This window comes from Salvia miltiorrhiza, chromosome 4, assembly GCF_028751815.1.
Source record: "Salvia miltiorrhiza cultivar Shanhuang (shh) chromosome 4, IMPLAD_Smil_shh, whole genome shotgun sequence".
Classification (NCBI taxonomy): Eukaryota; Viridiplantae; Streptophyta; class Magnoliopsida; order Lamiales; family Lamiaceae; genus Salvia; species Salvia miltiorrhiza.
Genome location: NC_080390.1, coordinates 45222684 through 45283631, shown reverse-complemented (window position 1 = coordinate 45283631; position 60948 = coordinate 45222684). Strand labels below are relative to the sequence as shown.

Genomic DNA, 60948 nt, shown 5'->3' with positions numbered 1-60948 from the left:
GATGGGTGTGTTTGTGTGTGAAGAAGAAATAGAAAACGTTGATCCTTCAAGGTTCTCGTAGCTCTTGTCATAGGTTTTAAATTAAATCTGCCTTATGAGATATAAAACTATGTTGTTTTATATATTCTAATTAACCGCAACTAATTAGTTTTTAATCTTTTAATTTTTAGGAGGAGGTCACTAATTATTATTTAAATCATAAATTTACATACTTTTATATAAACTAGTTTTGCGCCTGTGTGATACACTAGACATTATTTTTTAAAAATATATTAAGTAAAATAATTTTTACATTAAAAATTTAATTATTTATTAATAAAATATGAGTATAAAAAATTTAGTTTATCAAAAAATTTAGGTTGTACAACATATAGGTTATAGTAACTATTGTTCGTCATTTGAAATAAGAATTATCGTCGATGTTATTGGAGCATAAATGAGCAAATACTTGAAAGTTGAAACAATATATATATATATATATATATATATATATATATAGGGGAGGGCTACGGTAAAAACACTTCTTAAAATATAAATATAAACGTTTTTTAATGTACGAATTTGGTGGACGTCGTTTCCCACCAAATAATTCATGCAGAATTATCAAAATAAATTAGTATAATGATAAGCAGGGTCGATCCCACAGAGAGCAGGTAAAATCATTCAATTCCCTAAAATCTATATTTTTGGTGATGCAACCACGCCTTAATTTTGAGAAAATTAATTAACTAAGAAAGCAAATTAAATTAAATAAAAATAACTCTTGAAAATAAATCAATAGAAAGGTAATTCGGCTCAAATAAATCCACACTAATTTAATCTCTGATCCTTGACGCAATAATTAATTAATCCCTATTAACCAATTAGTTATAGGATACCGTGATACGCACTGACATACCCCAATTCCCACTTACTGTGTCGATAGACGGCTAGATACGCTAGTCCTGCCTATTTCCCTTATTAAAATATAACCTAGCTGGATACGCCAGTCTTAGATTTAATATTCTAATAGCATTAAGATGAAGGAACCCAATTTATATCAATTATCCTAGATACGCTAGTAATAATTAATATACCAATTAATTCCTACTACGAACATTGTAGTTTTATCACTAATCAGCCCTATTCCAACAATTACGGATTGGAGGTGCTAATTGACTGTAATCCAATTAAACCTAAGTTGGCCAGACTTAAATAAAATCGAAATTATCTTTAAATTCTAGGAATTAATCAAAATTAATAGGAATCAATTTTAAAACCAATTAGGTCTCACAGATTATTAAATTAGTGTTTCATTATTCTCGCCGAATTAAATAATTAGCTACTCATAATATGAAAATAAAATACAATAAAATTAAATAAAGCAAACATAATTACTAATCTAATAAACTGAAATATATAAAATGGAATAATATTACCAGAAATACGATGAATCCAAATCTCAAAATAAAACGATAACAAAATAAAACGAAGAAAAGAAAATATCTCTCAAAGAATGAATTGTTCTTCTCGCTGTCAGATCTCTACAACCGCCGCCAAGTTCTCTAATCTGCCAAAGCTCCTAATCTCTCCAAACAAAGTCAACTATATATACCTAATCAATCTCAAATTGCGGCTACCCTAATCCCAAGAGTCCTAACTAGATAAAAACAAGGGATTAAAACCCCTAAGTGGCCGAATCACCCCCAAGCCCAATTAATGGCAATTTTCGGCCCTTACACAATAAATGAATCAAAATTAATTAAAACAAGAGTTTTGGGCAAAATTAAATCTAGAATAATTAATTCTAAACCCAATCTTTAATTCCTCTCCAAAATCAATCAGCTTCTTCCATAATTTTCGACTTTCACCAACTTCTTCCATCCACGAGTATCCATCTCCAATCCATCTAATTCCTGCGCCAAATGTCAACAACTTGGGTAATATCAAGGAAAAATCAACGGCAAAACGCCACGAAAATAGATAATTAAATCACACACATCAGAATTTTATCCAATAAGGTTACGAATTCATCAAACATAGTTACGAATTATGAAAAATAATTTTTTGCTACCTTTGGGATTCGAACCCTGGACCACGAATTCATCCAACAGGGTTACGAATCAACCGTAGATCTTGATGATCTAAGGGCTGAAAATCATTTATATTTTATACACTTAAGAGTGTTTTTATTCTAGCCCTCCCCTATATATATATATATATATATATATATATATATATATATATATATATATATATATATATAGGGAGAGGTTCAAGAAAGAACCATAAATAAAAGAAGACCGGAGAACCATTTTCAGCCATTCGATCATCAAGATCTACGGTGGATGCATCATCTTGTTGGATGAATGTAGATCCTGGGTTCGAATCCTGAAGGGAGCATTTTTTTTTAATTTTTTTAGTGCATTAATTTTTACAATGGATGCATTAGATTTGATGGTTCTCCCGTTCTCACAAATAATGTAGTTCTCTCTAGAACCACACCCTATATATATATATATATATATATATATATATATATATATATAATTTTCAAATGGTTTGAGCAATGCATCCTTAAAGAAATTGATAGATGAATAACTATTACTATTATTATTCAGTTATACGAAAGGGAATTATATTCGTACCAGGCGTGTCAGGGCGTTGAGTGTCTGACTCGTATCAAGGGTTGCACGTCAGTTATTGGGACAAATGGTACGAAAAAAATCTCATTCGTACCAATTCTTCCGAGTGTGGAGCGCTACCTCTTGGGACAATTGGTACGAAAGAACTCCATCCATACGAGTCGTCTAAAGTGTTACATGCTATCTATTGGAACGAATAGTACAAAAAAACCTCATTCGTACTAGTTGTTTCAAGTATTATTGATGTGGAGCAGCTTGTCATTGATTATATGGCTGCAAAAGATCACGAGAACGGTCCGTAGCTCTGATTTCCTATTATAATGTATTTTCGGAAGTGGAATGAATACATGAACTCACAACACCTTGCGCGATGACATAAGTGGAATCATGGGCCTAAATTCCCTCGTTTTCAGTCAGTCTAGGTACGAAAGAACCTAATCTCATCCGAAAATCTCAAAATTGGTAAAAATTTAATGAAATAATATTTGTGAACAACAGTTAATTTTCACTATTTCACATTACTTTCTCAAAAATCGACGTATTTGATAATTGATTAAATTGATGTTATACTAGCTCTAAAGCCTCGTTTAATCAAACTGTTCGATCTAGGGATGGCAGTGGATCCTGGACTCGGTTCAGATCCGTGGATCCAGATCCGATTTTACGGATCTGGATCTCAATTTTTTGGATCCGCATCTGGATCTCATTTTCAAAAATGGATCTGAATCTTGAAATTTGAGATCCGGATCCAACCCAGATTCGACCCGTGGATCTGTTTTTTATTTAAAATATATTATTTATTTTTTATATTTATTTTATTAATAATATTAGATATATTAAAAATTAAAAATAATAGAAAAATTAGAATAACTTTGTAAACCCTAGTTTCTAATTCTAGTTTCTCCTTTCTCGGTTCATCTCCCTCACTCACCCGCCCGCCGCTTCACTCCCCTCTCCCATCTCCCTCTCGATCTCTCCAGTTCGCCGCCCGCCGCCTCACTCCCATCTTCGGTCTCCCTCTCCAGTTCGCCCGCAGGCAAAGGCGGGGACAGCAGCTGCTGCAGCACACGCTCATCCTCCTCCAATTTGCTCGTCGTCCCTCTCTCTTTTTCAGCCCGCCACCTTCTCGGACAACTCCAGCTCGCCGGCCACCTTCTCGGACCTCTCGGAGCACTTTTGTTTGGCCGCCACCTTCATACCTTCTCTAGCTCGCCGCATCGTTCGTGCGACTCTGCGTGTTGCCCATCTCCATCTTTGGTCGTCGTCTGCGACTCTGTGTGCTACCCTCCCTACGCCACCGTCTGGTCGCCGTCAGACTCCACCGCCGTCGTCGTTCAGCCATGTCAATGTCTACCACATGATGCTCTGAATCAAAGGTTAGAAATTAAAAAAATGTTCATTTTGATTTTATTCTGATATTGAAATTTTGTCTTAGGTTAGATTCAGATTTTGTCAATGCTTATGACTGAAATTTTGATTCTGATTTGGATTGATTTAGGTTCGAAATTTATGTTCTGATTTAGAGTGATTTAGGTTCAAAATTTATTGTTAGATTATGAGCTTGTGAGATTTCGATTCTTAGATAAGTTGATAGATTTGGTCAGCCATTAATTGGACTGATTCAAAGGTTAGATTCGAAACTTTGGTCAGCCATTTATGGCATGAATGTATTTTGTGCAATATTTTTCATGATGGAAATTAGATGTTGTTGATTTCGTGATTTTTTTTTAATTTAATTGAAAAACAGTAGATCCATGGATCTGGACCCGCGGATCTGACAGATCTGAATTTGGATCCAAAATTTTCAGATCCGCGGATCTGGATCCGAATCAGCTGGATCTGATAGATAAAAACGGAGTTGGATCTGATATTGATCAGACTCGGTCCAGATCCGGCCCGTTGTCATCCCTAGTTCGATCCCGAACACCATTTTTCATATGATTATTCATATTCTATTGTTTTCCAATTATGAAGGTATAGTAGAGCTTGAGCAAGTTTACATTAAAAAGACACGTACTTTTTGTCACAGCCCACTATCCCAATGACGGGTTAACCGGGGTTATGACTTTGGGTGAACAATAAGAAATGGGATAGACAATTACTTAGCATTAAAGTATATGGAAATGTCACTCATAGATAAAATGCTAGGATCATATATGATTATTTGGATACTTATAAAACATACACATAAATGAGAATTGATTAAGGTGGGTTACCCAATAACACGTGTCACAATTTCATAACATAAAGTTATCCTAATCAAAGTGTTTTGCAGCGGAAAACGTGTGAGATATACATATGAAGATGTATACTCAAGGTTATATTTCTTGAAATGTCAAAGGAACACCCGCTCAACATCATTCCATTCCATCAACTGCTCAACCTGCATATTTAGAAATACATGCAGGGCTGAGTATAAAAATACTCAGTGGGCATAGCCGAAAATACAACATGCATACATATATAAATTGAACTGCCATAACAGTAACACACAGGGTTTTCTTAAATGACCTGCGCTTACTAAAATATTTCTTTCATTTTCATAAAGTCGATCGGCCGATCATTTTCCTTCATATGATCCATATCTGTTCCTTTCTGTCACGCGCCGGGAAGGAGGCCTCCTTACCACGGACGCCAAGACCGGTCGCAAGCGACTCGCGGTCTCCATAAGTGTACACGTTAACCCTAGCTAGCGACCTTTGTCTAGCATAGGATCCCAATTGGATTTCCTTTAAAGTTGGCGAACCAACACAGATAGGATACATATAAAAACATAAACATTTTTGGCAGTCAATCATTTCATAAACATTTCATTTCATTTCATGAACATTTCATTTTCATTTCATAAGAGTCATTTATCATTTGGGCATAATAATAAACTGAAATTAACAGTTAAAATCATCTCATGCATATATTCGTATAAGAGGCCTACGACACGCAGGGGATCTCTATATACGTATAGTAAAAGTAATGCCCACCTGTATAGGCAATGCCTGTCGTTTAACGTTATCTCTGAATCGGAATAGCAGTGCTAATCCTCATGATGCTCAAAGCCTACAAGAAATCTATTCTCAATAGGTCTCCTTAAATTCTAATCTTAAGTCATGGTGTAGTGCTTAATATTCTATGATTCACTTAGCCGGGTTTTCAAAATTTAATGAATAAGTAATTAAAAACATTTCTCTTGAGTTAAGAACACCAACAATATTCTTACTCATCTTTCTGTAATAATTGGAATTATAAATAACCAATTAAATCATAAATACTTTTATTGCATGATGCAAATGCATACTTAGCATATGGTAAGTAATTACTTAAAATATGCACATAATAATAATATAATATTCTTATGCAAATCATCTCATGCTTAATCGTATATGCACATAATAATAATAATATTATTATGCAAATTATTCTTTAAATAAATAAATTAAACTATTTAATAGTTCAATTAATTAATATTAGTATAGTCCATTTAATAAAATAATGCAGTCCATTTACTAAAAAAAAATCTGCACAATCCAAGTAACAAGGCCCAGCTGTTTTAATTAAATAAACTGAGCCCAAGTTACTAAATAAAAATCGCAGCCCAAGTAAATTAATACAAGGGGCTGCCCAAACTCAAATAATCAGAGGCCCATCTCTCAATTTTAAAAAAAAACCGGCCCGAGTTCAAGATTTAAAACAAAGGCCCAACACTTCAAAGCCCAACTGAAACAAAAATAAACAAAAATCCCGGCCCAATACTCGGCCCAATTCGCAAACCCACCCCAAAGCCCAACACTCAAACCCTATACCCCTTCTTTCTCCCTTTTCTCGTCTCTCTGCCTCACAACGCACACACACATACCAGCTGCGCAGCAGCACCCCTTTTCCTCCTTCTCTCGATCTTTTTCGGCGCAGCACACACACACACTCACGCATACACAGACGCGGCTGCACCCTCTCCCCTCCTCTCGATCTTTTCCGGCGGCGGTAGTAGCGCCGCCTCCGCCGTCCCCTGACTCCCCTTCGACCTCTCTCTTTCTCTCTTCACGTCGGAAGTACGACGCCGCGGAGACTCGCCGGAGGCGCAGCAGCGACGAGCTACCGCCACCAGCTCTCTCTCTGACCTCTCTCTCTTCGGCTGGTAACAGCCGCCATACGCTGCCACCATCGCCAATTCCCAGCCCTCAAGCTTTCTCTCTTCTCTCACTTACTCGGCCAGACTGACAGCAGCAGCTTCACGCCACTACAGCCGTCTGCCGGCTCACAGCCAAACGCCCCTTCCCTGACTTGACTCGGCAGCCGACGGCAGTAGCTTCGCCCCGCCGTCGCCGCTCACCCTCTGAAACTCCCTCTCTGCCCGTCCTTGGCTGGGCAGCAGCGGCACCACCGCCGCCAAACCCAGCCTCCCTCATCTCCCTCCGACGAACAGCGACTGCCAGACCGCCGCCGCCAAGTTCTGACCCAGCCAACAGAAGACATGCACCCTCGGCTTCACTCTTCTCTCGGCTGAAACAGGCCCGACATCCCACCGCGAAGAGCGGCGCCCGAGCCCTAGCTCCCTCTCTCTCTCACCGTGGCCGGGCGACAGCAGCGCCGCTGCCGTGCCGTGCCTCCGTCCACCTCCCGACTCAACACAACAAGTTCGAACAGAGAAAGTTAAAGCTTCAAGACTTTTTTTCTACTGTTCTTTTCATTTTTAAAACAAATCATGCTTTCATTGATGTATATGCACAGATTATGTATACATATCTATTTTCATAGTAAAGTTCATTTTTGGGAGACTCAATGAATGGGTGTATGCTTGTGATTTTTGCTTGGTGAAGTTTGCACAGATAAGGCGAAATGTGTGCTTAAATCATACTGTAAAATGAAATATCAAAGTGAGTTCAAAGCTGAAACCTTGAATGAGATGGTGGTGCCTGTTTGTTTCTGGACTGAAATGAACTGGAGCTTTATCTCTGTTTGAGAAATTTCAGTGAGTATTTGATCCTACTTGCTTGTTGGAAAGGAGAATGGGTTAGACGGATGTTCTTGTTTCATTTTGGATTTGAGTTTTTCCTCATGAAAATGAATTTGCGTGGATGAAGGAAAGACAACTTTGGTTGGATGTTGCTGCTGGAAAGCATGATTGAAATTACTTAGTGATGAATGAGATGTAATGCATGTATGGGAGGTGGGTAGGTGGGTAGGTGGGAGGAAGTAGGTGGGAGAGTAAAATAAAATAAAGTCTTCCGGGTTGTATTATGAAAACTGTAATAATCGTTCAGTGTTTGCTTAAATAAATAGCTCGTATAAATGATCGATGCTCAATTAAATAAATATGCAATGCATATAAATTTAATAACTAAATATTTACAAAAGCTTTTGTAAATCATTTTTGTTGGAATTAAAATAAATTCTTTTTCTCAATCCGGCGTGAATCATCTTAAATCTAAGTTTTAAAATCTACTCTAAATTTAGCTAGGGAAAAGCGGGGCGTTACACTTTTCTTCTTCTTCTTCTTCTTTTTTGTTCTTTTTTCTTTTCTTTTCTTTTTGTTATGGTAGCTTATTTCGTATTGTTTTTTTGAAACAGCTTATTTCGTATTGTTGAGCTCAAACTTTCAACGTTTAATCTCATATCAGATATCGCGTAATTTTATTTAATTCTTATGAATATACCCTCAATTCTAATATTTTGGGGGTAATAAATTTAACATTTCTTTATACAAAAACTTATTACTAATGTGAGGTAGAGTATAGTCATAGACAGAATACGAATCTTACAATTGATAGAGAAAAGTATTCTCATTTGGAATACCGAAAGCGCATTTTGATCGTATTATTAAATTGGTAAATATTTTCAACCTTTATATTTATTATTTATGACAAATTTGGAACACTTACCGAAAGGAAACCATTATATTATATATGCTTCGGTTTTTTGGGTATATTTTTTTTTCCTCTTTGTTTGTCTCTCTTCCTGATTCTTGTGGAAGTGCAAGCCACGTCATATTGAATCTCCACCCTAAATTAGGAATACTGTAGAAAAGAGTCATTACAAATTGGAATTCGTTTCTAAAAAGAATAAAATGGAATTCGAAATAAAATAATATTAAAGATTTAATTTTACCAAATCAATGTCAAAAAGCACATCCTTGTTTTATTATAGTACGAGGAGAAAGAAACTTCTACTTTTTTTATTAAAAAAAACTATTTTTACTTTTAGTTTTTGGCAAATGTCAAGTTTGCAAGGATAGGTGAATTAATATTGATTGATGAGTTGATTATTTTTACTTTTAATTATTGATTGTTTATGAGTTGAGTATATAAAACATATAAAATAGATAAAAATGTTAATATAAATTAAAACGAGAGTGGTGTTAAGATACATAGAAGAACGTTCTTAGAGCATCCGCAGTGGAATGCGCTATAAGGTAGTCCCCATCATAGCATCACTCATTTCCAGTGCATTGACTCTATAAGAGGCGTTATAATCCTTATCTTCATTTTATCCTAATTTTACTTTTTTATTTTAAAATTCAACACAAAAATTAAATATTAGTTTACATTTATTAAAAATAAATAAAATACTTATAATAAATATAATAATTAAAATTATAATTATAATTATAATAATTTTTTTTATGACAAAACAAGACCAAATGTGCTCCTTCAAATCTGAGGTGAGGTGAGCGTGAAGGTCGTGGTCTCGCATGGAGGATTGTCGAGTCACATACGTTCGAAATTCCAGCGGAGCTCCGGTGCGAGGACGAGATGCAGTTGAGCTACTTGAAGCTTCGTCGATGACCTCTTCTTCCCATTCTGATGTGTGGTCGCCTTCGTCTTGGATGATCATGTTGTGCAAAATGATGCATGTGAACATGATGTCGCTCAATTGCTTCTTCTTCCAAAGACGAGCTGGTTCTTTGATAATTGCCCAACGAGCTTGAAGAACGCCAAAGCTCGTTCAATGTCCTTCTAAGCCACTTCTTGCATCAACTTGAATCTCCTACTCTTCTCGTTCGACGGAAATAAAGGACTTTTCACAAAAGTGGGCCAATCGGGATAGATGTCGTCGGTCAAGTAGTACCCACTCGTATAGTAGGAGTTGTTGACTTGATAATTGATTAGTAGAGCCCTTTCTTCCAGTCATTCATTAAACAATGTCGATGTGTTGAACATGTTGATGTCGTTGTTTGAATCAAGAACCCCAAAAACCTCGTGCTAGATCCACGGACTTAGGATGCGACAGCTTTGAGTATGTTTGTTGGCTCCCCCTGATCACCTCGAGTGTATGCTCCTTGCCATGCCCAGTACATGAAATCTAGGCTTCGTAGCATCCCTGGGAACTCGTGCTTTTTCTCGTGCAGTGCAAGGAGCCTTTGATAGTCGGTGTACGTCGGCCTCCTCAAGTATTCGGCGCCAAAGAGTTGGACGATGATTCGACAGAATTTTCTCAAGCACTCCAACAATATGGACTCTGCAATCCGCATGTACTCATCGTATTGATCAGTTGCACCTCCATTTGCAAGTTGCCGAATAGTAATTGTGCATTTCTGCAGCGGTGTAAAGCCGCGTCTACCAAATGCGTTTGAACATTGTTGGAAGTAAGGATCAGACTGCACGACATTGACGATGCGCAAAAATAAGGGACGACGCATGCGAAAACGATGCCAGAACAAGGAGTCAGTGTAGACCAGATTAGGGGCAAAATAATCCTCGTAGAGCCATTGTGCGTCGGCTTCACGATCCTGATGAATGTAAGCTTTCTTTGTCGGCCTCCTTCATTTATGGGGCTTTCTGGCAGACCAACGGTATTTGCAATTTCATAAAATTGCAACACAAGTTGGGTGAATTAGCAAGCACGTTGCTCGTCGCCGCTTGAGTTGGGGATTGGAAAGATGATGATGACATTTTGCTAGAGAGAAGAAAATTGTATGGTGATTGAAAAGAAAAATGATGTGTGAAATGAAGTAGAAATAAAGGATATTTATAGAAGAAAATAACATAACAATAAAAAAAAAATGAGAGGAGAGCCGTTGAAGGTAACGGTCAATTTTTTTATTAAAAACTAGAAATTTTGGTTGAAACGGCTCAAAAAAATTGAATTTTTATTTTTTTATTTATTTATATTTTTAATCGCCACTGCACTGCACGCGAATTGTCTTTTTTACCAAATGTTCGGTACGACGTATGGGGCTGGGCACGAATCAGGGGACGCACCAATGCGCAGGCTAGCGCAGCATGCCGATTCGAAGCGCCGCCACCCCCCATCCCCCTCCCCCGCGTTGGACATGCTCTTATGTGTATATGTGATATGCAAACGCATTATAATGTGAATTAAAATCTAGAAGGAGGTAGTAGTAACTTGCAATACGAGTCTTTAAAATGAAAAGCCCTCTCCTTCGAGGATCCTTTTTTTCCTTTTCTATTTAAAGAAATGTAATGTTTCAAAAACATTACTTTTCTTCATGTCAATTATTATTTTTTATCTTAATAATAATTACTTTAAATTAGGGTTAATTGCGTAAAAAATCATGAACTTTGGGTTGATTTCCAAGTTTGCCATGAACTTTTTTTTTATCAAATTTTCCCTGAACTTAACCAACTGATCAATTTTGCCATGGTTTTCAAAAATCCCCAAATTGAGTGCTGACATGGCACATCTCAGTTACTTGAAATATGACATGGCGTCGTCGGACAGGAACCAAAAAGACGTCGTTTAGTTGGGCGTAAAACGATGTCGTTTTACCTCAAATTCTAGCCCCCGTCCTCTCTGAACTCCGGCGAAGAGCCGCCCACCGGACCGCCCCTGGCCTCAGTTTTGCAGAGCCCTAGTTTCCCAAATCACTCATTCCTTAATCTCGCCAGAGCGATGAAAGGCGGCGCGAGGTCGGGTGGTGGCGCCGCGCGAAAGGGGGCGCAAACCCTAGTGAGGTGTGAGGTCGGCGGCGCGAGATCTGGGGAAGAAGAAGATTTTTTGAGGGAGAAGAAGTCGACGGCGGCGATGGATGTTTGGGGAAGAAGAATAACGGCGCGAGGTTTGTGGTGGACGGCGGCGGTGGAGGTATGGGGAGAAGAAGAATTTCTGGAATGATGCGAGGTCTGCGGTGGACGGCGGCGGTGGAGAATTCTGGATTGATGCGAGCCTAAAATTGAAGATGACGAAGAGTTCTAGAGCTGACTAAGCCTTGCTAGAGTGCAGAGCTCTGGCAGCTCTGCCGACTCTGCCCGACTCAGCTCTGCCCCGACTCTACGACTCAGCTCTACCGACTCTGCTCTGTCGAATCTGCTCTGCTCTGCCGACATCAGCTCGGTATTACCACGTACGTGCCACATCAGTTCGGTATTACCATGTAGGCGACAGGTCAGCTTAGTATTACCACGTAAGCGACACGCCAGTTCGGAGCTTCACCGAAGCAAAAAAGCATGGAAAAATTGTTCAACCCCTTAAGTTCAGGGAATTTTTGATAAAAAATGGTTCATGGCGAAATTGGCCCAAAGTTCATGGTTTTTGGCGTAATTAACCCTTTAAATTATCTAGCATAGACCCGCGATCCACACCCACATCCGCCCTGACCCGATCCGTCTCACTTATACATGCGGTCTGACAGGAGAATTTGTATTTTGCTTTTATTTTTGTGGGAGTCTCCTTCCCGGAATTTCTATATGCCTAAAGATTGAGTAGCAGGTATTTAATTATAAATCAATTGATATAGTAAATTAAGTTTATTCAAATTTAAATTGCAGGGTGGTATTTGTGTATTTATTGTTCATTCATGGTACTTTCATCTCAAGCCAAGAACCGTGCAAACATGCAGTGCATAGAAAATATGAAGTGAATCTAGAGAATAAGCAAACATATATATGTAATTACCGAACATAACAACATACTAATCAAGACAAATAACAGCAACAACCAAATTAATAAAACAACTACCCAAATGTTTCTCCTGATCATCCGGCCTCTCTTGACTAGTAAACTAACCAAGAATGAGAAACATTATTCATCTTATTGAGGTTTTAGGTAAAACACAGAAAGCGAAATTAAGCAAGAAAAAGAGAAAAAGTGAATTCAATCAACCCCATGCATCTTTCTCAACATGCCCACCAACTCAATAACCCGGTGAGGATCGGGCATGGATTTGGCGACAGTTTCCCTCTCGTAGCACTTTTTGATCCACGCAGCAATCTTAGGAGACTCCTCCGCCACCTTGAAACCTCCGTACTTCTCGTAGGTGGGAAACCAGCACGACAGCGACACCAGCATCACGTCCACAAACCCGAACTCCTCCCCGCCGTAGTACTCTCTCTCCCCCAATGCACCCTCCAGCTTCTTCAGCACTTGCATGAATTCATCCTTGCCCGCCTCCACCTCAGCCCCCTTCCCCATCCAAATCTTCCTGCCAACATCAAACACCTGCAAAAATATACATGTATAATCTCATTCCAGTAGCTTGAATTGAATGTATATATGCATGTATCGTATGTACATTCTTGTCGATGAAGTCGGTCCAGAAACGAGCCCGGGATCGGGCGTAGGAGCAAGCGGGCAGCAGCTGAGGCTTTGGCCACGTCTCGTCGATGTAATAGACGATGTTGGCCGACTCGAGAACAGGTTTGGCGTCGTGCAGGAGCACGGGCACCTTCTCGTAGATGGGGTTGGATTTGAGGAGCAGCTCGCTCTTCCCGCCGAACAAGTCTTCCTCCTGCGACTCGTAGCTCAGCCCTTTCTCCGCCAGGGCCAGCCGCACCCTCACCGCGAATGGGCTCCCCCAGAAATCCAACAGCTTCAGCGACATCTTCACCTCGCTTATGATTGCTCACCTCACATGGATATTGGATTGGATTTTATACATCCCAACCTCCTTTGGTTTCAACGATTTCTCATCTTAAACTCCGCGCGGCTGTTCAACTAACAGATAAACACAACGCTCCCAACTCTTCTTCGCCACTTTTTTATATCTTAAACTCTTTGTCATTTGCAATCAAATATACAATCTATTTGGGAACTAACAAAATAATTAAAATTATTTATAATTCTCATTTCTTCTTATCATAAAAACATGAGAAACTTTGCATAAAATGTAAAAAGTAATTGCATGAACGTACAAAGTAATGAAGGAAAAGTAATTGCACATAAACTAATAGCTGCCTCATTTTCACTTAAAGATGAATAATATTATAGGGAAATTTGCACCAAAATGCACAAACTTTCCCGAAAATCCATATTTGACGCGATGTTAGGATTTTACATTTTAATACACCAATTTAACAACTTGTTCAATTTTGACATGTTTTTCATTTCCGGTCATCGGAAATTCTGACGTGGCTAATATGTGTCAAGCACTTATCCAGCGTGGAATAGAGACGACGTCGTATTGCTTGCGTGTATTTACACGTCGTCATTTTATAAAGAACTAAACGACGTCGTTTTGTTCTGTGAATTAAAAATAGGGTTTTCAGATTAAAGAATAACAAAACGATGTCGTTTTTTTCGAACTCTTCATATTCCTTCATGCAACGTTTCTTCTCCATTTCATTATCTCTCTTTCCTTCTCTGATCACCCCTGTCGTCGTTCCTAAATTTCCTGCCGTCGTTTTACTCTGTTGGAGAGGCGCACGAAGTGGCGTCGCAACGTAGAATGATGGAGAATGACAGGTATTGTATCTTACTTCATTATTTACTTGTTCCCTCAGTTTATAGTCAAGTAGAATTTTCGTTAGTTTAGTGTTAATGATTTGGGGGTGTAATCTCTATGTGGTTTTACAGTGATTATGCTATATCTAATTCTTAGATTTTGTTGTTATATTGTTGACAGTGATAAGTTCGGGATTTATCTCCATCACGGTGGTTCCTTCAAACAGATAGGAAAACAAAGAATGTATTTGGGGGGTGGAGTTCAGTTTATAGCCAACTTTGATAAAGATAGATTCGGGTTTTTTGATATAAAGGACGAAATCAGCAAACTAGGGTATGTCGACTATGATGACTTAGAATATAGAGTCCCTAAGACTAAGGAATACTATCCCATCTATGATGATGGTGATTGTATGGCTATGTTGGATTTTTTGTCTTCTTCTTGTAAGTACTTTGAAGTATTCTTACATAATGGGGTGAAATAGGGTGATAGCAAGGGGAAAGTAGATGTTTCTGGAAAGGGAAAGGGAATACAGAATCCGGGTTTGGGTAAGGGTAATGGGGGTGTTGCTGATAAGGGAAAGGGTATACAGAGAGAGGTCTTGGGTCAGGGGAATGGTGTACTGGCTGATAAGGGGGATGGTATACTTGCTGATAAGATGATGAATGTAGTTGCTGGTAAGGGGAAGAATGTAGTTGATGGTAAGGGGAATGGTGTAATTACTGCTAAAGGAAATGAAGAGGTTGCAGAAGGTGAGGAGGTTGAATGCCAAACTGACAGTGATTCAGATGATGTAAGTTTTGAACCTCTAGATGATGATGAAGGGATACATACTGATGATAGCTTGGGGGATGAGTGATGATGAGGAGTATAAGGCCTCTAGAGTTGGGATTAGGCTCCAGGAGAATGTAATATGTGATGTTAACTGGAGTGAAGTTCCAGAAAGTAGCACTGCAGTGTTGGGTAGGTTAGGAAAAGAATCTGAGGGTGGTGTAGAATCTGGATTCACATCTGATTATGTTGACTCGGATGAACCTGTGAATTCAGATTCTACTGATGAGGATGACAATGGAAGACAAAAGAGGTGCCCTAGAGTTTTTTATGATCCTAAATGTGATCATAAAGAACTTGTAGTGAAGTTGGGTATGAGATTTGAAACTGGGTATAGTGTAGAGAGGCATTGAGGACTTGGGCAATATACAAGGGATATCCACTACATTTCAGGAGAGTAAAGAAAAAAAGTTGTGAGGCTGTGTGTACATCTCCATGTAAATGGAGAGTTTATGGTAGTATGAGCAAGAGTCAAGATGTGTTTAAGATCAAAATTTTAGAGGGTGAACCACATACGTGTAGCTTCTCCATCCATACAAAGTTAGCTAATTACAAGTGGATTGCTAGGCAGTACTTGAATCATTTTAGACTGAGGCCAAACATGGATATAGGAGAACTACAGGCTGACATTATAGCTAAGTATGAGATTGAACCCTCAAGGGGCCGATTATATAGGGCCAAGGCAGAGGCCTTGGAGTTGTTGAGAGGGACAGTTACTCACCATTATGCAAGCTTGAGGCCTTACATATTAGAGTTGATGAGGGCTGATCCAGAGGGTAGGTTTGAGCTCTTGACAGATGGTGGGGTATTCAAGGCTTTATACATTGGGTTTAGTTCATTGAAGAAGGGGTTTATGGAAGGTTGTAGATGGATTTTAGGGTTGGATGGATGTTTTCTGAAGACCCACTTGGGAGGACAGTTATTGAGTGCCATTGCCAAGGATGGTAATGATCAAATGTACCCCTTGGCATGGGCAGTGGTTGAAGTAGAAAACGAGGAATGTTGGACATGGTTTTTGAACATTCTTCTTCAAGAGTTAGGAGTGGTGGATGGTATGGGAATCTCTTTCATCTCAGACCAACAGAAAGTAAGTTTCAATTCAATACAAAGCTATTAATATTGTGTGTAGTTTGACAACAATAACTGATGATTGGAAAATTGCAGGGGCTTATAAATGCTGTCCAGAATTTGGCATCATTTGCCGAGCATCGCAACTGTGCACGGCACGTTTATTGTAACTGGAAGAAAGAGTTCAAGGGACCAACCTTGAAAAATCTTTTCTGGAAGGCAGCAAGAAGCACTTACCAAGCACAATGGGAGGCTGCTCTTGAGGAAATTAAAGTGGAGAATGAGGCAGCGTACGAGGACTTCAATAGCAGAGACTACCGAAGGTTTTGTAAGGTTTTGTTGTCTACACAAGTACAAAATGACATGGTAGACAATAATATCTCTGAAACCTTTAATGGTTTTATAGTGAAGGCTAGAAGTAAGCATATTGTGAACATGTTAGAGGACATTAGGATTTCTTTGATGGAGAGACAAGTAAAAAAACAACAATTGGCTGAAAAATTCGATGATAGGGTTTGTCTGGCTATAAAGAAAAAAATTGAGAAATTGATGGTTAATGCTAGATCATGCATTGCTCATCCTGGTTTGCGTGGGAAGTTTGAGGTGCAACGACTAGAAGATAAATTTGTAGTTGATTTGGGCAATAGGAGTTGCACATGTAGGTCATGGAATCTAACTGGAATTCCATGTGTTCATGGAATAGCAGCCATTAATTACATGAAACATGACCCTTTGGAATATGTGCATGACTGCTATACAGTGGAGAAGTATAGGAAGGCTTATTCTTATGCAATGGAGCCTTTAAACGGTGAAAAATTGTGGCCCAAATCCACTGCAAATGCAGTGTTACCTCCATTTGTTAGAATCATGCCAGGAAGACCGAAGAAGAAAAGGAGAAGAGAGCATGATGAGGTTGATCCAAAAAAGGCTAGTCGGTTGAGGAAGAATGGTGTGAGAATGACTTGCCAACGATGCTTCCAAGTTGGCCATAATGCTAGAGGGTGCAAGAATGAAGAAGTCCCCAAGCCTCAAAAGGAGAAGGTAACTATACATTATTTCATATTGAATATCTCAGTTTGCACTATATTAACAAAGTTATGTTTTTAGGGCAAGAGAGGAAGGCCTAGGAAACTAGGGGCTGCTACAACCGGAGGAAGACAACCACAACCAAGGAAGAGAGCAACTAGAGGGTCTAAAGGGGGAGGAGCAGTTGGAAGAAGTGAGGATGCAAGTGGAGAAGGCACAAGCTCAATTGGAAGAGATTCTACGGGTGAAATTGCAACCCAACAAAGTCAAGTGACTAATTGAAGTCTATGTTGGGTTGCAATTTGATTGAAAACAGATAGTGAACTAAGTTTTTTTTGCCAAACATTACAAGCAGGAGATGTTTTTTGTTGTTAAACTTCTGTTTTTAAGATATTTGGGAATGGTATACCTCTGCTTTTGTAAATTAAGATCAGATGCTTGTTGGAAAATTCTGTTTTGATCAATGAATTCTATTTTGGTTATACTTCTGTGTTGGTCTATTTTGGTTATACTTCTGAGTTGGTCTACTTATGCTTATTACTCAATAAACAGGAATGTTGGTTTTTGAACCAAATTATATAGCAATCAAAACTTGTATTTCATTTCATACGAAAATGCTTACAAAAGTTCTGACAACACTTGCACTAAAACTAAGAACATTACAGCTTCAATGTCAGCCTACAACATAATTCTACATTACTAATTTGATTATCAAAGTCACAAGGACTACCATGAAGAAGACACGCATGAATAACAGCTTCTTCCCACAAGCAATGTTCAATTCTCCCAGTTCTTTCATCTTCTTCTCCAATCCAGAAAATTTCAATTCAAGCTCTGTCACTCTGGTTAAACAACTCTCAGCAAATTCACCAAAATCTTTATTCGAAACTACATCCAATTGCTTCTGCGCCGTGTCCACCCAGAGAAAGTAATTACACTAACAATGAAGTAAAGTAACAAAAATTAGGGTTTACAAAATATTCGAATTGAAAAGGGAAAAGCCAAAATGTAATGGATTCTTACGTCTCCATACTGAAACCAGTAGAATTTTCGACCAGGATTTTTCCACGTTCTTGAGGTCTCCACCTTCGCCGATCTTTTGCACCGACATGTAACAATGGCATCCTCTGAACCAGCTGACCACGACGAAGAGGCTGACATTATTATACCACACCAGCTGAAGAGGAAGAATGATTCAAAGTTGTCGTTCTTGAAGAAGGAGATTGGTGGGGATCGCTCAATTCAATTTGTCGTGAATTTGAAACTAGGTTTGAGTAAATTGGGGTTAGATAATAAAGACTATAAAACGGCATCGTTTTATTTAAGGAATAACGACAACGTTTTGCGTTTTGTCCGGCCAACGGAGTGGCGTGTGCCGGCGAGACACGTAGGCGCCACATCATATTTTAATTTGGGGGAAATGAAAAACATGTCAAAATTGAACAAGTTGTTAAATTGGTGTATTAAAATGTAAAATCCTAACATCGCGTCAAATATAGATTTTCGGGAAAGTTTGTGTATTTTGGTGCAAATTTCCCAATATTATATTATCACACCAATGTATAATATTATCCCTTCTTAGAGGTGTGTGTGTTGGCCAAGCGGTAAGGGATTAATGCCTAAGGCCAAAGGTCTTGGTTCAAATCCCATGTGACAACACAACTTTTAAATTTTTTTATTTAATACCGTTAATTTATTATCCCTTCTTAGAGTAAAAAAATACTAATAAATTCGCTTTTGTAGATAATGAGATAAAAGAAATGAAACTTCTAAATAGAGAAATTTTTGTCATCCCTCATTTTCTAGGATACATTTAGCAATCAAAGAAGATAATAAAATTTCAGCTGAAAAGATTTAACTCATAGAAGGCTCCTCTATTCAGAAGTAGATTTTCAAGAACTTGAGTTCAACTATAATAAGGGAGAAGGAGATCAACATAGAAAATTATTCATATTTACATATAAGGAAACATAGATTCACTGCATGTTAAAGAATTTACTAGGATGCGGTGCAATATAACATCCAGTTTAACAAATTGTGAATGGGACTATGGTTGCACAGCTTTGACATAGATACAGATATGAAGGTATTGCTCTGGGTTCACCAAATTTTTCACCACCCAGCCAAACGGAATATCCAGCATCGGCTCGATCCCCTGAATGCGGACTAGCTTGATCTCTGCACCATCTGTAAATAAACCTGTGCGTGCACTTGATGATTCCCCATTTTTCTGGGAGCTTCTTGAGCTGCCTCCATCTGATCCTTCTCCACTTTCAGATCCCGCTGCTTGTGAGTCCACATCTACAGAGGTTTCCTCTGCAAACAGCGCGGGTAATAGAGCTTTTATGGCATCATTCAAACTGAAGGACTTCCCTGCAGCATGAACACATGAAACATTAATAACTCATGCAACTCCATATTGACTAAACTACCACACTGATTGATAACACTGTTCTTGCTGAATTCATCCAAGAAAACATGATTGATTAAGTTGAACTATGCTTTATAGAAATGGGCACAAATTGCAAATGCATACGCATACAAAGGCTGCCAAATGAAACCAAGCACCGAGTCTCCCATTCGTTATTTGCTTAGCCTACAGTTTCAAGATATCTATGTGTGCCAGCAGGTACAGTATAGATGGGTAGATAAGTTTATTCCCAATTCCCGAACTACTTTTTGGCACATCCTGTCTTGGATCTATTCCCAAGTTCATTAACTGCTATATTTAACAGTCAAAAGTAGCAATGCAAGCTCAATTGAGCATGAATTATGAGTTAAAGAAGCATTAATGATGAGAAAATGCTTTCATCTTACCTTCACCACGAACCTCAACAGGACAATTTATGTAAGAAATTTTGTCCCAGCTATCAACAATAGGGGCATCTTCTAATTCATCGATATCTTCATCGATGCTCCGCACATATAATCGAACAGGAATTTTACCTGATGAGAGTGGCCAAGTTCAATAGACAGACAAGAATAAAACAAAAATATCTAGAACTGTAAGTTCCCAAACAAATAATGCTAGCACCAACCACCAATACAAATAAGTTAAGAACCAAAAACTGATTCTTTCATATAATTGCAAGATCACAGATTCACAATTATACATATGTATTTGTGATATCATCAAACAATTCCAGAGAAATATTCTCCTTTTCAATTTATCACATGTTCTTTAACTGTATAAGTTGTTCAGCACAAGACCAAACAGAAACGAGAATATAATCATAACAGCTCTTTCCTCATTCTATGAGTATCCATTGATGTAGACCAAAAGGCCAACCAAGTCACAACATTGTGCTCACCTTCTCCCTTCAATTCAATGGTGTATTTTACACATCAGAATAAAATATACTCCCTCCGTCCCAACAAGATAGTCCACTTCTATTTTTCACACATATTAGGTAAATACATTTTATGTTACTTGGAAAATGTAATTCATATACAATTGTTCCATTTTACCCTTATTTATTACTTCTTGTGTTATATTCATATAACATTAAATAAGGTTATTTTAGGGAAAAATAGTTTTAAGACAATTTAAATTAAAAAAGTGGACCATAATATGGGTCATTCCAAAAAGGAATAGATGACTAATTTTGTGGGACGGCGGGAGTAATACTAGAACTTCTACTTCATAAAAGAAAAGGCTTCATTAGCCCACCCACAGTATCAACCTACAATTCCCCTATTTTTTGCTTCTGTTGGCTTCACATAACCCATAATGGAACCAACAAACCATACCAATCTTGATTGTGACCATATCTTTAGCTTACCCAATTGAATCTAACCCAATCCAGCTCAAAATTCTTATGGCCCAATCCCATAAGTTTTTTAGAATATGATTCTTTTGGGAGTATAACCCATTGTACTGCAGTAAACCCATTCATAAATATTTATTATTTTCGGGAGAGTTGGTAGGAGTATATTTTAGTTCTAATATATTATTCTCTTAGTACTCGTTTTAAGATGAGCACTCTCTACAATGAAAAATCATGTTTGAAATGCAAGTACATGACAAAGTGTTGAGTATTGAATACATCTTTTCTTAATGCCTTTCAAGATGTGAACACAAAACAGAACATCCTGATTGAGCTTGCGAATCTCTTGAAGATTCTAACGTAATAAATTTCTGTATCTCACCGGATTTCGCTGTTCCAATAGCATCTGTTTCAGCATTGCTTTGACGAGAAGTGTTCAATTTGAGGGAAAAGTCATCTCCAACAATATCGAGTTTAAGTTTGGAATAAACCCGAAGGTAAGCTTCAAGCTGGCCTGTCATGAAGTTACCGAAGTTATGATAATATTTAACTATGATTCAGAGTAGAGTTTTTAGAAGAAACCAACATGCCCAGAAGATGAAGAACCCAAGGTAAGACTTTAAAAATACAGAAATTACAACACAAATCACCATAGATCTCAAAATGAACAAGGGCGATTCTATGCATTATTAGTACAATGTGAGGACTCTGCCTGTATTATGACTGGGAAAAGGGGATAGCAAACCCACATTTCAGTCGAGAGCACGGCATAATGTACCACAATATCATGCTAAATGTAAAGTTATAAAAGAAAACGAAAAACAGGTGAATGTTTAGCAAACAGACAATGTCACTGAAATTTACAACACATCAAGTTTCCCCAAACTTTTGGCGGGAATCCTAGTTCAGAGGAGCAATACTAGCAGGGAACACCTAGGCAGCTCAGATTTCCCAACAGATGCTAATATAACAAAATCGTAAATGCAAGTAATCCTTGAGAGCAAGGATGACAAAAATGGCTAAAGAATTTCAAACAATAATACATTTTGATGGTTTAGGGAAGTGACTTGAATTTACAGTGTTGTAACCAGAATGACCTGCCCCTTATTTTGGAGTGCTGTAACCTTCCTGTGAAACACATTTGCATAAATAGGCTTTTCCATAAATGTGTTAAGAAATAAATATACACACATCAGTTTGCGCCCCAAAAGGCAAAACACAGGAGCTCTCGAGTGATGCAGTATAGAAACAAAACAACAAAAAGACAGGTACTGATAGAAAGAAAATATATTCACGATTAAAGTAGGAGCAAAAGAACATCTGTATTATGTATCCAACCCTCTAGTAAGTGTTAGATTGCACTAGTCTTTAAAGAACATCTCTTACCACCCTTACTTGTCCAGATTAGTCTCCTAACTCTGTCGGGAATCAAGTCACTAAGGAATATTTGTTACAATCAAACATTAGTTACTAACATACTAATAGACTGCTGTATCATTAGTTAAGAAGCCATAAACTTCTGCCCAAGACGAAAGAAAGGAAGAAAATAGCACTTTTCATCTCATATAAATCTCCTCACTTCATACTCTAATTCCTTTTCAATTTATCAGTTGGTACATCAAATACAGAACCTCTGTTTTGATTGACCTTCAATCTGATTACTATCACATAAATTAGCAGGAATAAACAGGTTCTTAGTTTTGATATTTAGTTATAAATTTAATATCCAACCACAATCTAGTAAGAAGAATCCAGAAGGTAAACGAAGGCAAGTATCAATCACATCACTTAAGAGATAGTAGCATACCATTTAAGACAGACCGCCAAAGTTCTGTTTGATCATACTGAGACATATTCATAATGTTCTTGCAGTTTCCATTGATTATATATGCAGCCTGTAGTTCACATATGCCATTCAAAACAGACGTTCAGCATTCTCACTTCGAGACTTGCGCAATAAAAATATAGTAGGTAATATAGAAATATTTAAGGAAGGGAAAAAAGAAAGAAGCTCAACACCTAGACATAGCTTAGGAGATGAGAAAGCAACCCTCATTCTTACACTCATGAAGTTGGACCTTAATGCCAAACCCCAAACCCACTTATGGCAGAAAGGGGAAAGCATCAGAGACTTTTTTAACTAAGGAAAAAGGAATTTTATTAGCAAAATGAAAAATTATTATAAAGAGGTGAGTAATACCGAGAAAAGTTAGTTTTAAAAAAATCCGATTTACTCTTCATGATTTCAGACCCACAAAGCAATTCTACACCCCATATTAAAAAATTAAGTCTTATGCTTTAGAGAGAATAGTATAGTTCCTTCCTCTTGGTTATGCACAATATGCATGCAAATAAGGAATCCATCTATAAAATAATTTGAATTCTATAGTCAAGAATCAAGACCAAGGTTACAAAAGTGTATTGGAACTTATACCTAACCTCTTTCAGGGCATTAATAAAGCTCCACTTTACACTGTCTTCTCCTTCGCAAGGGATCAATAGATTTACTGGATATCCTCTAAAATGTATCTGCAAGAAGATTTGTTAGTATACTCAGTTAAGGTGACGAAAGCATATAAAGTTATAAACACAAATAAAATAAATACTATATTATTTCAGATTTTGGGTCTGGGACTCAGGTTATTTCTATTGATATAAAATGCAGGGAGGTTTTGTGTTCTATAAGGTACAAATATTACACCAATTTATAAGGGTGGATCATGGTGAAAAGGCACAGAGACATTCGCTATATTTCACCACATTTTCATTTTTTCCATTTCTTTATCGAACCAAGAACATATATTTGCTTATTCTAGTTTACCAAAATGACAACATAAATTCTTTCAATAAAATATCTCAACTTACATCAGTTTCTATAATTTTCAAAACCAACTGCCAGGTGAAATCTAATGTAATTTAATGTCCCCGACTCCCCAACTTATCCAAAAATAGGGATGAAATAAGCTAATATGTCCTATAAATATGTTTGGACCACTTTTGAGAAACACAATTTAGCAAGACATTGAGTTCATCATATAGCACATAATAAAAAACTCTAGATGTATTGTTTAGAAACATCTACAATGCAGTACTTGCCTAACACTGAGCATCAATGAAAATCTATAGCAGCTGATCAAACTCATTGTTTCTAATAATTGTGGCAATTCCCTAAACCCAAATGATAAGGGGACGCAGGAAATGCACCGCTATTCAGGTTTTTTAATTAGGAAAGCAATGAGCATAACATAGGATTGTTAAAGAAAATACAGCTTTGTTCCAACATAAAAGCTTATGCCATAGATGATAAGACTAATTTCCTCATACTGGTTTTACAAGTCATAGTAAGAGCCCAGAGTAGCTAAAGATAGATCATACAGTCAAGTTCCAAGGTCTCTCTGGTTCCGAGCAAAGAAGATCAAAAAGTGTCCCTGTAGGAATATACCTGGCATTGATTCAAACATAATCAAGACAAATAAAATCAGAAGAAAACTAATCAAATTACAAAGAGACGTGGGTCGAAATAGAAAAAGAAAAGAAGCAAAAAAGTTAAAGAACTACACCTAGTTAAAGCAATTAATAACTTGACAGTAATTTAAGGAGTTCTTAAGTTAATTTAGCATTGTCGTCTCCATCTACTGAAAATGTTTGAGACTCTTCCAAGTTTAGTATATTCCCCTTTTACAACGTGTCCATAAAATGTTTGATAAAGCACGTAATATACTATCGACTATAGCAAAAGACTAACAACATTACTATTGAGAAGAAGTGAAGAACTATAAGCAGCAGTTTAGTATTATAAAATCTAAGTATTTGCATATTATAGTTCAAGTCAAACCGCCTATAACATACCATTTCAGCGGCAAGCCTTTATACTCAAACCACACAGTGTCAACACCAGGAGGAAGAGAACTGTTAAAGAATGGCTTGATCTGTGGCACTAACAGAGGCAAATACCCCACACGAGGAGCCAATATCTGTAACCCAAGATAAAAAGGATTTGTCCAAAATCAACAATGATCCGTTCACAAGCACATCCACACACTATAGAAGAAACAAAATATATTCTTTTTCAAGGAACAACAGAAGCAGTACCTAATATTCAGTCTAAAACGCAATTAATCAAACACGTAAAATCCCTAAAACCGAAAAAACACGCGCTTACACATGAAAACCGAAACCCACACGAATAATTCATAAAAAGACTACAGAAATCTCAGAGTCATTAAACAAAACTCAATATGATGAAAAGCAGATACTGCAGAATGAAGAAGAGGGTTACCAAAGCAGGCGGAGGGGGAGGAAGGGTAGTGACTTCAGATTCGTGGAGATGAATCTGAAGCGGTATTGCACCGCCCCACACGTACTGTTGCGCCTCTATTCCTCCGCCTTTGCTGTCCATTGTCATTCTTCTCTCACCGACGGAATTGGATTCCTCAAACCGGGTATCGCAGATTCCCTTTTTTTCTTTTTCTTTTTTCTTTTCGTTTTTTCTTCTGCTTCTGGGTTTTTACTTCACCTCAATTTGCGAATAGTCAGTCTCCCGGAAGTCGAAAGAGTGAAGAAACAGTTTTCTTCTTTCTTTTTTTTTAAATATTTTCTTTTTCGTGTGAAAATGTTTTAATTCGATAATTCACCATTGAAAATAAGTATTTACAGTCAAACCCCTGATCCTTGAGTGTTTTGCAATTAGCACCCTTGATGATTATCATGACAAAATTGTCATTGCGCCAAATGCATCGAGGTGGCCTTGGGTACATTGGGGTGTACCGTACACCCGAATTGACCCATACCCAGATCCTGATCCGTATTCTGATTCAAATCGTGTAAATAACACTATTTAGTTATACAAATGACATTGATGTAATTGACACTATTCTGTTATACAAATAACACTGCGTATAAATGACATTGTGTATAATTGACACTATTCAGAAATATAAATGACACTGTAATATTTTAAATAACACTATAAGATTGAAAATGACACTATAACATTTTAAAATGTTACAGTGTAATCATCTGGATTCTCATACATTGTAGCGGGAGGTCATAAGCTCACACCTAGAAAGAGCACTGTGTGATAATATTCATACAAGAGGGCTGTTGGTTACCATCTACAGGAGAAATAACAAACAGATTGCTGTAAAAATGCCATGGCTGATTTTTCAAAACCCAATCTCTACCAGCACTTGTCTCAAAACCAAATATAAATAAGTTCTTTTCCCATTCTTGCGTGTCACAATTTTCCTAGATTTCTAGGCTTTCTTCATCGCCTCAATCAGAGATAAGGCATTAGGTGGTTTTTCTGTACATAATCTGCCCACAAGATTAGTAGTAGGGTTGAAGGGGGGAATGAGGTCTTCTCCTTTATCAGCCTAAAAAATAACATGGTGAAGGCGGTTCTTACCAACACGTTTTAAGACCCAAATTATCACATCTGACCCGGTTCCTTTCTTAATTCCAGACATGATCCACTAGGACCACTACGGTCGAGCAAATCTCCTTGCCTTTCCGTCCTCTTTCTGTCGTTCTCTCTTTCTTCAACGGTCAAGTGTATTTGAAAAATCGTTGGCTGGGTGCCTTTCCCGAGTAATTCCTAAGTTAAACTAGTAAAATATTCAAAAAGCCACCCTTGTAGAAATAACACTTGTTCTATATATAGACCTCATAACCTAAGGGTGATTCTGTCTTTTTAACTAATAGCACGAATGGATATTTTTGTCAATCTACTCTTTTCTTTCTTATCTACAGGGATAAAAAGGTCATTTCCATCAAAAAGCACCTTCCACGTTGACCGACAGGTTGTTAATAGGAAGAGTGGTCCCATTAAAGTGAACAGTGACTGGTTGCTTTTTCAGCAGCGGTTGTGCATTCCGCAGGTGCACCTCCATCTTTCCGTATAAAGCTATTTTTTTCCTTCGCATAAAGCCATTTTGAGGTGTGTACATGATGGTTCCATATGATAAGAGTCCTGCTCTGGCTATGGATCGAGCTCTGTTTAAAGATAAAAACGAGCTCCGGTCTGAATATTCCTTTTCGACTTCTAGAACCCACTCTAGGCTCAAGGTGTTGGGTGCTTACTATTGTAGGGAGGCTCTCCTCCGTGCTTATAGTGTGGCCCTTTGTGCGATCAGCTCTGACACCACCCCATCATTAATGCGGGTGTTGGGGGATATTCGGGATCTCTCCACTTGGGGAACCCTAATCTTTGAGTCCCGAATATCATCATCATCATAACATGAGTTTCAGCTTCCTTACCTGTGAGATCTTCAACATCACAACCAAGCTCAAAAGCAGATGAGGGTCTACCACGGCTAGAACCTGCCATCACAGAAGAACAAGACAAAAACAATCACAAGACAAGGGTTAGAAAACAGAGGCGCACTTCTAAGCAAAGCCACCCACAATACCTAAGATTTGGGTGAGCACAAGGGGATGAGGGAGAAATCAGGTTGGGGGAATATGGCAGAGAGGGAAGAGATCCCAGACGAAGCTCAGAAGAGGACCAATCCATCACAAAGCGGCAGGGGAAGAAAACCCTAACAATAGTAGTATTATTTATATGTATATGAAATGCACATTCTTCAAAGTATGTGTATAGTCTATAGATATGTAATCAAATATATATATGTAATATATATATATATAGGGAGAGGTTCAAGAAAGAACCATAAATAAAAAAAGAACGGAGAACCATTTTCAGCCATTCGATTATTGACACGCACCCGTCGTGCAGTACGATCAAAATACTTGTGTTCACCCTAGACGGATGATACACGCTCCTACGTCTCGCAATCAGAATCAAGTCTTAGTGGCAAGTATAGGGTCGAATCTCACAGGGAGTGAGGAACCACTTTGTTTTCTGACGACAAACTGAGGTGTCACTGGTCTCAATCTGTATACTCTGCACAAGAAACTAAACAAAGACCAATAATAACAAAGGGGTGAGGTTGTTCGGTTAGGTCATAACTGTTGTCAATATTTGTTTCGGTCATAGACACACTGATAATCCGTCCATGATCCGTATAAACTCAAGGCGTGGCCCAAAGACATTGGGGCGTTTCAAGGGGCTATACTTCACACTTAGGATGGTTGAGTCCATTGTAGTCACTTGGTCCGAAGGTCACACAATCCTCGGTCACAATGCAGTGCTTCACTCCTCCTTAGATGGTAGTCATACCCGTTACTCACTAAGTATGACCCTCACCAACCTTCTCTTCCGAGGTCCCCAACTCTGCACTTTGAGTGACATATGCCTCCTGGACACAACCATTTCCGGCTTGTTAGCCGACCAATCATAGACATGCTACGGCGCAGAAGTTACCTTCCTCGTTTGATAACTATGGCTTTATGCCTCGTCACAGTTGATGGATAATCTCTAGAAAAGCCCAAGACTGGGGAAGGACAGTGTATCCCATCAATCATTTCCCCATCTTTCGGATCTACAACGCCTTTTGTTGACGCTGCTCAGCTACTCGATCGTGGGTATACCGGTTGTCACGCCCTGGTATACCCTGGCCTTTGCTTGACACGGACAGTGTTTTACCGAACGGAGATCACCCGTTAGGCCCCTACTGTCCATAGTTTCGAACAGATCCTTCCGAAACCACGAGACTCAACCGAAAGAACAAATGCCTCACGAATGTTTACATATTGACAACAATTATTTCCACCCCATTAACCTCACCAAGGGATTACTTACACATAGCAGTAAACATAAATGCAAAATTAATTAAGCACAACATGTAACAAAAGGGAAATGCTTGAATAAAAGAAATAGTACCTAAGGCCACGAGCCTTAATCTTGTTCTTACTCGAATTGAAAACGGAAAATGATAAAATACTGGAAATGTAAATTATTTTGATGCCACAACTCGGCGGAAATCAGAATAATAAACTAAGTAAAGCAAAAGTTTAGCAAGGCAAGAGTTTTTTCACGCAGCACATCTTCATCCTTTTATACTGCCAAACGGTGGAGGGCTAACCCTAGCGGTGCCAGCTTCATATCTTCATCGAGATCTTCTTTCCTTCTTTAGCGCAATCCTTGATTGATCTGATTGGAGATATCTTCCAACTGCATGTTGTAGTCAACCTTCCCCCTTTCCAGATTCTTCTAGCTCCTTCTCCGTTCTTCCGCATTCTTCCATCAAATCTTCGGGATTCACTTTTCTTTCTTGGCTTCGGCTGTCTGCTTCTTCTTGTAGTGGTCAGACGGATTGCTTCATTCGGTTTGACTCATACCAGGTGGGTTGCTTCGGGTTCCCATACCCCAAGTTAAACTTGAGAGGTACTGCGCCTAGGCTCCATCCTGGTAAACATGACTAGAGCTGGCAAAAAGTGACCCGGCCCGACGGGCCGGGCCGGCCTGCCCGTATTTTGGGCTGGTTGGGCTGTACAAAATGTAGGCCCGAAAAAACCCGGGCCTAAAAAGCCCGCCCAATGAGCCCGCCGGGCTAATCGGGCCCGGGGCTAAAAAGCCAGCCCGGTTAATTTTAATATTTTATTTTTATTAATTACTATTATTCTATTTTTGCTTAAGTTTTTATTTTAAAGTGGAATAGTTTCAATATATATATAGGTGTATTACCCATTTTAGTTGGAAGAGAAAGAAAATTATCTTCTCTTTTCAATATCTCTTATTTTAATTAATGTTTAGAGTAATTGTACCATTCCATATAAAAGAAAAAGAAAAACTTAAAATATATGTATGCAGAAATATATATGTATATGTTAGAATTGTTGGGACCAATTGTTAGGAAACATAAAATGAAAATAGTAAAATAATGCAAATTGTTGGGAATAATTTCTAGTTATACAAAAGAAATGTTGTAATTAATGTGATATGAGTTGTTGATTGTAGTAGACTAATATGATTTTATATTTCTATATTGTTTATAATTATTATTTAGATTTATCTTAGTTTATTTAATTTTGTGTAAAAATAAAAATAGAATTTAGTGAAAAACAAAATCATTGGGCGGGTTTGGCCCGATCGAGGCTGGGCTGGGCTTGAAAATTGGCAGCACGGTAGAATTCGGGTCGGGCCGGCCCGGCCCGGTCAATCTCAAAAGCCCGCTGGGCCGGGCTTTTGCCAGCTCTAAACATGACATTGCAATCTGGGCTTGGTAATGCCCATTCTACCCACATTTCTTCCGTTTCCACTCCACTGGATCTTCCTTCCTTGACAACGAGGTTTTCCTCTGGATGGACCTGAACTAACACAAATAAAGGAGAAAAACAGGGCCAAATGGCCCAAAAGTCGAAGACGCATCAATTATCAAGATCTACGGTGGATGTATCATCTTGTTGGATGAATACAGATCCTGGGTTCGAATCCTGAAGGGAGCAATTTTTTTATTTTTTTTAGTTCATTAATTTTAACAGCGAATGCATCAATTTTTACAGTAAATGCATTAGATTTGATGGTTCTCACGTTCTCACAAATAATGTAGTTCTCTCTAGAACCACACCCTACATATATATATATATATAGGGTTAGGTTATATTAAGAAGCTCAAATGTGTTGAGAAGTTGAGAAGCAATTTAATAGATGAACATGCCAATTAGTTTTTATGAACACGAGTTTGATCTGGGGTTCGATCATTGGTGGTGACGTATTTTTTAACAAATTAAATAGATTCGTATGTTCGTCAGTTGTATTTGGTATGTTCAAAGAATTTATTTATATAGTGTCTAATTACCATGTTCATCAAAATGTACTAACATGTTCATCTATTACATTGCTTCTCAACTTCTCAACACATTTGAGCTTCTCAATTGAACCAATTCCTATATATATATATATATATAGGGGTAATTGCCTATAAATTCCTAACGTTTACACGGAATTGGTTTTTGCACCTTTTTTTATTTTTCTTCTTTTAAATACCTAACCTTTAGTTTTTGTCTGAAATTTATCCGATCACCGATTTTTTCTTACGCCAGTGCCGGAAATGCCACTGTGGCAGCCGGAATTCTCCACTTGGCTCATTTGTGACATGTGGCAAAAAAAATTTAAAAAAACATTGAAATAAAAAATACATGTGGAAAAAAAAATAAAAGAGAAAAGAAAAGAAAAATCACCCCCCCAATCGTTCTTTCTCCCTTCCCCCACCCCAAACCCTAACTCTCCCTCCCCCCACCCGGCGCCGCCCCCTGCCACCTCCACCACCGCCGGCGCCGCCACCCATCGCTACCACCACCAACGCTCCACCGCCTGGAGCAGCTGAGGAAGTCGATCGCCGCCGCCGTCCTCCGGAGCAGCAGACCAGCCTCCACTTCGTGGTAGTGCATGAGCAAGGCGCGCGACCAAGCGGCGGAGCAGCAGACCAGCCTCCGACTTCCGGTCTCACCCTCCCCAGATCTCGCTGGCCTCCCCCTCCCCAGATCTCGTCGGTCTCCCACTCCCCAGACCGCAACGACCTTCCCCTCCTCCATCCCCAGATCCCGTCGACCTCCGCCGCCCCCTCCCCCTCTCACCTGACTTTTCCCCTCTCCCTTCACATCTCACCAGTTCCAATTTCTCCGAATTGAAGCGGCGAAGCGCGGGGTATTGGTGGTGGCGATGGTGGTGGTGGCGCAGCAAGGGGCGACGCGAATTGGTGGAGAATTGCGGATCTAGGGCACGAATTGTTGCCCTTTGTGCGCTGCCGTCTGTGCTTGCGAATGTGGTGAGAACGGTGTAGGGTGGTGCCGACAATGGTGGCGGCATGGGCGGTGGAAGGTTGGGGACTGGGGAAGGGCAGACGGGATATGGGGATGGGGGAGGGACAGACGGGATCTGGGGATTTTGGGGAGGGGCCGATGGGTCTAGGGTTGGGAGAGAGCCAATGGGTCTGGGAATGGGGGAAGGGGTGGCCGGCACTGGCTTATGGTGGCGGCGGGCGGCGCCGGCGGGAAGGGGGAAGAGATGAATGAGGTTGGGGAAGATGATGAGTTGGAAATTTTCTTCTTTTTTTAAATTTTTTTTTTCCACGTGTAAAAAATATATTTAGGTGTCAATTCCGGTTGCCATCTCATCTATTCCGGCTGTCAAAGTGGCATTTCCGGCGCCGGCGTAAGAAAAAACCGGTGATCGGATAAATTTCAGACAAAAACTAAAGGTTAGGTATTTAAAAGAAGAAAAATAAAAAAAGGTGCAAAAACCAATTCCGTGTAAACGTTAGGAATTTACAGGCAATTACCCCATATATATATATATTATGTATTAATTTATCTGATTATATATACATTTTATATTATAAAATTTGAGAAGTATATAAATATTACTAAAAGTTAAATTTTAATATTATTAAATTAATAATTATAAGATGTTTCATACGTATTGACCACGGTCATTCTTATGCAATATTGCATAGGTATTAGGTAGTATATAGATACTAGTTTTTTTTTTTTTAATTTTATTAGGGTGTATTTACTTTGATGTTAAAGGAGAGATAAAATATATTTTCACTCATTTTTCACAATTTTCACATGTTCATTATGATGAAAAAAATTCTCTGGACGGGATGAAATATTTTCTCGAACAGCACTTTTTTCTCTCCAATGTTGGATAATATCATCCTAGGGTAGGGGTGTGAAAATATTTTCCAACATTTTCTCATCTTTTCATCTTTAGTAAACATAAGATAGAAAAATGAGAAAAAGATACTCCCTCCGTCCCACTATAAGTGACCTGTATTCCATTTTGGGTCGTCCCACTAGAAGTGGTCTATTTTCATAAATGAAAAAAATTTAACTCTTAAAAAAGTGTAGGCCCTACCACTTTTAACCAATTTACACCTTCTCTTTAATTCTCGTGTCGAAAAGTTTTTAACCCTTATAGTGGGACAGATGGAGTAATATTTTCTCATCTTTTCTTATCCATTCTTTTTCAATGAAAATTTTACCACTAAAGGTGCGTAAACTTTGATGAAAAATGAGAGAAAAAGTATATTTTCATCCATTTTTCACCATATTCACATGTTTACTATGGTGGAAAATTTTCTCTGGGCAGGGTGAAATATTTTTTCGGGCAGCTCTTTTTCACTCATTTTCTCTCCAATGTTGGATAATATTATCCTAAGATAGGGATGTCAAAATATTTTTCAACATTTTCTCATTTTTTCATCTCTAATAAACATATGATAAAAAAAAAAAAAAACTCTCTCAATCCAAACAAATATGCTACATATTCCTTTTCAGGCCGTCCCAACGAAGTTGCTACATTTCTATATTTGGAAAAAAAAAAGGGATTTTAAACACTTAATTATAACTAATTAAGTGTTCCCTTATTACACTTAAAATCAAGCCAAACTCGGGCTAAGTAAAAAATGTCAGCCCATTTCCATTTCTAACCTAAAATCTAGAGTGTTCCGTCTGACCTAAATCGGGAAAAAACTCTCTCCCACCTCTCTCATCTTCACCTCCCTTTTGTCTCTCTCCTCTTCACCTACCTTCCCCTGTGCCTCCCATTTTCTCCGGTGACCTACTCCGACTAATGGTTGAGAAACCTTCCTCTGGTTGGGTCGATATGCGCCGCCAACCCTCTGCAAACCCTAAAGTAGCGCTGCCCCATGCTTCGGCGCTAGAGAGAGGCAACCACCGAGCTCAAAACCCTAGATCTGCACCGCCACCTTGTTCTAGTCCTCCGTTGTCTGTTGATATTCACCGCGGAGGGGGAAGCGGCCTCCGGCCTGAAAACCCTAGATCTGAAACGGCCCCTTGTTCTAGTCCTCTCTCTTCACTCGCTCTCGTCCCCAGCTACCCCCATGGCTATGATGTGTCTGAGCTGTGGGGGACACGGCGGCTATCGACCTGAATACCCCTCGCTGAATGAAAATGCTCGCAACCCCTTTGATTGTTGTTGCTGGTTTAGAGAGGGCTTTATCTCCGGCGATGAAACCCACTCCAACGACCCGATTTTGAACTTGGCGAGCAGAGGTTTGTTGGCAGCATATGCAAAGTTGGTGAAGGATATAAATGCACTGGATATGGAGTGTGATGCGTGTTTGGCTTCGATTGCAGAGTGGCAGAACGAATTGAAGGTCATGATGAAGAAAATTCTGAGACCCAGTCGCCGACTGAAAAGGAAGAGATGTGGTGAGATTTCTCCTATTTGTGTGTTGCTCTTGGTATTGGATAACTGGTATTTCTGATAATTCTCGATCTGTTGGTGTTGGTGTTTGTGATATTGTTGGTGTTGGTGTTCTGTTGTTTCTCATATTCTCGATATGTTGGTGTTGGTGTTTGTGATATTGTTGGTGTTGGTGTTGTGTTGTTTATCATATTCTCGATCTGTTGGTGTTGGTGTTCTGATGTTTCTCATATTCTCTATTTGTTGGTGTTGGTGTTGGTGTTGGTGTTGGTGTTGGTGTTTGTGATATTGTTGGTGTTAGTGTCCTGCTAATGGTGTATGGTAATAGCTTAAGTTCACTCTTGGGTTTGTTGGTGTTCTGTTGTTGGTGTTTGATCAATTGCATCCAATCCCAATTGTGCAACTATCTCTTCAATCCCTTCCATGCTTCCCATTTCCTTCAAATATTCAATGCATTGCAGTGTAACTCCGTGGGAACTTCCAAGTTCACTGAAAGTTTATCACTTCATATCATTGCACCTTTGCCCATGTGGGGTATTTTGTAGCTATTTTGCCTCCTAACCTTCAAGATTTGAATCAAACAACCCTGTAGACTCAAAAAAACATTGTTTAGAGTGACTGGAGAAAGCTTTTGAAATGATTCCACAACTGTTTTGAGTAGTTCATCAACTGATTTATAGGCTGTCTCTACTTGTAGAGATTGGATGGCTCTAAACCATCCCAAATCGTTGACATTGCAATCAGGTGAATTTCTAGGCCGTTGCACCAAGATGATATTGCAACCATCTCGGCTTGCGGCAGCCCTAAATTCCGGATCGGTGTCTTTGATATGTGGTCTTGCGTTGTCTTGTTGAATGAAAATGTTCTTGATTGCCCTTGCTGGCCATTTATCTTTAATTGCATGTATTATCTGCAATTAAAGGCATTTTATATTTAATATCGCTTCCACAGCATTTAAAAGCATTAAATGTACTTGGTAGTAAACATGAATGTGGTTGCCATGCATTTAAAGCATTAAATGAACTTAGTAGTAAGCATTAATATGATCTTAATTCCATTGAAAGCATTAAATGAACTTGGTAGTAAGTACAAAGATGGTTGTCATGCATTTAAAACATGTACACAACACTTGGGTTACAATTGCAATATGTAGTAAACTTAAATGTGGCTGCCTGACAAACATGGTTTTCGTACCTCAATATCGCATGAATTGTTGTCATTTTCCCCTATCAATTGATTGCTAATATGTGTTTGTATCCCAATTTTGAGTTTTGTTGAGTTTTGATGATTGGTGTAGCTTTTGGAGTGATTTCAGGGAAAATCAAAGATAAATTAGAGAGTTTTGTAAACATGAGGTTGAAGTTCATCTCGAGAGGAATCCGTGAGCGCAAACGGCGACCAAATCGAAGTTCGGACGAGGGAGAACGAAGTCGAACAAGCGAATTGCACATAAAGCCCAAGACCCCGCGGTTCGGGCCGCGGCCACAGGCCCGACCGTAGTGGTGCCCAATAAGTCGCGGGCCCGACCACGGGCCTCTGCTCCAAAGCAGTCCAGAACATTTTTGGCAAGCACCCGCGGTCCGAGCCGTGGCCGCGGGCTTCGACCGCGGGCTTTCCTCCTTCCGGCCGTGGTGGTCACCACGACCGCGGGGAAAAGGCGGGGATCCGCCCTTTGGTGGGCCCAGACGCGATTTTTGACTCCAAACCCCCTTTTCCCCCTCTTTTTCACACATCATTCATTACACACACCCATTCCATCTTCCCCAATCCTCCACACAAACCCTAACATCCATTAATGCTCACACCTACCTTTTGAAGAAGCATTGAAGAAGAGAGAAGATTCAAGAAAGGCCATTAATAGGATTTGTCACTCATTACTCTCTCTTTTATATATGTATTTCTTTGATTTAAGTATGTTGTTTGTGAACATGGTAGGCTAAAACCCCCCATTGGTTTGGGGGTTAGGCTAGTAGATTATGTAATGGATTGATTATTATGATTAATATATGTCTTGATTACTTCTTTGTCATTCTCTTTTCAAGCCCTAGTATTCTTTCTTGTATGGATTGCTGGCCACTTTCTATGCATTTCTCATTTGTGATTTGAATCGGGAGAGGATAATCATAATAGATTAGGAGCTTGAAACATATTGACTTAATAAACCAGGAGGTTGAGAGTTGGGTGAGAGTTTATCGATCTTATTGTGCTTTTGGGAGTTATAGGTTAGAAGTTGACCGGGGACGGCAACTATGACCCATAATATACCGTTTTAGTCGTCTGGGAGGGGGCTAGAACTAGTTGGGAGATCACCCTAGATAAATAGGAATTTCAAGACTAATATTGAGCTAAATTGAAGTCCATTGCTAATCCATCGATGCCTAATCCCTAAACCACCTTCATCACTTGTTAATCCACTTTGCTTATTTGTCTTTAAATTTGCTAGATGATTGTTTAGATAACCAAACCATTCACCTAATTGTTTTGTCTAAATAGCTCTAGCATAATGACTTAAGGTAATCACTAGAATTTGACTACTAATCCTTGTGGAATACGACCTTGCTTCACTATATTGCAACTACACCGTACACTTGCGGCGTAGTGAAAATAATTAGCGAACACTGCCACTGCATACCTTATTTATTAACACTCCTTAATCATATCATTTATTATAGATTCGATAGGTTTGGTCTCTAGTGTGCCTGTAATTCTGTTTTTGTTGTTCCTCTTGGCTGGTACTTTCTCTGAAAAAGGGAAATATCTCAATGTTGCCGTCGAATAAGATTTCTCCATTATCTCCAAATAGTGTTCTACACAGAGCGCACATAAACATGATTTTACCTATAAATTTCTTACTTTTACATATCATATCTGGCTCCACTTCTTCTGGGGCTAAATAGAATCTATGTGACCCATTTGTTATATAAAACCACTTTTCATCTATATGCACAATGTTGTGCATATTCCTAAATATGATTTTGTTTAAAACCATATCCACCTCTAAGGCCTCTAGTGAAAATCTGATCCTTAACAGCTTGTTTGGGGCTGTCAAATTCGGTTTAATGGTTGAAATATGAGCCCTGATCAGCCCTGCACTCACCCATCTCCCAACTGTGCTCTTGCTATGTCCTAAGCCAATAACAAGTTTCCTAATTGTGCCTCTTTTTGTGTATTCTAGGCTAGAGAGTAGTGTGATGTCTAAGTGTAAAATTTTCTTCATTTTTCTATTTTTCTTACATCTAACAAGATGAATGACTTCCCTTTTCTCTTGTTATTATTTTTTTTTGCAAGCCCCCATAATCGATAAATGGTATGGCGCGAAACTGGTCACTTCATTTGCGCCTCCAACAACTTGTCTCGAGGTGGTTTGCCTTTGACGGGCCCTTGAAGGATGAATTGCACAATTTGATTTTGTTGCTCGATGGATAACTCATATTTTGTGTTCTTGTTCTTTTCAATCTGATGGGATTTTATAAGAATAGGTGAAGTGTATTTAGGTGGGAATTTTCAAATGTATTTTTACTAATTCAGATTTGCCGCCAACCTTTGAAATGAATTATGCCACTTTTCAGCCTCCTGTTGTGTTATTCCATTCTCCTTGATTTATGTTACAGCTATTTTGAAGTGTATTTTTTTTTGTTACAATATAATGTGAACAGGAAAAAAAATCAGATTATTTAAAAATACATTAAATAAAAAAATAAAAAATATTCGGATTATTATTTTTAAATTATTTATTTAAAAATAATTCATAAACCTTAATTATATAGATAATGACTTAATCACAAATCCACCAACTATACTTAATCTACTAGACACTAGCTACTTAAATCCCGTGTCGAAAAGAAATGTATCATCTTCGGCGGGACGGAGGGAATAATATTTTCTCGTCTTTTCTCATTCATTCTTTTTCAATTAAAATTTTATAATAAAAGTAAACGCATCGAAAAGAATTTCTATCATAATAAATATATAAAAATGATAGAAAATGAGTGAAAATATATTTGTTCACTTCTTTTTCATCAAAGTAAACTAGTACGCGCGCCCGTGCGATGCACGGTTAACATCAAAATTAAACGATATTTAAAATAAATAAATATAATTAAAATATAAGTAAATATAAATCATTTATTTAAAAGTGAAATAATTCACATCAGTTACTTAATAAAAAATATGACGGTAATTAGTGATTTTCTCTCATCCTACTGTAGCAGGAGCCGTGGATCTTGAATTCTTGCCATCTCTCTCCGGTCTGCCGCCACCACCGACGACCGGCGAAGATCAGGCGTTCGGTGCAGCACAGCAGCGTCGGCCTACTGGTCGAAGAGGAGCAGCAGCAGCGCGGCTCTCCGGTGAGAAATCGCAGTCAACGCTGCGCCCCGCCTTCTCCGGTTGCGCGTAGCCACGCTCGCCATCTCTCTCCGGTCTGCCGCTGCCACCAGATCGACGAAGATCAGTCATCCGGTGCAGCAAGCAGCATCAGCAGTGGCGGCTTCCAGGAGTTCGGTGGCCTCAGCAGCGTCCGGCGAAGAGTTCAGCGCGGCTCGTCCGATGCAGACGATGCAGACGCTGCTCGCCCTCTGATTGAGGCGGGCTGCTGGATCCGGCGACCGCAAAAGCTCTGGACGCCGGCTCAGAGAGGGTTGCAGACGCTGCTCGCCCTCGGATCCCGTCGAAGGTATACACGTTCTGGTGGGTGTTAGCTGGTGTTTCTGGTGGCCCGATCTGGTGGCTCCGCCACCCGGCGTTCGCCACCTCCGCCTCCGCCCTGCAGCCATTGGTGAAGGTCCGCTCCCTTCAGGAAAATGGATTTCTTTGCTGAGATCGCTAGCACGCCGTCGAACGACCAACCGATGCCGCCAACGTCGACGAGCAAGTCATCGACGCCAACCATGCAAATCAACCAACAATAGTTGTCGATAATGGTTGATAAGTCAGGGCTGAATCTGCCGAAAGTTTCCAATAATTTCTCTAGTCATAGCCATGGAGAATGTCACGACAAAGAGAAATTTGCTGCTGAATCTCCTAAGGGTGTGGCTGAGGAATCTACGCCGACGACATCCAATACTAGGGTTCCGGATTTGATCAAGGAAAACAATACTAAGAATGCATCGGCGACGGAGCTTCATCGGCCGAGCACCACTTCTTTTGCTTCGCTTCTGAGGAGACCCCGACAAATTGAACGTACGCCGGATGTGCTTGTTCATCGCTTCACTTCGCTGCAACCGGATTTCTCTGGTGAAATACCAACGCTTAGGGTGCCAAAAGAGCATCTGCTGCCCAAGATAAATCAATTTGAGCATGCTTTAATTGGTCGTCTTCTTCTTAGGAAAGGAGAGAAGCCGCGTCTTCTCACGGATCTTAAACGTGATCTTCAGGTGGCTTGGAATTTTGACAATGATTGGCAAATCATCCCCATGGGAAAGAGCTTCTACACTATTAAATTTAATACCGCTGAAGACAAGGCGTTAGTTCAGAAAAGCACCTCTTGGGAGTTACCTTTCGGAACCATGCGATTACGCGAATGGGTAAGATTCTTCGATCCCTATAAAGAAATTTCCTCACTTTGTGAAGTTTGGATGCACATTTATTATTTGCCCTTAGAATTTTGGACTCTGGATGTCATTACGGGTATTGGAAGGGCGATGGGATCGCCTATTAAAGTTGATGGGGCTTCTGCACGTGGTGCTGCTGGACATTATGCTAGAATTTTGTTTGAAATTGATCTCTCGCGTCCTCTTCCGGAGGCTTTGCTGGTTGACGGGGAAGAACGTTCCTTTCACGTCGAATTTGAATTCGAACAACTCCCGGCCTTCTGCTCTAAGTGTAAGATCACTGGACATTCTATTGATAACTGCAATAGAATGAAGAACAATTCCAAGGAGGACAGCAGGAAGGGGAAGGCCAAAGACATGCCGCTGGGTAAAGACAATGAAATAATTAATAAGGGAGCTGCCAAGGATGTTAGGGCACCTAACTGGAAGCCTAAATCTTGGGACCAGAATAGGACTGCCCAAGCTCACAGACCGCAGATTATCACTGAAAATCAGTTTGGGGTTTTGGAACAGGTGGCTGTCGAAGAAGAGCAGATTATAAATCAGTTGGGGGTTTTGGAACAGGTTGCTGTTGAAGAAGAGCAGATTCAGACACCGCGGGGAACAAAGAACCACAATCAGTCGTTTGCTTTAATTGATAGGAATATTGATTTTGAGGATGTCAATGGAGATAGATTGACATCGGGTCCGGATATCTTACAGGCGATCACTATGCCGGTTACGGAAGAGAGAGATTGGGGAGACGAGTCTGATGGGCAGTCGGATGTTGGCAATACACTGCCTGAAGCAAATTCACAACAGATCGTTATTTTTGAAAGTTCGGACAATCAGGATAAAAATTGGGAGAAACAGAAAAGGATGATGGAAAGCGCTATCAAAGCTCAGCGGATAGTGGAAACTTTCAGGAATTGTGAGGCGGAGGCGCAGGTGAAAAAAAGGGGGAGACCGCCGAAAGATTTGGCGGCAAAGAAACCGATGATTCGTGGGGAAGATAGTATCAAGAGTCGTCTCCGAAAGTCGGTGGAGCAGCAACCTAACCAGCAACCTAACCAACAGGCTGAAGATTTCATCAAAAATAAACTTTACAAAGCTTGGGAAGCAGGAGATAAACCTCGAGATTTCATTATTACGTCAGGGAGCTCGAAGAATGATAGAGCCCTGAATAATGTGGCGGCCAAGAGTTGGGCAGCTGAAGTGGAATCGGGTGAAAACCCGAACACGAATTCTCAGTCTTTATGATGAATGTCCTCGTATGGAATGTCCGGGGCCTTACGGACGAGTCCAAACGAGTTTTAAAGGAGCATTGCGACTCCTTCTCCCCTGTGATTGTTGGGATTATTGAGCCTAAGACGAATCTCAAGAAGACTTATTCAAGATTTTGGCGTTCTCTGAATCTTATTCCTTGTTTTCAAAATTCAAGACACAACATGAGTTCGAATATTTGGGTTTTTTCTCATCCTTCTGTTACTCATGATGTGATTTTCTCCTCGGAGCAGGTAGTTATCATGAACTGCAGATGGTCGACGTGGAATTTTAAAATCGCGGTGGTGCATGGCGTTAACACGTATGCTGGCAGACGTCGTTTGTGGTTAGATCTTCTGGATCATATTGATGGTAATGTTGTCTTTATTGGCGATTTTAATGCGGTGAAAGGCGCCCATGAAAGAAGTAGTGACTGTATGCCTAACTCTACTTCTTGTGCGGAGTTCTGTGATTTCATTGAAGCCTCCGATTTCATTGAGGCGCCTACGGTTGGTCTGCATTATACGTGGTCTGGTCGTAGATTTATGCCAACCCATGTGGAGTCTCGTCTGGATAGAGCGATTTATGCTGACTCTTTTGCGAATCTCTGGAGTTCGGTTTTTGTTCAAGCTCTTCCACGTATTACCTCAGATCATTCGCCGCTTGTTCTTCATTGCATGGTGGATGCTCCTCCTCGCCATCGTTTCTTTAAGTTCCTTAACATGTGGACCTTACATCCGGATTTTCTCAATACGGTGGAAGGGTCCTGGCATATGGATACCGAGATTGGTTGCCCGATTTTTAAAGTTATGCATAAATTAAAGCGTCTTCGGCAGGTTCTTCGCGAGTGGAATCAGAATGTTTTTGGAAATGTGGATTCTTGTATCATGAATACTCAACAAGAGCTTTTGGAGATTCAAGATCAGATTGCCAGGGATGGTTACACGGAGGATCTCTTTGATAAAGAAGTGGAGGCCCAAGCTAAGATCAACGTTGTGCTTTCCAGGCAGAGCTCGCTTTTACAGCAAAAAAGTCGGGTGTCTTGGCTTCAAGACGGAGACAGGAACACGAAGTTCTTTCATGCAATGCTTAGGTTTCGTCGTAAACCTCACATAGTTTCTCACATGGAGATCAATGGTGTTATGAATTATGATCAGACAGCTATTGGAGATCATATCGTGGATTTTTTCTCTTCTTTGTTTTCGACTAGCAGCCGTACTAATACTGATATTACGGCGGTGGAGGCGGTTATTGAGGAGATGGTTGAAAATCGTTATAATAATTCGCTCATTCGTTTGCCGGATGAAGAGAAAATTTCTGCTGTGGTTTTTCAGATGGAGCCGAACAGCTCGCCAGGGCCAGATGGTTTCTCGGGTAAGTTCTTTCAGCATTGTTGGTCGATTATTAAAGTGGATATTTGGTGTGCTGTTCAAGCTTTTTTCAGGAATTCTTATCTTCCTCAAGGCTGTAATTCTAATACCTTGGTGTTGATCCCTAAGAAAGATGTCGTCAATTCGGTCTCGGATCTGAGACCGATTGTTTTGTCCAACTTTCTTTACAAGATTATTACTAAGCTGTTGGCGTCTAGACTGAGTCAGGTTGCTGCTGTTTATGTTTCCCGTCATCAGTTTGGTTTTATTAGCGGCCGTTCCATTCACGATTGTATTCTGATTGGGTCGGAAGGAGTGAACTGTATGCATCGTACGAGCTGTGGTCAAAACATGGCTTGCAAGATTGACATCAAAAAAGCTTTTGATACTCTTAACTGGGACTTTCTGCTTAACGTTCTTCGTGTTGCTGGCTATGATCCAAAGTTCATTAGTTGGATTGAGATTCTGCTTCATTCGGCTAGGATTTCTATTCTGTACAATGGTCAGCTTAAAGGCTATTTTGCGTGTTCAAGGGGTGTTCGTCAGGGCGATCCTCTTTCTCCGATTCTTTTTGGAATCGCCGAGGATGTTCTTGGAAGGCTCTTTGCAAATTGTGTTAGCGCGGGCACCCTTACACCGATGCAAATGAGACAGGGAATTAATTTTCCCACTCATCTTTTATATGCGGATGATATTCTGGTTTTCTGTCATGCCACGGTCACGAACGCTCATACCATTCAGAAAATTATGGAGTATTATGGTCAAATTTCTGATCAAATTGTTAGCCAGGATAAGTCGCAAATTTTTTTTACTAGCAAAGTTCCATCTCAGACCTGCAGGGCTATACGGAGCATATTGAGGTTTTCTCAGGGCAATTTTCCGATTTCTTACCTTGGGGTTCCTATCTTTAAGGGCCGTGTGCGTGCTTCATATCTTCGACCGATACATGATCGTGTGATCAACAAGTTCGCGAGATGGAAGGGATTACAGTTGTCGATGGCTGGGAGGATTTGCCTGATCAGGTCGGTTATCCAAAGCTCCCTGACGCACTCCATGATGGTTTATAGATGGCCGACAGCTCTTATTAAGGAGCTCGATGCGTGCTGCCGTAATTTTCTTTGGACTGGCAACATCAAGCAAACGCCGTCTTGTTCTGTGAATTGGAAAAGGGTCTGCTCGATTAAGGAGGAGGGCGGTCTCGGGGTAAGGTCGTTCGACCTCATGAATAAGAGCTATCTCATGAAAATGGCGTGGAAGGTGGTTGGTGGGCGTGAGTTCGGATATGATTTAATTAGAGATAGATATCTCGATCGCTTTGGGCGTAGTAAATCTCTGGTGGCTGCTTCTACTATCTGGATGAGCTTACGTGAGGAAATTGATGGTTTGGTGGCGGATTCGTACTCGTATATTGGTGATGGCGCTTCTACTTCGTTCTGGTATGACGACTGGCTTGGGTATAATCTTTTGAATAAATGCGGTATTCCACATTTCATGCTTCCGTTTCTTACTCAATCGGTGGCGGATTACTTCTATGATGGGGTCTGGCATTTCACGCAAGCCTTTGTTAATGCTTTTCCTGAGATAGTGTGTGATATTTTGCTCACTCCTCTGGGCACTGACGGAGATGTGCGTTTCTGGAAACCCTCGTTGCACGGGAATGTCACTACTGCGCTGGCCTTCAACAAGCATTGTCATCATTTTCCGAAGGTGTCTTGGGGTTCTTGGCTTTGGGAATCCTTTATTCCGATTCGACGTTCCTTGATCTGTTGGCGTCTTCTTCATAATAGAATGCCGACTTATGATCGCCTTATCCGCTACGGTATGATCACGCCTAACGTTTGTTTGCTTTGCTTAAAAGGAAGTGAGTCTCAGGATCACCTTTTTTGGAATTGTGAGCGTGTGAAGAATATTTGGGTTACGTTCCTTGGGTGGTTCAATTTCACGCAGGGGTTGCAAGAGAGTGATATTCATAGTTTTTTGGTGATAGCTTGGCAGTATAAACTTAGTCCCCTCATCGGTAATTTCTGGAAAGCGGGTATCATCACGGTCATCTGGGCCATTTGGATGCAGAGAAACAATTGTATCTTTGATAATCAAAAGTTCGAAGCACGTCATGTCATCCACACTGTGAAAGTTGCTTTCAAAGAGATTGATAATAACTTTGCTAAATTAGGCTACATGTGGAATTCTTGGTCGGATTATCTGATTCTCCGGGCAGTGGGTGTTAATACCAGGAGTGCTCCTCCTCCGGAGTTTGTGGAGGTACATTGGTGGCCACCGGTGGCGCCGTGGATCAAAGTGAATACTGATGGTTCAGCGACGGGAACTCCGGGCACTATTGCTGCAGGTGGGGTGTTTAGAGATAACTGGAATGTGGTGCGTGGTTGTTTTCACTTCAAAGGTGGCTCAGGTTTTGCCTTTGAAGCAGAGCTACTGGCAGTTATCTCGGCGATTCAAATTGCTCACAATCGTGGATGGCACAGACTTTGGATTGAAGCCGATTCCACCTACGTGATACTCATTCTTAATTCTCGTTCTTTGAATGTGCCTTGGCGTTTTAAGGCGGCGTGGAATAGGATTTTAAAGATGTTAGATGATTTCTCGCTGCAGGTTTCTCACATCTTTAGAGAAGGAAACAAGGCGGCCGATTTAATGGCTAACCAACAACGTTCGGAAGGGTGGTGGCCGCACGAGATTGAGGAGATTAGGGCTGCGGTTCGTCTTGACATGGCTTCGCATAGCCATCTGCGTCAGAAACGGTAGTTGGGGCTGATGGGTGGCTGTTTGGTTCTAACCGCCCGTTTAGTTTTTTTTTCGTGGGGTGAGAGCCGGGATAGTTTGGGGACGATGGTTAGGCCGGAGTTCCGGAAACTTTCCCTTCCGCTCTTCCCTACTTTCGTTTTGTGTTTAGACGAATAATCTTTTTCCTTTTCACGGTTTTTCCCACTGGGTTTTCAGTGAAAAGGTTTTAATGAGGTTCGGCCCTTAAAAAAAAACTTAATAAAAAATATGAATATGAAAGCATATGAATTTTTAATTTTCAATATTTGAAATATTTAATTTTAATTAATAATGAGTACAAATATGTAAATTTATCTGGTCATTTTGTTTAAATACAAATTTTATTAATAAAGTTTCCAAAAATTTGATTTTTCAAAAAGAGATAGGATTTATTTTCATAAATAACAATTGCCAATTAATTACTTAAATTAAAGAACTTTAAATTGAGCTAATATAATAAAAATAAAACAAAATTACTATAAAAAAAGAATAAAGATAAAAAGTCGTAACATTATATTGAAAGAAAGAAAAAAGAAGAGTGGAGAGAGGAGAGAGGAGAGAAAAAAAATGATTTTTTTTATTTCAAACGATTTTAACTTTTTCGAGTTAATTTTTTTTATATATAAATTTTATATCAAATTAAAGATCTTGTCATAATCTTTAGTTTAACATCCATATTGAATATTTTTTATTAATCGAATTTGATGATTTTTAGAAAAGAACAAAAAAAAAAGGAGAAGTGAGAGAAAAATTCATGGAAATCATATTTAATCAAATACTAATATGGATGTTAAAATGGGTGAGAGAACGTGTGGATGAGGGAGATAAGAGAGAGAAAGTGTGATAAAATAGATGATAGATGAGAGAGAAAAATTGGCGCAAAAAAAGAGCCGTTAGAAACTGATGTTTCATATATATATAGATATAGATATAGATGCACCCCAAAGTAAACGCACTTCAAGGGGAAGAAGAAAGAACATGAAGTTGGCCCGGAGCAACAATTTGGGCTACATCTACGCACCCCTGCCCATTTATATTGGCGGCCTCATGGGCCAGCCCTATTTTATTGCTGATCAATAATTCAATATTCCCTTTCTGCTCCAATTCCCTCTTGTGCTGTGTAAATCTGAATCACTGAACTAGTCTCAATGTTTGCATGTGGCTTTGAACCCCATCTCTTAATTACTTTTTCTATGGTTTGAATATCTATACTATATTAAAACAGCAGTTTTCAATTAGAAATTGATTTCAAATCAATTTGAAATTGATTTGAATGGCAATTTTGAAAATATATTCAACATGAAGGTTACAAATAAATTATATCCCACTCACCCCACTATCTCACTTACACATTAACCCATTCAAAAAATTCAAACAAATCCACTAATATATTATAAAAACTAACGATCAATTACTAAAACTATATTTGAATGGTCTTTTATTTAATTTTATATGTATATCCATATTCACAAATTATAAATTCAAATTGATACTCTAAATAATGCACATGCTATAGATAATTAGGTAGAAAAATTAGATTGTATATTCGAAGAAGTATTTTACTGTATATCACCGTAATTCACTTATATATTGATATATATATATATATATATATATATATATAATGCATATTCAATGAAAATGCTTTAGATATAATATTTTTTATGGTGAAAATTATCACATAATTCATATTAGAATTTGACGATCTAACTTAGAACATTCATTTTTCTCGGAATAACCTCATTCATCATAAGTTTATGCATAAAAGACAATTCAAATGTATTTCATTTTTTTTATTACCATAATTATAAATTTAATGTGTATTATATGAAATTTGAAATATTTTTCTACCAAGAAAAAAATCAAACGAATTTAAATGGAATGGTAAATTAGATCAAAGAAATGATTATGGGCACTATTCTTAGTTGGCAGGTGATTACACAAATAATTTGAAATAATTTATTTGCTTTAGTTCTTATGTTAATTTATTGATTTTTATATATGATTTGTTTCATATAAAATTTATTATATTGTAACTGAGATGATAATTTTATTCATAAGTTTGTTGGCCATGATATTTTTTAATTAATCATTATCAATTATCATCATAATTTGCTCTGTGATATTAAATGAACACAATTATTTGATATTAATTCAAGCAAATGTCGAATTAGTGGATGAAAACTTTTCTTCCACAAATGGTGAATTGTTCGAAGATGGTGGACTTATTGATTTAAATATTGAAGAAATGCCTAGCAAAGGTATTGCATAAACATTACAAAAATTCTTTTTTTATATATTTTTACTTGAATTTGTTAATCCATTTTTAACACTAATCTTGAAAATTAATGGGAAATGAGTAATTAATCTGCATGTTTTAGATGCTAGCTGATGCATTAACTGACATACATATTATATTAAAAAAAATATAATGATGGTTAGTTGGATACACTATACATAGTAATGTTAGATGCACAATTTGCCCACTCATTTTTAAAGAAATAAATTATATCGACCGAAATGTTGATTCAACATTGGAGGAGTCGTAGGAGAGTAATTTGTTCTTCGACATAAATATCAAAATCAGTACGATATTTATTTTTTAATTGCTCTTTTTTTTATAACATGCAATTAAATGTATTTCTGTATAATAGTTGATGGGGAAATAAACTTTTTCGGTATGCAAAATCTAGGTGGTATGTTTATTAGCTTACAATTAATTTTTATTCTTTTAATGTTCAGTTTAACATTTATATGAAAATACTCTACAAAATATAAAATACTAGCGTTGTGAAAATTACATATTTTATCATATATTCTACTACAAATATTTTAATTATAAAAAGTATTTGTACTTGTAATTTTTCAAATATTTATAACTATTATAATTGATTTACTATTTAATACTCCCTCCGTCCACTAATTCAAGGCCTTCTTTCCTTTTTGGGACGTCCACCAACTCAAGGCCTATCCATTTTTAGTAAGTTTTTATTTATATTTAATTGGTGGGTCCCAAAACAATACACTTTTTCTCCACTCAACTAATAAACAATACATTAATTGTGGGTCCCTTTCTCCACTCAACTAATAAAAATACACTTTTTCTTAAAACCCGTGTTTTGCTCCTTAGGTCATGAATTAGTGGACGGAGGGAGTATATATATATATATATAGTATATATATCTTATTATATATATATACAAAATTATTTTCGTGCATCGCACGAGGGAAAATACTAGTTAACAAGAAAAAAGTAGTAGAATAATCTTGCATTAGCGGAGAAAAGTCTGATATGGCCCATATCTATATCTATACCATATTAAAAAGGGAGTTTTCAATTTCAAATTAAAAACCATATTAAAAAGGGAGTTTTCAATTTCAAATTAATTTTTAATGGCAATTTTGAAAATATTTTTAATATGAAAGTTATGAATTAAATGATCCATTCACAACCACATTATCTCTCACTCACATTCTCGCATGTCTAATTAAAGTATTTAAGCCCACTAACTCACGAAAAGTTAATTTATTTACAATTCTATAATCTATAAAAGGTTTATTTTCTTTCTCTTTAACTTTTTATTTCTTTATTTTATTTCTTTCTAAATTTATGGAATTCACTTAATTATAATATATTTAGCATGCATATCAAATTAAAAATCACGCGATAAGAGCTTTAATTTGATATATTTTAAGTAAATATTTTATTTGAAATATAAAAGTTATATTTATTTAAAGATTAAATTTTTTAAAAATCTCTCTCCTCTCTCATCGTTTTTTGAATAAATGTATTTTTAATTATTTTTTATTTTTAACTTATTTTTTTGTCTTTACATAATATCAATTTTTATTATTATGATTTTTTTTTCATTTTTCAATATTCAAATAAAATATAACTAATTACTTAAAGTTAATTTTTATTATATTTATAAATATGGTATTGAGTTGATATTAATTTTATATAAATTTAAGAATATAAAAATATGCACGGAGTGCAAATGCTAGTATATATAAAAGGAGAAGTAAATGTAAATAAATTCAATTAAAAGAGTGTAATTGGAATTGAAAAAAATTATACCCACTGCTAATTATCTAACCAAGTAACCAACTGCCGAAAGTTGAGAAAATAATTTATAAACCAACCGCTTGATTCCATTTTCCAAAAAATCTGCATCATTATTTTATTTCCTCTCTTTCTTAATGACATAACTTATTGTTTTTATTTAATTAAAATATAAGTTTTTTTAATCAAATTTTGTTTTCAGGGACGCCATTTTTCTTCTTTCTTAATAACAAAATTGATTATTATATCTCTAAACAAACTCAACAAATTTAATATTAACAATATTAATATAATTGACTCTTTTAAAAAATAATGTTAAATACTTGAACTTTTATTTATGTAAAACAATTATTGATAGAATAAAATAATATTACTATCAAAATACATCAAATTATTATTCTATGAAGAAAAATTAATAATAATAATAATAATAATAATAATAATAATAATAATAATAATAATAATAATAATAATAATAATAATAATAATAATAATAATAATAATAATAATAATAATAACATTACTATCAAAAGACATCAAATTATATATTTGTAGTTCATGTTATGATGGAAATTAGAAAACAATCATATTATAAAAGAATGTTGTAAATGTTCTTTAAAATCTTGTATCTATATATGGTTTGTATTATGTTGTTTATTAGTATTATCTTAAATTGATAAATATTAAAAAATAACTTTAATTACATTATATATTAAATCCATACTTCATGTGCATCACACATGTGATTATGTGATATATTAATATATATAATAACAGAATAATGTGCAAATAGATTCATTTATTTTAAAGAAAATAAAATCAACTAGAAGGATATAATCGAAATTTTATAATTAATTAAATGTATAATTGGACGTTTACAATTAAGTTATCTAATACACAAATAACCAAAAAATTTATATCTGCTGAAGTAAGATTTTATTAAAAAGAAAAAAATAAACAACAACGGAAAACCGAAAACCCTTGAAAGCACAAAGCTGCAGACTAAGGGCCGAGCCTCGTTAAAACCTCATAACAGTAGAGGAAAAAGAGTACTCGTCAAGGACCAAGGTTGACAGAGCTGAGTTAGGAGGTCTCAAGGATTCCGGCCGAACCATTACCCTTAGGCCTCCCGGCTCAAAACCGATCCAGAACGAAGAGAAAAAGAGAAAACCCAAAAAAATTAAGCGAAACGAGTAAAATAGGGAATAGAAACATCCTCTTTGACAAAATCATTTAAACCAGCAATGGCATGAGGCCAAAAACCCTCTTCCCTAGCTTGAGAAGCCAAAAAATCCGCCGATCTGTTGCCCTCACGAAAAATGTGAGAAATGCGCCATGTGAAAGTATGTAGTTTGGATAGAGCGAGCTGCCACCGAGGCTTGAATCTCCAAGGGACCGTTTCAGAGAGCGACTGAAGGAGCTGAACCACGTAAGAAGAATCCGACTCAAACCAAACTCTCTCCCATTTGGCACGATGCACAGATTCAATCGCAATAATAATAGCTAGAAGCTCTGCTTCGAACGCAACCCCCTGGCCGCCTGAGAAATGATAACAACCAAGAACGTCATTGAAGGCATTCCTAAAGACGCCCCCCGCATGAATCCTCCCTTCACGGACCGAACCATCAGTATTAATTTTAATCCAGGACGGTGGTGGAAGGTGCCAAGCAACGTAAATATAGGAGAAAGGCTTCCTGTGTTGTCCAGCGATGGAGATATTCTAAGGAATGAGAAGATCAGAAACCGAGTTGGCCATAGTACCAAGGACAAAATTGTTGGCAGCTTCACCAAGAAAAACACGGACCTGCTTGAGAATCAAGTGGCGCGAAGGTGCTAAATTTTTGTGTATGACGTTGTTGCGGTGAGACCAGAGACTCCAGAGGAGAGAGACCACCCCAGCTTTCCACAAATTGCCCACTTGTTTGCTGTTCTTCTGGTGGATAGAGAAGCGAATCATGCTGCCCACGTCCAACGACAAAGGTTGCTCAATCAAAAACCAACGAAAGACCTCCGCCCAAATAGAAGCCGAGAAGGGACAGTTCAACAGAACGTGATCCATCGTCTCTTCCGCTGCCGAGCATAAAGTGCAGCGGTTAGGCCCCTGAATACCAAAGAGGCGATTCATATCAAAGGTAGGAAGCTTGCCAACAATAGTGCGCCAGACAAAGAGAGATCGCCTAGCGGGGATAAAAGGGGCCCAAATCCAGGAGCCCCAGTCGACCTTAGGGAAATATGGTCGAATGTGAGCAAAGGCCGAAGCAGCTGTAATGTTCCCGAAACCCGAGTGTATCCAGGATCTGTCGTCCGCCAATCCAGGAATGGGGGTAGATATGATGTCTAGAGAAATGCGCGGGAAAGACTGTATAAAATTAGAAGTGAGGTGCCATTTACTATCAAAGTAGTAGTCTGAAATTTTCTGAGAGAAATAGGGTGTCATGAACTCCGGGATTTGAATTTTGTCGATCAGCCGATACCCGAGCCAATTATCTCTCCAAAAATAAATCGTATCTCCAGTGCCAATCGTGCAGAAGGTATCCGAAACAATATCCCGAATCGTCCTTCTCACACCAGTCCAAATCGACGAACTCGCCCATTGGGAAGCCCAATCCATGGTCTGAGTGAGATATTTTTGACGAAGCAGCCGATAGCCGAAGATGTTCATGTTCATAATATGCCAACCCAGTCGAAACATGAAACTATATTGATGTCAGAGAAAGATTTGACTCCAATGCCGCCATGTTCCTTCAGAGCACGAGCTCTGTTCCAACTCACAGAAAAAGAAGGTTTCTTCAGAGTACTTCCAGTCCAGATGAATGCTTTACAAGCTCTGTCAAGGGCATGCAGAAGTTTCGCTGGCCATTTATAAACAAGCATGCTATGTACCGCAGCACTGTTGATAACAGAAGAAACTAAGCAGAGCCTGCCCGCCATAGAGAGTTGACCACCTTGCCACCTAGGGAAATGGGTAAGAATCCGATCAAAGATAGGTCGAAGCTTAGCCGAAGAAGGTCGACCCGAGAAAATAGGCACCCCCAAGTATGTGAAAGGCATGGAGCCAATGTTGAAGTCCAAAATCCGTTGAAGCCGAGAACGTCGCCCAGGAGACACCCCTTTCCCGAAGTAAAGAGTAGACTTCTGCTTGTTGCAGTATTGACCAGAGACCGTGGCATATAGCTGAAGAATTGAGTCTATCATAATGCAGTTGCGCTTTGAGGCCTGACAGAACAGGAGGACATCGTCAGCGTAAAGCAGATGAGAAGGGAAACTCAAAGATCTGGAGAAACGCATGCCGGCGATTAAGCCCCGATTAGCAGCATCCAGAAAAATACGGCTAAGAACATCTTCCGCCAAGGCAAAAAGAATGGGAGACAAGGGATCTCCTTGTCTTACCCCCCTGCCGCATTCGAAATAGCCATAGAGAGCACCATTGAACCGAATAGAGATGCGAGCCGAGCTGAGAATAGTTTTGATCCAAGAGCAGAAAATATTGGGGAAGCCGAACTCTTGAAGTACGAACAGAAGAAAATCCCATCTAAGCGTATCAAAGGCCTTATGAATGTCGACTTTAAGAGCCATGTTTTTTCCGTGAAAAGACCTCTCCATGCAGTTCGCCCCTTCCGAGGCAAGAGTGATACATTCATGAATAGAACGTCCCAAAATAAAGCCAAACTGATTGTTGGATACGATGGTGGCCGCAACAGCATTTAGTCGAATCGCCAGAATCTTGGCAATAACTTTGAAAAAGAAATTGCCTAGAACGATGGGCCGATAATCAGAGATAACCTTGGCATCAACTTTTTTGGGAAGAAGGCTGAGAGTATTGGAATTGAGACCCGAAGGGAGATAATGATGAGTGAAGAATCTTCTGATGGCGGAAGTGAAATCATGCTCAATAATGTCCCAGGCGGAACGATAGAAAGTACCTCCAAAGCCATCCGGGCCGGGAGCGCTATCTTTGTTCATAGCAAAGACCACCGCTTTTATCTCCGTGGCAGTCGGACAAGTAACCAAAGCCGAGTTCTGTTCCAAAGTGAGGCTACTGGTGATATAATTAGTAATCCACGAAAGATCGGCCCTAGGATTTGAATCCGCCGCAAAAAGAGATTTATAAAAGTTTTCCACATGAGACGCCAAAGTGTTATGATTTTCAACAAGGACGTCGTTAATCTCAAGATGCTTGATGGTATGGCTAGCGCGCTTCATTCTCACAATGTTATGATAAAACTGAGTATTTCGATCTCCATCCTGGAGCCATCGAATTCTACTTTTCTGGCGAAGCAGGTCCTCTTTCCGAGAGAGCATGACCGAGATAGAGGCTTCCAGCTCAACTTCTTGATCAAAGAGCGCCTCAGAATAGCCTGCATTATCGATATGTGCCTGGAGAGAAGAGAGTTTATTATAGAGCTCCTCAAGCGAAGTGTTGAAGTTTCCAAAAGTGGATTTATTCCAAATTTTTAGGTCCTTCCTCAAACGTTTCAACTTGTGCATCATACGCACCATGGGGCAGTTCGAATCCACAACAGGGGCCCAAGAACGTTGAACCATTGGGATAAAATCAGAGTGAGAACTCCACATGTTCAGGAAACGAAAAGGACGAGCGCCAGAGGTATTAGGAGGAGTGGAACATTTAAGCAAAATAGGAGCATGGTCAGAGCCTAGACGAGGCAAAACCAGGCTTTCAGTAGCGTGCCATTGCGCAGCAAAATCTTCGGAGAAAAGAGTGCGGTCCAGCACAGACTCAGTAGTCATAGGAAATTTACGCCTGTCCGTCCAAGTAAAAAAAGGCCCAGAGGTGGGAGCTTGAATGAGAGTATGACGATCAATGAAATCTTGAAAATCTCTACTGGAAACACGACTGGGAAGCCGGCGTCCACGCCGCTCATGAGCTCCAAGCACAGCGTTAAAGTCTCCAAGAATCACCATTTGAGGGACCATACAAGAAGAGATATCATCCCAAAGAATCCTGCGAGTGATATAATTACAACTCCCGTGAACAATAGCCACTCTGAAAGAATAGCTAGAAAACAAGATGTCAAAAATAACCATCTGCTCCGTGGACATAATCAACGAGCAGGTAACCCCGGTGGCGATGAGAATCCAGATGTTGGAAGCATGAGGTGTGCGATCATTTTGATGGAAAGGAGTCAAATTGATAGATTTCCAGAAGGAGGTCGGAATATGAAGAAAGTTAGTCTTAGGTTCAATAATGCCCAGAATAATAGGATGATGAACATGACAGTAATTGTGAAGCAAATTACGTGCCGTGTCCGTCATACCACGAATATTCCAAGAGAGAATATTCATTGAGAAAGGTGGAAATTTTCGTCCTCCTCCTGAGGATCATAATCATCATCCACTAAATCACCCCATTTGCGTGAAGAAGCGGTGTCCATACTTTTACCAGCATCAGAAGAAGTTTGATAGATAAGGAACTCTGAAATTTGGACGCCTTTATCCACCGCTTCCTTAACCAAAGAGTTAAATTCCGTCGTGGTCCCCTGAAGTTGTCCTACCTGATCCCCAATAGGAGCGGCCTGGTTTTGTCGTAGACGATCTTTGATAGTCGGAGTAGCCGTTCGCACCAACTGTTCGACAGTTTGCTTGGGCGGTCTACCCCGCCCTCGTTTGATTGGCACGGCTTCAATCATGTCATTTGTAGTACGACTAATGGCACCATCTGTTCGACAGTTAGTCTCTTGTTCTGGCCTTTCACTAGCATTATCTGCGTTTGGATTTTGAGTTAATGTTGTTTCTAAAATCTGCACTTTCATCATGTTTCCCAAGGCCACCTCCTTATCAGCAAAAGTATCTGTCTCAGTGCTCTTGTTATTAATTTCATCTTCGGGTATTATATGTGGTACGGTGTTCGAATCAGGAACGGGTCTGCACGCAGCTGCAAGCAAATCAGGTCCGGACAAACCTTCTTTACGCTGGGGCAAATTCTGTGCCACATCTGTCTGACGAAACTGCTCAGCGGTAGTGTGATTAAAATGTTCCGAAGCGCTGAAAATGGAAGTCCTATCCTTCTCACTAACAGGCTCCTGGTTGACGTTCGCATCTCCAGAAGGCTCTTGAGATAGAACATCGAAAGAATTACCGATAGGAATCTCTTTATTTTTCCGCCATTCTTTCCCCATAGTTTTGTTGTGAATGGTTTTGAGAGAAGGTTGATCCGAGCTTGTAGGATTCGTGATGTTAGTGTTGTTGTCCTGCTGTTTCTTGCGGCGGCATTGAGCAATGTTATGACCTGCAAGATTGCAAAAGCCACAAAAATGCGGCAAATTTTCATAAACGAATTCAACCTCGAACGAGCGCGTTCCCTTATCCACCGTGAGAGTTTTGGGAATAGGCTTAGAGACATCCATGTCGACAAGAACACGAGCAAAGTGACCCACTTGCCCAGAATACGCAAAACCATCAAGTTTAATAGGAAGACCGACATATCTGGCGATGCCGATTATCACTTTCGGATGCCAGTATTCGTGAGGAAGATAATAGATTCTCAGCCAGACTTGGGAGAGAGCAGTTGATTCTTTGTATGGGTCAAAATCCGGAACCCATTCCCTGATTCGAATAATACCTTTGCTCAATTTCCAAGTAGACCTAGATTTTGCCGTAGCAAGCTCAGATTCATTCGCGAAAATAATCGAAAAGAAACCTTTCCCAAGTGGCACCACACGGATCGCATCCGAGGTTTTCCATAAAGCCATGAGTTCTTGTTTAATGTCAGAAGCAAATCTGGGGGCGTCTCCCTTATTCAGCAAAAGCCTGGCGTGAACAGCGAACTCAAACTCCTTGAGTTTACTTTGATACAGGGCTTCTGGAATTCGAAGAATAGATTTGTTGCCAATGTTAACCGGGTGAAGAGCGTTGAAGTCCTGGGCGAAAACATCTGCTGGTTTGGGAACTGATCGCTGGACCGTTCGCGCAAAAGAGAGTTTGTTCCTTTTCGTCTCAGTGCTATGGCTTATTCCATGCCGCGTCGAGTTGACAAGAGCCTCGGAATGACTCTTGTTGTTCTCAGTAGCGGGTTTGAGAGTGGAACTCGAGGGAACATCCGAGGGTCGAGTTTGGTTCTTACCGGAAGAAGCAGGCAAAGGCCTGACAAAGTTGTTTGAGATCGGAGGAAAATCTGAATCCATGAACTTCTCTGACACAAATCGTCGAACACTTTATGTGCACAGTGGAACCATTCGCTCCTAAACCAGCCCCAATCTAAAAAGCTATTTTTTCTCTCATCAAGAGCAAAATAAATACTCTAAAAATTTATATCATCACACGCAATATAAATACTCTAACTATCCCATAGTTTAAATTCACGTTTATTTTATTTTTTAAAAAAGGAAAAGAAATCCATCTAAAACGAAGTCACTTTAACTTATCATTTTTTATCTATTTTTTTTTTTGTATTGATAATTTTCTTCTTTGCATTTAAATGAGTTTTAAATAAAATAAGCAATATGTTTATTAGATGAAAATTTATGAAAAGAGGTTTAAAACATTAAATTGATATATGATATGTACAAATTGAATTTAAAATAAATATTTTATAATAGTTTAAATTTCCGGCATATTAATTGATTGAAGCAACTTTTTATTTTTATTTTTATATTTCCTTTTTAATATTTTCTCATATATTATACCTATTAGTAGATTTGATTATTAATAATAATTTCAAATTTGAAAGTAGTTATACAAATGTCATATATTTTAAAAATACGTCCATATTATAATTATAAAAGTTTTGTTACTATTTTACTCTATATAAAAATAGAACAATGAATAATTTATTTTTAAAATACTCCCTCCGTCCCACCATTCTTTATATAAGTCTCATAAGAAGTCAGCATGCAAGCAAGAATAAGAAAATGCAAATAACTGATTAAAACATAAATTTCTAACTTCATTCCTCAACAACAATGGCTCCCTTCTCACTGACATAGATACCGTCAAGGAACTTCATGATATCCTTGTTCTTAACATGGCATTTCTGGTTTATCAAGGCACAAGACCTAGAAACAAGCTCAATGTCATTCCCCTCCAACACCAACTCATCCTTGACCTTCTCAGATCGCACAATCGACACTCCCTCAAGCATATCAACCTTCCTCACCTTCTTCTCCCCGAGAAAGTTTCGGATCTCAATGGTGGTTCCGTTGTTAGTGATGGAGGCGTTAATAGGGAAATGAGCATACACGAATCTCATCTTGTAGCGGTATCCCTTGGTAACACCGTTGATTAGGTTGTTGACGTGGCTGAGCGCGGTGCGGATGGAGGCGGTGGTTTTCCGGCTGCCGAACCAGGCATCGATCTTCAGCTTCTTCTTCCCGGTCTCCTCATCGGTGATGAGCTGGAAATCGAGATTCAGATGCTTGAAATTCTTCGGGAGCGTGCCCCTAGGCCCCTCGACTTCGATCACCTTGGCCTTGACCTTGATCTTGATGCCGTCGGGAATGTCCATGGTGTCGGAGGAGAGGATCGTCTTCATTTTGTGGGGTGAAGTGTGAACTGTGTGTAGCTGCGACCCTCACCATAAAATCCCTCCGTCCCACCATAAGTGTGACTTTTTCTATTTTGGGTGTCCCACCATAAGTGAGACTTTTTTATTTTTGGGTAAAAGTTTTATCCTTTGAACATCTTTTCACTTTATCACCTACACACATAAAATACACCTTTCTTAATTCTCTTACCCAATAAAAGGGTCTCACTTATGGTGGTACGGATGTAGTAAGTAATATGCTAAAATAACTATGAATGCTCTACTTAAAAAATTAAAGTTCCGAGGAAATAAAATCTATTCTTTTTGTTACTTGTGGATAATTATGTCTTAATTTATTATATATATTTTCTTAATTGCATTTTTTTCGTTTTTGTAATTTTCTTCGAGACAAAAAGAAATGCAATATGTAATTTGATACATGAAAGGTATAAATCAATTTAAAATGAGCAAGTTACGACTATTAATATCTCTCTCTCTCTCTCTCTCTCTCTCTATATATATATATATATATATATATATATATATATATATATATATATTGGTGAAACGAGAAACCAACACCTAAACTAGAAAGCATTAAACGACACCGGATTTACGTGGTTCGGTCGAGAAGACCTACGTCCACGGGGGTTTTGGGGGTTTTTCCACTATAATCGAGAGAGTGTTTTACACTTTACAAGTTGTGTGCTAAGAAAAATGACTGTCCCCCTTAATCTATGCATCAAGGCCCTATTTATAAGCATGAACATAAACTTAAGGCCCTTGGGCCCATTAGACCCCTAAAGCCCATTAGCCCCATGAATCAAGCCCAAGCCCCGTTATTCTAATCTACATCTTGAAATTGAGTCATCAGAGCTGGAAGGCGGAGCCGAGCTGAGCCAAGCTGAGAGTCAGGGCAATCCTGTACCAAATATCAGAAATAACCATAATAAAAATAACAATAATAATAATAATAATAATAATAATAATAATAATAATAATCATAACTAGAAATATTCCCGTTATGTTTAGCACATCGTTGGTGCATATTTCAGTCCTCATCAGCTACTCCCCCCTAGTCTGGTTGAACCGGGTATTCTTCGTGTTCAGCCAGCGAAGTATTGTTAAAGCCAGCGCTGTGCTGTTTTCCTTAATCCCTGCAAATCATGAAGACATAAGAGTTTTAATACTTTAAGAAAGCAAAGATAAGCATTTTCCCCTTGACTTTGGAATTGTAGTTCCAAGTTAGATTTCCTTCTTGTTTGTTGAATGTTGACAAAGATAAATAATTTCCATTTCTTCGGGCGCATAAGAAGACCAACGCTGAGAATACCCCATATTGAATATTTTGCATAGATAAGCAATATAAATGCTTTATGTTGGATGAATCAGAAGACCATTTCAAGAATACTCGAATAGCATAATAGGACCCATATCGAAGTTGAGAAATATGATACTCTGATCATGTGAGAAAATCCATCATAAATATTTGTCGAGTCTGAACAATATACCCTGTTGTTGAGCGCGTAAGAAATCCAGCGCGTGAGAAGACCAATAGATAATCCGCGTGTAAGAAAACCAGCGGCAGAGGATTGAAATCTCGACAGAGGATTGAAATCCCGGCAGAGCATTGAAATCCCGGCAGAGCATTGAAATCCCGGCAGGGCATTGAAATCCCGGCAGATGATTGAAATCTCGGCAGAGCATTGAAATCCCGACAGAGGATTGAAATCCCGGCAGAGCATTGAAATCCCGGCAGATGATTGAAATCCCGACAGAGCATTGAAATCCCGACAAAGGATTGAAATCCCGGCAGGGGATTGAAATCCCGGCAGGGGATTGAAATCCTGGCAGGGCATTGAAATCCCGGCAGATGATTGAAATCCCGGCAGAGCATTGAAATCCCGGTAGAGGATTGAAATCCTGGTAGGGCATTGAAATCCCGGCAGGGGATTGAAATCCCGGCAGAACATTGAAATCCCGGCAGAGCATTGAAATCCCGGCAGAGCATAGGAATCACGGACGGCGGCAGAGCATAGGAATCACGGACGACGGCAGAGCATTGGGATCACGGACGGCGGCAGAGCATTGGGTATCACGGACGGTGGCAGAGCATTGGGGTCACGGACGGTGGCAGAGCATTGGGATCACGGACGGTGGCAGAGCATTGAGGTCACGGACGGTGGCAGAGCATTGGGATCACGGACAGTAGCAGAGCATTCCTCTGCTGCTTCCCTCCTTTGTATGCAGTCCTTTGCTGCTTCCCATCCAAGCATTCCTCTGCTGCTTCCCTTCCAAGCATTCCTTTGCTGCTTCCCATCCAAGCTTGAACACTCTGCGCGGAGCATGGAGGACCCGGGGGGTGCAACCAACTTTCGCGGCTTACGATTAAATAGTAACCCTCTGCGCGGAGCATGGAGGACCCGGGGGGTGCAACCAACTTTCGCGACTTACGGTTAAGTGCAACCTCTGCGCGGAGCATGGAGGACCCGGAGGGTGCAACCAACTTTCGCGGCTTACGATTAAGTGCAACCTCTGCGCGGAGCATGGAGGGCCCGGGTGGCGCAACCAACTTTCGCGGCTTACGATTGAGAGAACACCCTGCACGGAGCGTGGAAGACCCGGGGGGTGCAACCAACTTTCATGGCTTATGGTTAAGTGCAACCTCTGCGCGGAGCATGGAGGACCCGGGGGGTGCAACCAACTTTCGCGGCTTACGATTAAGTGCAACCTCTGCGCGGAGCATGGAGGGCCCGGGTGGCGCAACCAACTTTCGCGGCTTACGATTGAGAGAACACCCTGCACGGAGCATGGAAGACTCGGGGGGTGCAACCAACTTTCGTGGCTTATGGTTAAGTGCAACCTCTGCGCGGAGCATGGAGGACCCGGGGGGTGCAACCAACTTTCGCGGCTTACGATTAAGTGCAACCTCTGCGCGGAGCATGGAGGGCCCGGGTGGCGCAACCAACTTTCGCGGCTTACGATTGAGAGAAAACCCTGCACGGAGCATGGAAGACCTGGGGGGTGCAACCAACTTTCGTGGCTTACGGTAGCAATAATCCCTCTGCGCGGAGCATGGAAGACCCTGGGGGTGCAACCAACTTTCGCGGCTTACGATAGCAATAATCCCTCTGCGCGGAGCATGGAAGACCCTGGGGTGCAACCAACTTTCATGGCTTACGATAGCAATGATCCCTCTGCGCGGAGCATGGAAGACTCTGGGGGCGCAACCAACTTTCGCGGCTTACGATAGCAATGATCCCTCTGCTTTTTCCTTGACTTGCTGAGAAGCAATTTTGAATTTGTAAATTGGGGACTACGGGTATACACCCTACTCCCCTATCTGGTGACATCTGCAATGCCTCTGCATGAACATGTTAAGTGTGTGTGTTTGGTGCTCATGCTTGTGATGATTGTGAGAGAGTTAGCATAACTACAATTCCCAAATAACATAATTCA

The 60948-nt window shown here is 39.3% G+C and overlaps 5 protein-coding genes and 1 long non-coding RNA gene across 7 annotated transcripts; 1 reads left to right on the top strand and 5 right to left on the bottom strand.

Annotated features, from left to right (window-relative positions):
- Positions 1-4757: 4757 nt before the first annotated feature.
- On the bottom strand, positions 4758-7714 carry LOC131021984 (uncharacterized). The gene is made up of 3 exons (XR_009101117.1): positions 7512-7714; positions 5603-5678; positions 4758-5007 (listed from the first exon to the last, which is right to left on the bottom strand). It is a non-coding gene; the product is annotated as an uncharacterized LOC131021984 (long non-coding RNA).
- Positions 7715-9831: 2117 nt separating this feature from the next.
- LOC131023501 (uncharacterized) lies at positions 9832-10254 on the bottom strand. Its single transcript, XM_057953043.1, has one exon. The coding sequence runs from the start codon at positions 10252-10254 to the stop codon at positions 9832-9834; it is 423 nt and encodes a 140-aa protein (XP_057809026.1).
- A 2184-nt stretch (positions 10255-12438) lies between these two features.
- On the bottom strand, positions 12439-13503 carry LOC131021983 (glutathione S-transferase U19-like). The gene is made up of 2 exons (XM_057951317.1): positions 13087-13503; positions 12439-13013 (listed from the first exon to the last, which is right to left on the bottom strand). The coding sequence occupies exons 1-2, from the start codon at positions 13393-13395 to the stop codon at positions 12669-12671; spliced, it is 654 nt and encodes a 217-aa protein (XP_057807300.1). The 5' UTR covers positions 13396-13503; the 3' UTR covers positions 12439-12668.
- A 2164-nt stretch (positions 13504-15667) lies between these two features.
- Positions 15668-17442, top strand: LOC131023500 (uncharacterized). Its single transcript, XM_057953042.1, has 3 exons — positions 15668-16153; positions 16231-17175; positions 17242-17442. The coding sequence occupies exons 1-3, from the start codon at positions 15668-15670 to the stop codon at positions 17440-17442; spliced, it is 1632 nt and encodes a 543-aa protein (XP_057809025.1).
- Positions 17443-19049: 1607 nt separating this feature from the next.
- Positions 19050-25514, bottom strand: LOC131021982 (autophagy protein 5). Of its 2 annotated transcripts, XM_057951315.1 has the most exons (9): positions 25207-25503; positions 24777-24901; positions 24303-24369; positions 23367-23456; positions 22735-22822; positions 22005-22055; positions 21310-21441; positions 19978-20106; positions 19050-19533 (listed from the first exon to the last, which is right to left on the bottom strand). In XM_057951315.1, the coding sequence occupies exons 1-9, from the start codon at positions 25330-25332 to the stop codon at positions 19208-19210; spliced, it is 1134 nt and encodes a 377-aa protein (XP_057807298.1). In that variant the 5' UTR covers positions 25333-25503; the 3' UTR covers positions 19050-19207. The 2 variants fall into 2 exon arrangements, with proteins under 2 accessions (XP_057807298.1, XP_057807299.1); XM_057951316.1 differs by lacking the exon at positions 22005-22055 and having other exon boundaries at positions 25207-25514.
- A 31312-nt stretch (positions 25515-56826) lies between these two features.
- On the bottom strand, positions 56827-57540 carry LOC131021981 (60S ribosomal protein L9-like). Its single transcript, XM_057951313.1, has one exon. The coding sequence runs from the start codon at positions 57496-57498 to the stop codon at positions 56914-56916; it is 585 nt and encodes a 194-aa protein (XP_057807296.1). The 5' UTR covers positions 57499-57540; the 3' UTR covers positions 56827-56913.
- Between the last annotated feature and the right edge of the window lie 3408 nt (positions 57541-60948).

Excerpts from the sequence above, each read along its gene's own strand:
- LOC131023501 (XM_057953043.1), bottom strand. The coding sequence starts at position 10,254 with ATGCGTCGTCCCTTATTTTTGCGCATCGTCAATGTCGTGCAGTCTGAT.
- LOC131021983 (XM_057951317.1), bottom strand. The coding sequence starts at position 13,395 with ATGTCGCTGAAGCTGTTGGATTTCTGGGGGAGCCCATTCGCGGTGAGG. Across the intron at positions 13,014-13,086 it reads CCGACTTCATCGACAAGAAT|GTGTTTGATGTTGGCAGGAA; the intron begins GTACATACGATA and ends ATATTTTTGCAG.
- LOC131023500 (XM_057953042.1), top strand. The coding sequence starts at position 15,668 with ATGGATATAGGAGAACTACAGGCTGACATTATAGCTAAGTATGAGATT. Across the intron at positions 16,154-16,230 it reads TCATCTCAGACCAACAGAAA|GGGCTTATAAATGCTGTCCA; the intron begins GTAAGTTTCAAT and ends GGAAAATTGCAG. Across the intron at positions 17,176-17,241 it reads CCAAGCCTCAAAAGGAGAAG|GGCAAGAGAGGAAGGCCTAG; the intron begins GTAACTATACAT and ends TTATGTTTTTAG.
- LOC131021982 (XM_057951315.1), bottom strand. The coding sequence starts at position 25,332 with ATGACAATGGACAGCAAAGGCGGAGGAATAGAGGCGCAACAGTACGTG. Across the intron at positions 22,823-23,366 it reads TTATTAATGCCCTGAAAGAG|GCTGCATATATAATCAATGG; the intron begins GTTAGGTATAAG and ends TGTGAACTACAG. Across the intron at positions 20,107-21,309 it reads TATTGGAACAGCGAAATCCG|GTAAAATTCCTGTTCGATTA; the intron begins GTGAGATACAGA and ends CACTCTCATCAG.
- LOC131021981 (XM_057951313.1), bottom strand. The coding sequence starts at position 57,498 with ATGAAGACGATCCTCTCCTCCGACACCATGGACATTCCCGACGGCATC.